General features: G+C 44.1%; 4 protein-coding genes across 7 annotated transcripts; 1 reads left to right on the top strand and 3 right to left on the bottom strand.

The window, feature by feature from the left end:
• Positions 1-29,512: 29,512 nt before the first annotated feature.
• On the top strand, positions 29,513-38,860 carry gzf1 (GDNF-inducible zinc finger protein 1). 4 transcript variants are annotated; one of them, XM_068709002.1, is made up of 10 exons: positions 29,513-29,650; positions 29,841-30,045; positions 30,269-30,376; positions 35,197-36,236; positions 36,468-36,651; positions 36,795-36,964; positions 37,081-37,175; positions 37,265-37,432; positions 37,554-37,711; positions 37,908-38,860. In XM_068709002.1, exons 4-10 carry the CDS (start codon positions 35,212-35,214, stop codon positions 38,658-38,660), a joined length of 2,553 nt encoding a protein of 850 aa, XP_068565103.1. In that variant the 5' UTR covers positions 29,513-29,650; positions 29,841-30,045; positions 30,269-30,376; positions 35,197-35,211; the 3' UTR covers positions 38,661-38,860. The 4 variants fall into 4 exon arrangements, with proteins under 4 accessions (XP_068565103.1, XP_068565102.1, XP_068565104.1 ...); XM_068709001.1 differs by having other exon boundaries at positions 29,513-30,045; XM_068709003.1 differs by lacking the exons at positions 29,513-29,650; positions 29,841-30,045; positions 30,269-30,376 and adding an exon at positions 34,495-34,573.
• Positions 38,861-39,667: 807 nt separating this feature from the next.
• Positions 39,668-46,014, bottom strand: napbb (N-ethylmaleimide-sensitive factor attachment protein, beta b). Its single transcript, XM_068708999.1, has 11 exons — positions 45,802-46,014; positions 44,267-44,346; positions 43,933-44,049; positions 43,397-43,443; positions 42,883-42,960; positions 42,733-42,788; positions 42,133-42,217; positions 41,916-42,020; positions 41,763-41,831; positions 41,616-41,666; positions 39,668-40,680 (listed from the first exon to the last, which is right to left on the bottom strand). The coding sequence occupies exons 1-11, from the start codon at positions 45,900-45,902 to the stop codon at positions 40,579-40,581; spliced, it is 891 nt and encodes a 296-aa protein (XP_068565100.1). The 5' UTR covers positions 45,903-46,014; the 3' UTR covers positions 39,668-40,578.
• A 1,345-nt stretch (positions 46,015-47,359) lies between these two features.
• On the bottom strand, positions 47,360-59,071 carry gpcpd1 (glycerophosphocholine phosphodiesterase 1). Its single transcript, XM_068708998.1, has 20 exons — positions 58,758-59,071; positions 58,601-58,671; positions 57,785-57,875; positions 57,588-57,672; positions 56,531-56,606; positions 55,694-55,735; positions 55,320-55,443; positions 54,857-55,100; positions 54,599-54,761; positions 54,303-54,432; positions 54,112-54,166; positions 53,920-54,012; positions 53,674-53,751; positions 53,263-53,302; positions 52,997-53,055; positions 52,675-52,740; positions 52,325-52,461; positions 51,885-52,020; positions 51,249-51,409; positions 47,360-48,761 (listed from the first exon to the last, which is right to left on the bottom strand). The coding sequence occupies exons 2-20, from the start codon at positions 58,647-58,649 to the stop codon at positions 48,566-48,568; spliced, it is 2,025 nt and encodes a 674-aa protein (XP_068565099.1). The 5' UTR covers positions 58,650-58,671; positions 58,758-59,071; the 3' UTR covers positions 47,360-48,565.
• A 4,263-nt stretch (positions 59,072-63,334) lies between these two features.
• Positions 63,335-69,187, bottom strand: LOC137870841 (solute carrier family 23 member 1-like). The gene is made up of 12 exons (XM_068708295.1): positions 69,103-69,187; positions 67,729-67,863; positions 67,172-67,329; positions 66,349-66,508; positions 65,957-66,138; positions 65,664-65,784; positions 65,417-65,573; positions 65,040-65,293; positions 64,749-64,913; positions 64,553-64,661; positions 64,336-64,431; positions 63,335-64,250 (listed from the first exon to the last, which is right to left on the bottom strand). The coding sequence occupies exons 1-12, from the start codon at positions 69,148-69,150 to the stop codon at positions 63,997-63,999; spliced, it is 1,839 nt and encodes a 612-aa protein (XP_068564396.1). The 5' UTR covers positions 69,151-69,187; the 3' UTR covers positions 63,335-63,996.
• Positions 69,188-70,634: the final 1,447 nt, after the last annotated feature.

The raw sequence follows: 70,634 nt of genomic DNA, 5'->3' as shown, positions 1-70,634 counted from the left end.
GAGGAATAATAACCACAGTGCAATCACTTTCATGCTACTGCTGCACAGATCATATACGGACAGGTGTGAGTGCCCCACACAAGCATGCGGGGAGCAGCAGACAACAGAGGTGGGGATGGAAGCGGTGAAGCAGATGTTGACGAAAGTGTCGGCGAGGACATCACTCGCTACTGTACTTCACCACTTTAGCTCGACTTCCTGCCTGCAGTGCTGCTTGGGTCTCATGTGACAAGCAGTAGTCGGCGTGTGTTTGTACATATACCAGACACTGGCAGGTGCAGACACACACACACACACACACACACACACACACACGTACACACACACACACACGAGGCTGCTTTGAAATCCTTCTGTGCAATCACTCATTATACTGTAGGTGTCAAACAACCCCTTGTTGAAGACAGCGGGGATAACTGCTGCATGACAATTAGTTCAAACAAACACGGCTGTCTCCCTGTTTATACTTGACGTTGCCTTTAAGGAAGAAAAAAAAAATAATCCAAAACAGGCAGAAGCCTTCTCTGTTGCTGTGAAATCTGGACGGGGAAGTCGTCGTTGCAAAATGAGAATCTAGGCCACGCTAGATCGAGGGCAACGGATATCAGATAAGAGCATGCATCATTTAGTGTAAAAAAAATAAATAAAATATGTAAATGGTTACATGATGAGAGCCGCAGAGGGAATGCCTGCATTCAGTGGCGGCTTTCAGAGATTGTCGACGGCACCGCTTTTAATACGCCGTGTATTTACATATTGGGGATTAAGATGATAATTGACTATCGTCTCCAAAGGCCTTTGCCTCAGGCGAAATAGCCTCAAGCCTGACAGAGACAAACAAGGAGGGTGGACGGAAGGAGAAAGAGACTTGGGGGGGGGGGGGGGGGGGCGGGGGGGGGGTGCAGGACCTGCGATTACTGTCACAGTAAGCAACTACAGCAGCATTAGCTGTGACAGTAATGATCTGTTTCTACCATATTCGGCTAACAGAGGCTGGCGTGTCAAACAAAGCATGCTTGTGGCAATCAGTGCTGGGCATGGGTCAGTGTGTTTAGCATCCCATTATGGCTCAAGTGTCTGCAGTCTTCTACCACAACGGTTAAGGATGCAAGTACAGCTTAATGCTCACCCCCCCCCCCTCTTCTTCTTACTATATTGTTGAAAATGACGGTTTCCACAGAGATGGATAATGAGAAGGGCTGCCATGTCTGGGTGCTCGATAGCCCTCTGATGAAGGCTCAGATAACCGTGACCGTAACCTTTCATATTGTCTGCCAGATAGGCCCGGTGACTCCTTTTAAGTCAGATTTAGATAAGCCTCTAATGTGACGCATCATAAAGAGACAGCGAGGTGGTGTACAGTAGGTGGGTGGAGCATCGCGTGTAGATATCATCTCAGCGATATCGTGTCTTTGATGGGTTTTTTTCTCATCAGAGCAGGACAGTAACTGGAACACAGATCAGGAGATAATGTGGAGGATGAGAACAGCTCGACTGCTAGTTTCTCAGTGTAGCACTTTAGCTGTCCCCTTCTGCTGACTCGGTGTGTGTGTGTGTGTGTGTGTTTAATGCTGACCTCACAGGTGTGTGTTTGTGTGTGTGTGTGTGTGTTTAATGCTGACCTCACAGGTGTGTGTTTGTGTGTGTGTGTGTGTGTGTGTATATAAGCAAATAAGAGCAAAAGAGAAAGGTTTTCCTGCTGGTATTCCCACCAGATTCCCTTTGTTTTCCGAAGGTCACCATCCAATATTCCCATTACGGGTCATCAGAGTGTTCCGTTAACAGTAAACACGGCTGTCATGCCACAAACACACCCAGGAAGGGCTATGTGTACAGGATGACCCCCCACCCCCCCCCACCCCCCTCCCCCCTCCTCCCATGTTGTTTACCCACAGATTCACACAGATGCATTTCCATTTTCATTTGATTTCATTTTCTCTCGAATCTAATTACTCTCCGTCTCTCCGCTTTTGCACAAACACGCTCGCACGCGACACACAAAAACAGACGCGCACACGGACGCAAATAACACATGCATGATGTAATTATTGCAGCCTTGGAAAATTTCCCATTTCCTGCTGAGAAATTACCTGCAAATGAGAGCCCCGGTTGTAACATAATTAAAAACATTCCCTAAATATGCAGGGTGCATATCTTTTGATCTCCATTGTAATATAATGATGTATATTATATGAGAAGAAAACAAAAAAAAACACTTGAAATTCTATTGTTTGGCCAACTCTTCCTCCCAAGAGGATACAGTCAACGCTCCTGCACGTGCACTCTAGGAAAGAAGAGAAAGACGTCGCCTTCACAGTGCTCTCCATCAGACTAAACAGATGTTGTAGTCACATTCCACCCTGCGCACTGACACCACCATTAACTGAACCACTGTTTCCCCTAAATGAATTCAGCTGTGATGAGCCACATTTGGAAAATGGCAATTTATTTTATTGCCAAAAAGGAAACGTGACTTTAAAGAATTATTAAGCCGATTTAGGCCATTTTTTCTCTCTCTCGTGTAATCGCATGAGAGTGTGAGCGCGACGCCATTCTTGGATTGTTTACAATGACAAAGACTGTTAATAAGGATCATGATGATAACAATGACTGCAGCGGCAACAGAAGACGACAATAATGGTCACGCTGGTATGAATGGTGATTAGAGCGATGAGATGCTGCTCACGCGTTTTGAATCCTACTTTAAACATCGCAAAAAGCCTCCGGACCTTCAGTATCTATTACCATTCTCTGAGATGTGTCCTACCGTGATGCGATTCTGTGTCCGAGCATCATATCGTCTGCCGGACGGAGACGTTGCCGTGTAAATTACTTTGGGGATGTAGTTCGGATGTGGCGTATTATTGCTCTGAAATGCACCATGAGTGCCGGCGGGCCGCTGCATTATATGAAATCTAACAGATGGCTTTTTACAACCTGCGCAATATGTTGAGGTGACCTCTCTGACTTCAGATGTAATAACTGCCAAAGAAATGAGGGAGCGAACCGAAAAGCAATCTCCTCAGACGGTGATAACATCACACTTTGGAGGCGCGGAAAACAAAAGGGGATCGGAATGAGAGAAAATATCCAATATTAAACAACAATGGATCTCAGATGCCGCCGTATTATAAGTCTTTTACTTTTGTATCGATTTCAGCGGATCAGAGCATGAGATACTGCAGGCGTAGTCCTGCTGTGAAGCTCTCAACGCTCCTCCTTTTTCATACATGATATACGGAAATGTTGCTTTTTTTTTTTTTTTTAGCACATTTGAAATACTATATATCAAAAATATCCCTCCGAATCTGCGTATGTGGATCCATTACCAATGACTGATGAGTAACCAAAGCATCTTCGCTTATGTTCCAGTACTGTGGCCTAGTGATACAGGTGTAACTTGGGTAACACTTCATGTTAAAGTACACACAATACTGAGTATTTATTAAGGAGAAGTGTTAAACAGGGAAGACCTGATAATGCATAATCACAGTCTAGCTGTTTATCCCCATTTTCCACTTTTTAAAAATGTTGTCCTGTCCATCCATATCTTTTTATAATGAATCTATTTTAGGAGCGGCTCACTGTTAAACTCCCTTTAAAGGTTTATTCTGGCCTTTCATTGGTTGCATACTGCTAAGAGGCAGATGGTAATGTTGGGAGGACGAGAGGGGGGGGGATGACATGCAACCCTAGACTGGATGTAAGAGGTGAACATAGTGACCGTGACGTCATCTGGTGGTTCGTGGACTGCGCTTTTGAAGCAGTGAGTTTGGCATTTATAGGCCGTCGCCATCATCCGCACAGGCAGCTATATATACAGCCCAGTATAAGTACAGTATATGTGTGTCCGTGTAGGCTATGTGTACGAATGTCTCCATGTATACGTGGCGACTTCTACTGTACATCGCTTTATCTTTTAACGTGCAACATTTGATTGAATGTCTCAAATGAAAAAGGATGTGTTTTCTTCAATTGTGCACATTGTTCTTTACGGACGACGAAGACGAAGCGCCGCAATCAACAGTAACAGATTCCGTATGAAAAGCCATCGGCTAATCTGGACTTTGTGCTGAGTTGCATGTTGGTGGCAGTTTTTCCTCAAACTGTGATGGAGCCTTTCTGCGGAGGAGGACTAGCTCCGCTCCATTGTGGAAAAAAAAAACTAGCAGGCCCGCTCTAAGCCGGCCCCCAGCCCTGTCTCTGTGTTACAATGAATCTGACTCAGGCTTCCAGAGGAATGAATGGCTGCTGCCTGCTCACTGCTCTTCTGTCAGATGGCTCGCTGCCAGAGCGCTAATTTAAGCTCCAGGCCTTCTGCTGGGAGGGGGGGGTGGGGGGGGGTGTAGAGGAAGCCTTGCCCAGCCTGAAGTGCAGCGGGTGGGGGAGAGTGCCGGGCCCTGCTCCCCAGAGTGGAATTGATGGCTGTTAAGCTCATCAATGGGGATGAGTCATCTGAGGCAGCCAGCCGCTTCATTCCTCTCGGTCTGTCTGCCTGAAGTGGAGGGGAGTCAAAATGCTCAGTTACTACCTGCCTCTCTGGTGGATCGTGATTTTAAAAAGCACGCAATAAAGCGAAACGTCCAGCATGCGCTACACTCGAGACTGAATCGGTGCTCGTGTGCGCACCTTTAGATTGCAACACATTTATGTTGATATTTTTCTGATAATTTATCGAGTGTTTGCACAGTCGCCAGAGCCAAGAACCTGTGCGTGAGTATTCGCGTTGCGTACTCATGCGGCTCGTGCGTGTGTGTGTGTGTGTGTGTGTGTGTGTGTGTGTGTGTGTGTGTGTGTGTGTGTGTGTGTGTGTGTGTGTTCAAAACCTGTGAAGCAACAATTTCCATATCCGTCTAATTCTCAAAGGTCAGAAGCTTTTAGGCAGCCAGCAGTAGGCCGATGGCGGTTGGCTGAACATGCATCTGATTCCATTTGGGCTAGTTTCAGTTTCAGAGCCTCCCACCTTCCTGTCTCATAATCACTCCTACAGATTTTTTTCGAATCAGTTCAGACTGCGATGACTTTCTGATCAACAACTAACTGGCTTGAAGCATTTTCGCTGCGGTCCCGGAAGGACGTTCAGTGTCCCCACTAGTCTGCTACGATTTCTTCCAAATGACTGAGAATGGCCACAATGTGAACTACACAACCACTGTTTTTTGGTCCAAAATTCACATTCCTTCAGCAGAGAGTCCAACAAGCTATTTTCTCATCTTCCACTGAGCTGCAATATATCTGGGTGGTGACCGGGTCTATAAATGCTATCTTTAAATTCTGCGGCAAGCACGTTACCATGACTGCTAGTCGGCTGCCAAGTGTTGTGCGATAGCGTTGAATCGAAGCGGATCGCGGCGACGGATGCTGGAGCACAACGTTCGATGCTTTATCACGTTCATGTCGGCATCCTGCTTATCAAGCCACTGCAACCACAAACACATCTCAGTGCTGCTTACAGGTCATTATGCCCTCTGCATATCCACCTCTATATGTGTCTGTGTCTGTGTGTATGTGTGTGTGTGTGTGTGTGTGTGTGCGTGCGTGTATTTACTCAATCGTGTTGGTGCAACAGGAATGTTAAAAGCCCTCATTATCTCGATGGAAAATGATTGCCGACCAGGGTTGTGTTGACATGTCAACCTTGTTATGCGCTATCAGAATGCATTGACGCTCTGAGACTGAACTGTGCTGTTTAGAAAATTAAAGCACCGTAGGGTGCAGGCGAGCATGTTTTTCGGGGACGTGAAAGGTGAGCGCGAGAAGGATGTGCGAGACGGTAATAAGAGAGACATAAAAAAAAAAAAAAAAAAAATCCCCTTCTATGTGGCTATTTGCAGCATCCCTGACTGCCCACACCCTTGATGTGAAAGACAAGCTGCCCACCAGACGCACGTGTTCGGGCTGAAGTCTACGCTTAAGAGCACAGGTTAGCTTCTCTTCTCTCCATGTAAACGCTGCACAACCTCAGCGGCACAGGATACAGTTTGTTAAAAAAAAAAAAGGGCTTTCCCCTTTGTGGTTGATCTTAATGTTTACCACACACACACACACACACACACACACACTGGGAACACATGCACACATTTCATATATATATATATATATATATATATATATTTTGCATGTGCCAGTACAATCCCCAAAGCAAACTGCGTACGAAGAGGAACACTGCAAATAAATTGAAGCTTGCGCACGCACACAAAATGAAACCGCACACACACACACACACACACACACACACACACATCTTTAAATACACAGACTGTAGATCGAGCTCGTCCACGCTCACACATGCAGACACGCAAATGAACACACAGGAAGCCCTGTAGTGACTCAATGCCACAATGATTTAGGTTCAGAATGGCACAGGAGCGCTCATGACTCAGAGTTTCCATTGTGGCTCCCACTCTCCCAGTGCAACTTTGCGTGTGTGTGCAGGTGTGTGTGTGTTTATGGGTGTGTGTGTGTGTGTGTGTGTGTGTGTGTGTGTGTGTGTGTGTGTAGCGGGTCTGCTGCTGTTCACAGAACCACTGCGCTTGCTCTGGGGCTTTACCAACCAAAGTGGATCGTAGCACGATCTCTCTTTCTCTTTGTTCCAGCGTACCTAATGTGGTGCATGCTCTATATTTGTGCTATATACGTATGTGTGTGTGTGTGTGTGTGTGTGTGTGTGTGTGTGTGTGTGTGTGTGTGTGTGTGTGTGTGTGTGTGTGTAAGAGATAGCTAGCGGCTGCTGAAGAGCACGGGGCAGGATAAAGCATCAGAGAGAATACGGTGGCACACAGCACAGAGCCAGGGCTTTTTTTTAAAAGAGAAATCTTTATTCCCACTCTTACAGAGCTCCGGCTTTCATGCTCGGATCCATCATGTGACACACTGCAACTATCAGAACATTAAATGAATTCTCAACTGTGCCTGCACAACAAGCAAACTTCAAAGTGCAGCGGTGCTTTAGCTGAGAGTTCTTGGCTCAGACATCAAACGTGGTATCGCTGTAACTTCGCCGCAGATGAAAAGGACAGGATTTTTCCTTACTGCGAAATACCTGGAGAAAGTATCCCCGAAATCGAGCCTTTGATGCGCCTCTGAGAGCCGAATGAGGCCGGCCATTACGGCGTGTCGCTCCAACAGAGGACAGGCATGTCTGCCAATTGCATGTGACTTCTTTTGCAAGTTTAGACGCACGCCTGATATGAAAATTTCATGCAGGCTGCATCTTCACCGTCTTGCTGAATTACCAGAAATAATGGCGTGTGTATGTATATCGGGCGCTTTGCTGCCGAACGTCGCTGAGCTCTTAAATAAAATTCAGCTCAGTCGAAAAAACTAAAGCCAAGAAAGAATTTCAAAATATTTGTTTGACAGCATTAAGTTGACTGTACAGTGTCTGCGGCCAGCCTTCGGTCTTTGGACTGCTGCGTCACATGGTTTCCTGCCGGCCAGGTCACGCGGTATCGGCCGCTCCTTACTGGAAGACAGGAAGCGCCGGTCTGTGGTGTCTCACATGCCTCGCATGTCTCGCTGAAGATGCTAGCGGGCTCATTTATAATGCATTTATGGATAGGGCCACGGGAAAGCCTGTCTCCTGATGGGGAAGTACCGGAGCGATTCCATTCATCACGGCTGGATACGGACTGACGGCAGATAGACCTGTAATGTAGCTGCTTTCCAGAAGCCGGCGGAACAGTGGCGGTCAGTGATTTTTGTCGGCCATTAGGAAAAACTACAAAGGTGGGGGACATTGGAAATCACAAAGGTTTTGGCAAACAGCCCCCGCACACATTCAGGGGCGGAAATACAGAGAGGGCAGGTGGTGGGGTTGGACTTGGATCATGGGGTTGGGAAGCCCATAGAGAGAGTAAACCATCCAAACGTAACTTGAACAAAGAAACCTTTGATGCAAATAAGTAAAGATTAGGAGAATACATTTATATTCTTGGAAAAGCAAACATCTCCTTCCTGTTTCTTTCTTTCTTCGGGTAAAATGATCAGTAGCCATCTACAACGAAACGATACGCTTCTTCTACAAAATAATACAAACTATGAATAAACTAATATCTAATTAAATGAACAATTTTAGATTTCTTTTCTTTGCATTTCTATGCAATGATGATTGCTGGGTAATAACTATGTTCATGTTTTCCAGTGTAAAGTCTCTATTTGATCATTTGATGAGGGGATAAGATACCAAGATACTTTTTTCCATTGACCTAAATTGGGAAAGAGACGTGTGTTACCCAGCAAATATCTTTATTTTACTATATTTTAGAGCACTGAAATAGCCCTTATTGAAATCAGTAGGTCCTAAAAGTCGTAAAATGTACTGCAAAAGATCTCCAGAAAATTCTGGGTTATTTTATCTGACTTTTACACTCGGAAGTCAAACTTGTTTTGCTCTAAGTAAATGTGAATCAACGCTGTACCCAGTTCTCTTCATACATCCATGTACTATGGAAGCTAGTTCAGGCACAACATCTGTCAAGACTGACAAGGTGGGCCTAGGTGTGTGTGTGTGTATATGTGTGTGTGTGCACTTCATAACTAGTAACTAGCATGCACTAGGGCCGGTCACAATAGCGTGCGCTGTAGCCCGTCATAACTACTTTATATGTTGACTTACTGTCAGGAACTTCTCAGCAATGTTGTCACAAAACACACCCAGTCTTTAAAAAAAAAAAAAAAAAAAAAAGTTCTGATGCAAAGTTTTGCAGTTTTTTGCCTCAGCCCGGAGCGCTGCAGCCCGCTGTCTTTCCAATGTTACGTCTCTTGTTGTGGCTATGATCAGAAACATGATGCAAGGCAGGGCGGTGAGTGAGAAACATGGGGCTGGTGGCTCGGCTTTGCCTGGGGGAGGGGGGACCTCACCTTGATTGTTACTGATGAGGGCTGACTTCACTTCAGGCGCTCAGACACCAAGCTGCGTGGCAGCCCAGAAAAAGACTCAAGGCACATGATGAGATTCTCTTGAACTGATAAGGCGGCGCAGATGTCCCATGATTTCAAATGAAAAAAAATAAATAAAAATGCACACAAGTACATCAGCAACGAGTAACAGGATGACACAAGCCAATGCTTCGTGTTCATCTTCAAAATACGAGCGTGTTAGCCTGATAGCTCTAAGATGAAGTGCCCACATTAATTATCACCTTCTTTCTCATTATTCCCCTCTCCCAGTACATCACTGGAATTCAACCGCTTCATCTTAAGGGCGGCTTTAACGCTCGGATGGGAATTGATTCTTTTCTCGGAAGCCATGCCGGATTCATTCTTCCAGCTCAGACAGGCAGAGGCATGATACAAACCTTTCCCCCTCGTACTTCAGAGGAGAGAGGTTAAACTGATTCTTTTTCTACTAATTCAATTCCATGGAAGTTGGGATTAAGTGCTCGCATGATGCTCAAGTGGGGGCGTACGTACAGTATGTGCGACCCGGCCGCCAGGAAAAACATGAGGTTCTGAAAACCACCGGACACGTTGAATGTCGACATGTCCAAACCAAAAGCACGTCTCATACCAGTCTCATACCATGCTTGCAGAAACGCGCAAGCTTGTGACACGGATGTTTAACTTCATGCAACAAAACTACTTTGTTCAATCAATCAATCACGTAACAAGCGTACTTTTGCTTTCACACTGGACACAAACAGCAGCGTCCTGGGTGAAAGTCCTGTGTTTGTTTCTTCGAGCCACAGGTGACTTTAGTTACCCCAGCGTTTGTTCTCAAGAGGAACATCACCATCAGGCTTGACTCATTAGAAATATCGTTCATGAGTTAAAGTTAATGCATTACCCCCCGGGGGTTCATGCTCAGCAACAGCAAATTATCTCGGGAGCACATGATGTGTGCCTTCACAATGACATGATGAATGCTCATTGACATGCACACGAGGAATCAGGCAAACATGCACTCTTGCAGACACCTACACATTCATGCAGACGCGCAGACACACAAACAGTGGGTAGAGCCTGAGGCCTCTATGTATGTGTGTGTGTGTGTGTGTGTGTGTGTGTGTGTGTGTGTGTGTGTGTGTGTGTGTGTGTGTGTGTCTTGTTGTGACTCAGCAGGCCTAGTTTAATAAATAGATGGGGGTTTCAGAGACTGACATGATTCTGAGTTGCAGACATTTGACCTTTTTTTTTTTTGCAGGGCACATAGCTGAGGTTAAATAAGTTTAAAAAAAAGAGCAGCCGCTGCCGTGCTCACATATCATCACCAGCATGATATAAATGAGAACCTGCTCGTGTTTGACCTCTTCACTCCCAAGTTTTATAATCCACTCTTTCACTGGGGAGGGTGTAATTGAATAGAAAAATTGTGACTTTCATATAAATTCATTGTTTTGAAGGTCAGCTTTGAGACTCAGCAATTAAACACGAGTTAACGCGTAAATGTAATGCATGGGGGGGAGGAGACACCTCAATAAAAACCTAATTTGTTGTGAATATGAAACTTATTAAATTCCAACTTTTGATCTGCTTTGCATATTTTGTGCTAATTACAGCAGATGAGGAAATGCCTCCTTTGCATATTTGAGGGCATACGAATATGAGAGCAAGAGAGTGCAACAAGGAGACAAAGAGGGAGGGAAAAAAAGGGAGAGGAGATTACATGCTGTTGGCCTCTATAATGAGATTGTCGTCAAACACCTTAATACCTCTCTGCAGTTTTTGAAGATTGTGTTTCCATTTGGGCCGGCCTGGATGGACTGATTAATCACTTTTAATCAGGACGCCTCGGTGAATAATTCACCCCCTAGAACGTCTTTTGAAGCGCTGAGGCGACACACTTTTGAATTGATTTGGTTCGAATATCTCTGCTTCCAATATTCATCACAGGGACAGAAAACAAAATGTTTGATTCCTGTGCGTTGTTGCAGTGATGATATACTGCATTGCAGTAAAGGATGGCCAATCGCCAACAAGTGACAGTATTGTGCAAACTGCTCATCCTTTCAAAGAGAAACAGCCACCAAACATTCAATAGACCACATCGCTCACTGGCTCTCTGCCTCTTTGTTCCTTAATGTTTCTTCGCAAATGCAAGTTAAACCCCCCAAAAAAGTTTCCAGACCCAGGTCCAAGAACCTCTGACGTGCTCTGATTCCTGACCTCGTCTCACACGCTGCAGAGGGACAAACGGCGTGCTAACCAGGTGGCTCGTGTGCATCACTCCAGGAGGATTTGCGTAAAACTTTACATAGATTTACATCATTTGACATTGAGAAAAGATCTACGGGCACGGACAATATGAGTGTAAAAACATGTAGGAAGTATTAATAAAATTGAGCTTCGTAGGTTGTTTTATTTATGCGCTGACTGCAATGTAGTGCAATGCAGTTTAACTAGTGTGTTACTTTTAATCTTTAAAAGTTGCTGTAGTTATTAATATTGTTGTTTTTGTTGCCATGTTGTAAAAAACTCACTTTTCGGTGCTTGTGCGTGTAAGGTATCTGGAGTTCCTAGCAACCCAACAAACTGTGAAATAACAAGTCGATCCGATTTGACTGTGATTTCGATGTCATTTGCAAGCTCATTAGAATATCCCATCTGAGTATCTCCAATAGTATCTGCAATAAATAGCCTGTTTGCCAATACATTAGCCATATCAACATTATTGACAATATGCCAGAGTTGTGTTTCTGCTGCCCCCCCCAAAAAAAGTCTGTTATTTCAGGTTTATGATTTGCTTATGGACGTCTGGTCTGCAGATGTAGATATTCTAAAACAGTTCATCCCATCGTCCTCCACTGCGAAAAGGTGGCAACTTCTCAAACGGTCCGTTCAAAGTAGCTCCGCCAAAACTGTGTGCATGCTTGGAAACGTATTTCATGTTGTGTTATCAGCGGCCAGATGTTCCAAAACCGCCGGGATCATCCGTGGGTTATTGGCTTAACAACATTACCGTCACAATATTCTGTTGCCTGGCTCAACAGCCTGTCCTCGTTGCTAAGAGAGCCGTTCCATGCCATCGACTCACCTCAGCTCACACGACACATCACAGCGCTCCACCAGGAGAAAGGGCTTTTCTTCCCCTTCCCCGTTCTCTCATTCCGTCCGCCTTTCTCTCGTCTCGGATTATTCGTTCGAGAGCTAAAAGTCAAAGTTTATCTCTGTCTTTCTCGGCGTGTCTCTATGGCTCTGTCAATCTACCCCCACCTCTCCTCTATTACTCTCCCCTTTTATCATCTCCCCTCTCTGCCAAGCCAGAGTTGGGGGGGGGGGGGGAATTCATGATACTGTGTGATGTTTCGTGGAAAAGCGGGGAACAGAGTGGCAGTCTATCAGTGTGCATGAGTCATGCGGCTGCCACACTTAGAGAGACTGAAAATACAGAGAGAAAAAACGCAGGAGAGTCAGGGAGGGAGTTCATCAATTTGAAAAGAGCATAATCATAATTCAAGTGTGTGTGTGTGTGTGTGTGTGTGTGTGTGTGTGTGTGTGTGTGTGTGTGGGGAGGTAGAATAAAAGACACTAAGAGGAACAATATTTTTGCACCTGTTCATATCGAGGTAATGACAAGGAGGGACAGCATCTGTAGTGGCTTACAGATACTGTATCTCTGCTTATGAGTCATGAAATTGAAATTAGAAACCTCAGTATCAACCTGAAGCCATCAGCGTGCTCTCCGTCATCACTGCCATCTTATCTGGTTTTGTCTTTTCCCCCCCGAGTTGACTGACTGTGTTTTGCATACGGCCAGCAGGTTTTGCATCTGGGCCACATTATTGTCACCTTGCTGAATTGCATTATCGGAAGTGTGCGAAGGAGACTCCAGAGAGCGAAAAAGAGGAGACGGAGAGACAATCTTCTCCAGGCAGGGGTGACTTTAATCTGTACTCACTAAGGGGGGGAGCTTCTGTCCTGCCCTCCTGTGTATTAGCCTTCAGACTTGAGCGAGCTCGTGTCTTACAGCACAGTTCAGCGTGAGCAGAATGCTGTGCCCTTTTGCTTCAATTTAACCACCAGCGCAGATTAATCATAGCTCAATCTGATTCTCTGCTAATAAAGCCGTAGGGCGGAAGTGCACTATTTCTTGAACTAATTAAGAGAAGAAGTTGCTGTTCTAGTCGAATATTAAGAGATTGTAACGTTCTGTGAATCCTTGCTGAGAAAAACTACAGTGTCTGTGTGTGTGTGTGTGTGTGTGTGTGTGTGTGTGTGTGTGTGTGTGTTTTCTTCCTGCAAGCGTCTGAAGTCAAGTGGGATGTTGGCCCAGTTTTGACAAAAATCGACTCAGCATATCAATGCGTGGATAGTATTATATATTATTATATCATTTGGAAAATGTCTCATTTTAGAGTCTTAGGTGTCACATTTAAGGCACTGAAAGCTAAATTGTCCCAATGCATTGTGGGCTGAGAGTGAGAGATTACCAATTACAAAAAAATATATATTTTCTTCTTCATCTCTAGAGGTATCTGACCATGTGGATAGTTTTAGATTTGTTTTTCCAAGTGCATCTGAGATTGCCGCCTTCATTCCAACACGACGAAGGAGAAGGGGATTTTGTTTGTTGTGCTCAAAGCGTTTCAAATGACATTTAAAAATGTCAACAGCAACACACATTTCCAGAAACTGTATCCCTGTTTAGAGGGACCTTGGGATCACATATCTGTGATTACATTTCCGAAACTGAAAAGTTTTACTTGCGGTGGATACAAGAAGCCTATGGTGAGAATCCCACCCGAAAACAAAAACTACTAATTCAACAGGGACCGCTGGAGGCAACTCAGTGGGGCCTTATTGCACCACAAACCTTTCAAACCTTCTCTGCTCTGTCCAAAGGTAAAAATCCATCTGGCAGCATATAAATATATGCAGCTCAAGCAATCGATTGCCACATAACCCCTCGTAAGAATTGCTGTCTTTACACTTGTACGGATTAAACATATGAGATAAACGTGTTGATTGAAGAACAACACCGTTCCTGTCACTGTACCTTCAGCAGCTAGCGTAGCATGGATGCTAGTTGATGATGTGCCAATGTAGTGTGCTAAAGATCGCTCCACAGGTTTGTATGTGGAAACGTGACGTTTTTAAGAACGTATATATCTCCTTCCAACGTCTCCGGGTAGCAAGTAACACTACTGCACGACATTTAACCTCAAAAAAAAAGAATTAAAATGATTGAATGACAGTCTATGGAGCTCAGTTTGACACAACTTAGCAAAGGGTCAGTTTTGTTCCTTTTGAACGGAGCCGGGCTAACTGTTTTCCCTGGTTTGTAGTCTTTTTGCCATAAGCTAAGTTAGCTAGCTGCTGACGGTAGCTTCATTTTCACAGGCAGATGATTAGAAACATCCATGTTGTTATGATCACGTCTGCAGGGATATGAATATAATCATCTACAAATCTGGACAAATAGAACAAGAAATATCTGCTGCTGGTGCAGAATAACCTGCAGCATCAGCGGGATCCCAACCCCCTTTTTGTAGCAGTGGGTGAAGCCTGATTCTGTGTGAAAATAAGTTAATGTTACTCAAAATGTGAGCCTAAAAGGGCAGCAGCGCATCTCTACGTACAGTATGTCATGTGAGAGGTACTTGGGAAGCACTCTGTCTGTGTGCCGCCGGACTGTAACACACATAATCAATAAGGCCGGCTCAAATCGCCCGTGATCGGAGCATGAAAGCCTTGAGCGGCACGGAGCAGGGGAGCAGCAGACACATGTGACAGCCCGCCAGCTCCGGAGACGCTCTCAGAGAAATGGCAGCATCAGCAGCGGCATACAGAGAGGCACCCATCCGTCCACGCGGCTGAAAAGCAGCTTCAAACGGACTGTGAAATCCATCTCGGCTGCGCTGTTACGAGACAGGTGGAGAGGGACGGAGGGACAGAGTTTGACTTCAAGCCAAAGAGAAGGGCAGAGAGACAGACAGGGATGAGGGAGTTTTAAAGTGATAGACAGAGACAGAGAGAGAGAGAGAGAGAGAGAGAGAGAGAGAGACAGAGAGAGAGAGAGAGAGAGAGAGAGAGAGAGAAAGAGAGAGAGAGAGAGAGAGACAGAGAGAGAGAGAGAGAAAGAGAGAGAGAGAGAGAGAAAGAGAGAGAGAGAGAGAGAGAGAGAGAGTCACGGGTCTCAGCTGGAGTTATTGATGTTCAATTGACTTCGGAACATCTGCGAGCCCATGTGGTCTTGTTAATTATACAGCACTAATTTAACTCACACGCTCAGTGGCAAAGACAGGGAGGGAGATGCTTGGTGAACTGTGGAGCACTGTGTCTTGACTTCTACTTTATCTCCTGTTCAACTCGCCTGTCGAAGACGCTCTCAGCTACGTCTCCATGGTAATTATGCAGCCTTTTTGCGTGGTTGACTGCTCTAAATGCCTGGAAATATATAAATCTACCTACGGAGGGAGAGATCCAGCACTAATATGTTGCCTTTCAGCTCAGATTATGCGGAGGATTTGTGCAGCAAATAGAGCCTTGAGGCTCAACTTGTGAGATAAGGTGCAAGGACCACCAACGGGCTTCTTCAACTTCAACGGGATTTTTTTTTTTGTATTTAAGCCCCAAAATGCATGAACTATTGGTTCATTTAGCTCTCGTATTATGTCCATGCTGGTGCTGCAATATGTGAATTTGTATTAAACATGAGTTATTACATTAATATTACCAAAATATAGTTTTAATGGAATACCAAAACTACTTTCACATATTTTAATCAAGTGTATGCTACCATAGCAACAAGGAGTATCTCAGCAAGATGCACACGAGTGTACCGCTCAGAGACAAACACATCACCCAAATCTCAACTGTACAAACAGCCCCGAAACTGTGTGTCGAGTTGAATGATGAAATCTGAACCCAAACGAAACCACATCCATAGAGAAAAAACGTGTCGGGCATTCTGATTAGTTATATAAGAAGGGCATACAGGGAGAGCAAGTGCACACACACACACACACACACACACACACACACACACTCATACAGACCCCAGAGGCCTGTGTTTGCCTTTCCTGTAATCTGAGCTTCCGTTCTCTGAAGAATGATGTAACTGAACGCCAGCCTTAAACCAAGCAGGAGAGCCAGCCAGACACACTCAAATGTGTGTCTGCGTGTGCATTCTTTATATCTCTTTACATCCCTTATGTCACTATTTACTACTAATTGCAAAAGGGTTGTTGGAGAGAGAAGTTATTTTATGGTGCGAACTTAGCAGACTTTTCTGCAGTAAACATGATCTTTTATTGCATCACGTCGCCCTGCAGATACTTTTACAAGGTCACCAAGATGTGGCAGTGGACCAAGGCACACATGACTCCTGTAACACTAAATCCTTGACTGGTTTGTGGACCACTAATGCAAGTATTTTGGAGTACACACCGTCTCGGGCAGTGAACTGGTCACGAGGGCATCTAGTCGGAGATCTAAATGAACGTCTAAGAATTATTATGACCTTGTTTTTTCTCTTCCCTCCTCTTCTCCCTAATCTCCTCTCCTTTTCCTCCCTCCCTTCTCCTAACTTCCTGTACTTTTCTCTGCAGTGAGTATTTCCCCGCTAACCGGATATGAGTCACCGTGCTGGGCTCTCCTCGAACAGGAGGCAATTGCAGAGAGGCCGGTGCCTCTCTAACCCTCTTCCTGCCTTTCGGCTTCAGCATCTCGCCACCAGGAAGAGGAGAACGTTAATTTAACAACTGCTTCTCTGGACGCTTTTCTGTGCATCTGCCTTCCAAATGGCTTTTCCATCTTCCAAACCAGCAGCCATCTCAGATATCAATAATATATGACTTAAAAGGAAGGTTTAAAAGGAGAAGTGGAATAAACAGTCCTCTGCAATGCTCCATAAACTCTTGCACTAACCCAAGTGAAACATATGGCCGTTGGCTTATCCTATAACTGTATATGTTGCAACATAAGCATGTTGTGCAAAAGAAAGGGGCTCATTCTTTCGCCTGGTGGTGAAATAGGTCAGGGGTTTCTTTACTTTGTAACATTGCACTTGATGCTAAGGGGGTTGCCACACACGTTTTATGTGTGTGTGTGTGTGTGTGTGTGTGTGAGCATGTGCGGGTCTCTGCTTGTTTTCCTCTCCATGTGACCCATTTGCCGATCGACCACAGTGTTCCCCGCTCTGCTGGGGTTTCCATGCCAACGCAGCCAGTGGCAAGACAAAAGATGAGGACTCACTTGGTCTTGATCAAAGAGAGGCCGCTGCTTCAGTCTGTTGCTCTTGCTATCTATGTTGTGAAACTGATATATTGTACACATAGAGAGACATAGAAAGAGAAAATATTGTGCAGTTGTACCCAGCCGGGTTTCTTTTTGTCAGATTTTCCCCCGACAGCCCAGTTTCCTAGTAGGTAACCCTTCATCAACACCACCCGTCATGTTCCAAATATGTTACAAAATGGATTAATGTTAGCCAACACTATTAATCATATAAAAGTGTTTTTTATTGCCAATGCTTCGGGTCACTTTTGTCAAGTTTGCTTTACTGCCAGTGTCACATTTCAACGTCCAACACATTAAAATAACTATTCTACTACTACACCACTAGGCCTACCACTACTCAACTGTTTACTCCTTTTAGCTGCTGATTCTCAACACTTTGATCACTTTAAACTAATTAATCCAAAGTTTACCTTTAGCTTACTTACATTGAGCTAACTTTCATGAGTTGACTCATTACTTTAAACTAACTAGACCTATTTCAATAAACTATTTAAATGCTTATTCAATAGCTACATTAAGCAAATGCTAACTATTTCAACAGTTTACTCATTATTTTGAGCAAACTATTTAAATGTGTATTCGATAGCAACATTAAGCTAACTGTTTCAACAGCTAACCCTTAGCTAACTCATTTAGAGCTCACCTTTAGCGTACTATTTCAATGTTTATTCGACAGCTACATTAAGCTAACTGTTTCAACAGCTAACCCTTAGCTAACTCATTTAGAGCTCACCTTTAGCGTACTATTTCAATGTTTATTCGACAGCTACATTAAGCTAACTAATTCAACAGCTAACCCTTAGCTAACTCATTTAGAGCTCACCTTTAGCGTACTATTTCAATGTTTATTCAACAGCTACATTAAGCTAACTAATTCAACAGCTAACCCTTAGCGAACTCATTTAGAGCTCACCTTTATCGTACTATTTCAATGTTTATTCAATAGCTACATTAAGCTAACTGTTTCAACAGTTTACACAGCACTTTTAGCAAACTATTTCAATGTCTATCCATAGCTTTCAGCTAACACTTTACCAACCATTCCTCCATTAGCCTCCTCACAGCTAACTATTTAAACTTCTCTCCTTGCTTACTAACTAGTTCTTAGGCTGTGTTTATTGCAACATGTGTTGAGAGCGTTATTAATAATCAAACTGCTTTTCTTTCTTAAAATTCTACTTGATACAAATATGTTCATAAAGTTTATTATTGTTTTTATAGTTTCTGCAGAAATACAAGTGGGAGTCTTGGGAATCAATGTTGCAGAGTGTTGATAGTGCTACTGTGCTCCAGTGTAGTTTTGGAGGTGCACGAAGTGAATATTTAGAAGCGGAATAAGGAAAGCGGGTAAAAAAACTACAATTATGCTGATTAAAAATGAATACGTAAATATTTGCATCTGCAAATGTCCAAAGCAAAGGATGAGTTCTTACAGTGTTGTGAAAAGACAATCAATATAATAAGTCCAGATCTCATGCAGAATGCAAAATTCTGTATTGACAAGACCAGAATGTAAACATTAGCTGTTTATCAAGATGCCAAACCCAACATCCACAAGATGCTAATTTCTCAGTGTGAAATTAATACTCATTGTCATTCATAGAGAAAATGCACTTTTTATTTACACACCTGATTGTTTGCACGCATCCAGTTCTCCATTTTAATATAGATGCATACTGATGTCAGTTACAAAATGAGTGCATGTTTCCATTGGCATTGTTGCTTGCGGGAAATTAATAGTCCGGACTACTTTGGTGACACAGCAATATCATTCTTCCCAAATGAAAGCACTTTCCCAAGTTCCTGCATGTCAGCCGGGCAAACAAGCTCATTCACTGTGACGATAAGTAAAGCTGAAGTAATGCATTCACATAAACAGCGGAGGGAGAATAACAGTTGAAAAGCGGAACTGTATTTACCCGCTCTCTGAATGAATGAGTAAAGAAATGCCACAGCAGCTGCGTTTAGTGATACTGCGGGAGAACTTTCCACTCCATTCATCAGCGAGGGGAAAGAGGAAGAGGGGAGTGAGTGAGAGAAGGGAAAAGGAGACAAAGATAAGATGAGAATGAGAAAGAGATACTGATTTGATGAATGAAAAGGGCAAGCAGAGGGGAATTAGTAAAGAAAAAAAAAGGAGAAAACATGAGAGAGCGACCGCGAAAAACAGAGAAGAGGAGGGGTGCTGCAGGAAGAGAACAAAAGAGGGAGAGCATGATGTTTGGAGAGACAGTTGGGAGAGTGAGTCGAGTTCAGACTTTCAAAGAGATGCAGCGCCTGACTAATTTCCAGCGCTGAGACCTCAACCAACCAAAGCCAATTTGTGCGGCTCAAGGTGACCCTCGGGAGAGCGAATCAGTGTGTGTGTGTGTGTGTGTGTGTGTGTGTGTGTGTGTGTGTGTGTGTGTATGTGAGACTCAGAGAGACAGTCTTCCCTTTTTCTTTTCTTTTTTTATAAATCCTCATCAGTGCCGCTGTAAACAAACAGGAGATGCTTTCATCAAAAAGCCACACATGAGCATCCTGACACACACACACACACACACACACACACACACACCTGCATCCTCATCACGGGGGAGGATTAATGATCTTGCTGTTGTCTCCTCCAGATAACAGCCTCATCATCAGCTGAGCTTGCTGATCAATCACGTTAATGTAAAGCGATAGACTCCGACTGCTTTAACCACAGTCGCATTCATACCATGATCGCTCATTCTGGTTTCTGTGAACGCTGTGATGTTCACATAACACATGCTGAAGGCCTTTATTGACCTCAAACGATTCTTGATGAATGTTGCTTGTGAGATCAAAGCATGGAGGTGTTACTGTTTGTCATGATGATTCATGTGTGTCTCCTCATATTGTCTGTTGGTGCTGCTTTGTGTTTCTTTAATTTTTCAGTTTTAATTTGCTTTAAGTGAAGAAAAAGATCATTAAATCTATGCAAGAAAAACGCTTCAATCACCACTTAGACTAACTTATAATCACATTACAACGCGTTATGCAAACAATATAATTACAACAATGGGAATTATAATACACTTGATCCAAATCTCAGTGAGTGTAACTGAAATGTATTACGAAACTTAACCGTAAATGTCATTATAAAATGCTTTATAATGTGTTATGATTATTGTCATAAAGCATTATGAATATGTATGAGTGCTTATAACTGTAATTATACAGTGCTATAAGCAGATTATAACACATTTTGAATATGTTTATGATGCATTAGTTATGGGCGTCATAAACAGTTTATTGAGAACTCACTTCTTTCAGCAGTTTCATGAAAGTTGTAAAGCTGGACGATCAAAATGAATCTCTCAACAAGGCAATTCTGTCAGTAAAATCTAAGCTTTTTTTTTTTCTTTCCCAGCAGACACAAAAGGCTTTTGAATAGTAGAAAAACATGCAGATTTGGAGCCACCAGCCTCTGATATACTTGATTAAGTCTTCTCTGCTGCAGAGCGTCGCACTCTCCTTTTCTTGTCAGGTATAGACATATCTGACAAGAAAATAATGAGATCACTTCTATCACATCTGCGCATAAATGCAGATGCTTGCATCCATGTTGCATTAAGCCACTCGTATCTCGTATTGTTTCAGGCGGCTGATAAGAGTGTGAGTTTGGGGGTGGGGGGGAACGCTCTCCCGCGTATTGGATTAATGGAGTCAACAATTCCCAGTGGCGTTTCTCTGATTATGCACACACCGACTCGCCCCACTCTGCAGGAAGATAAACAAAAACAGCTCAAAGCAAGTTGTCTACCCATAGGACACACACGCACATATACATATATATATATATATATATATATATATATATATATATATATATATATATATATATATATGTATATATATATATATGTATATATATATATATATATATATATATATATATATATATATGTATATATATATATACACACACACACACACACACACACACACGTATATATATATATATATATATATATATATATATATACACACATGCACACACTCGTGCACGCTCACAAACACACTTTTAATGATAGCATGCGTTTGCATACGCCTTCGTTAATGTTTGAAAATACATACATGCATATATGAATATGAATAAACACACCTTGAATGTTTATGAATATAAACACCTGGGATGCTATATTTCTCTCTCTCTATATATATATATATATATATATATATATATATATATATATATATACTGTATGCATATACAGTATGTATATATACTGGTGTGAACACACACACACACACACTTCCTTTTTTTTCATGCAGGGTGAATCACCAACCTGCCAGTCTTCCTCGGGGTCTCCATCGGGATGACTCATCCCTCATCAAACGGTGGCCCTGTAGGAAAATCAACAGTCGCATTCACACATCCACTCGCTCTGGCAATAACATAAAAACTGTCAAACACAGACGCACACGCACGCACTCACACTCACACACAAACACAAAGGGCTTCCCTTTTTTTTTCTGTGTGCCTGTCAGGAATTTCTTAACGCACGTAATGCACCGTTGGAGAGGGAAGCCCCTTGCAGATAAATGTGACTGTATGTGTGTGTGTGTTGGGGGGGGCGTGCGTGTGTGCATTAAGAGAGCGATCACATGCTCCATGTGATGAGTCATACACGGGGCTGGTTTGCCAGGGAGCGGCTGGCTGGTTGGAAGCAGTTAGGCAGGAAACTCATCAGCAATGCACCGCTGAGCTTAAGACTCCGGTGAGATTCATCCAAGACTCTCTGACTTTCTTGTTAACCGATGTTTGATTTGCAGTTGGCTGCAAAATAGCCGCCTTGTTACATGTTACATGCTGTTCTGTTGTGGCGGCAGCACCGCTCACTTTGCAATCAGTGACTTTAACAGGCAGTTTCACGGCTCATTAGTTCATTTAATGCATTGGAAGACGGATACAGACGCTTTTGGAGGGAGGCAGTCGGCGGATTGGCAAAATTCTGCATGCGTGCCGGCGCCTGCTGCCCTTCTTCATTAGGTCAAGGTCATGGAGTCCGTTTTATTCCACGGTCCTATTGTGTTGTGCTTCGTTGTTTAATGAACAGTCGCAAAGATACGTTGCCTTGAAGTTGGTAAATCCCAACAGAGCTGCTGTATTTTAATATTATGATTAACATCAAGCTTTGAGCAAAAATGAATAGAGGAAAGTCAGAATTTTCAAGGTAAAAATGACAGGTGCATGCTGAAAAATACGCACAGGGAAGGAGGGAAGCTTGTCAATTGAAGGTGTTGTGCTGAGATATTCAGATAGCTAAATTCTTAACAGATTGATTTAAAAGAACAGACTAGTTACCTTGATGAAATAAGACCGTTGCCAAGAAGAATTGGGTCAAATTCTTTGCAATTAATCCTTTCCTTCCTGTACAAACGCAGCTTAAGCTGAAAAAAAAAAAAAAGACCTCGAAAACGGCAGATAGTGGACCAAATAAAAGGCAGCTTGAAAAATCGCAGCTAATGTGTTTATCTTTTCAGCAAGCAACCATGAAGCGAAGCCGTGGAGGCAAACCAGCAGCACATGTGATTCAGAAGCCAGGATTTACTGGCAATGTGGTATTCATTTTGAGGAATTCGAACGCTTACGATGCGGCTGGCGCAAGACTGAGGCTACCGACAAGGGTCTCACTGACAGAAATGACTTCATGCTAAAGATAATTCTGCAACGATATCTCAATGCTTTGTATCATAAAACACTTTTTTTATCGTCTACATCTCCAGCACCCGGTCACTTCAAGGTCTAACGGTGAGTTTAGCGTGTTGTGTCTTAATTTCTATGAATATTACACCTATAGAATATTGGAAAGATGCTGCTCATACATGAAGCGTCGCCTATGGATTCTTTGAGAATCATTAACATTGAAAGCGCGTGATCTATAAGCAAGGAGGAGGAGGAGGAGTGACCGAGGGAAGATGCTGAGGGATTGTCATGATTAAAGGCTTTCTCTCCGACACAGAATCCACATCAAATGTCTCGAGCATGTTTTTATCTTCCGTCCGTAGATCCATATGTGGACCGTTGAATGCAATTAAGCCATATGTGGTTAATGCTCGTCTGAAGAGGAGGGGAGAGCGACGAAGAAAAGGGGCATGTCCATCCAAGTTAGGAAAAGATTGAAGAGATAAGGAGCCAGATCAAGCTGGCAGGAAAGATAAATTGCTAAGAGACAAGCGTGTGCGTGTGTGTGTGTGTGTGTGTGTGTGTGTGTGCGTGTGTAAACATGCTTATGTGTGCATGTGTACCAGGCAGGCACATGAAGAGGTGCCAGAAGAGAGGCTTTGATGAAACAGCTGTAGGCAATGGCAGGAGAACGATGAGACACTGGGTCACTCATCACTTTGTTCTACCTTGCACCTCGGGGTCTGTGTGTGCGTGTGCGTGTGCGTGTGCGTGTGTGTGTGTGTGTGTGTGTGTGTGTGTGTGTCCTAAACCGGCCCGGGTAAGCTGAGCTCCTCTTTAACTCAAATTGAAAACACCCGGTGTACCTGAAACATCTTTGGCGAGGACCTGCATCTTGTCTCTCTCACAACCCCTCCACAGATTCTCTCCAGCGTTCAAAGTTTGGTAATCTCCCCCCAAAATCAGTCTCTCTCTCTCTCTCTCTCTCTCTCTCTCTCTCTCTTCTCCCTGCCCCGGCACTGAGGGTGCCATCCTGACTTTCTACAAGGCCCCAGATGTTGACATCTGGTGGCCTAGATAAGCAGGAAAACTCACTGAGCACATCGGCCGATCTGTGCGAATAAAGGCCGATTAAAGCACATAATCTACCTGATATATATAATTATATATCGCAAAGGCAGACGGACACAAACAGAACCGCGCAGAAATGAGGACTACATGGTGCACATCTGTCATGTGATGAAAAAGGACTGAGGGCAAAACCTTTGCATCCTAAAGGTCTATGTTTGCTGTGTATGCTCTTTACAAAGACAGTTCTGTGCATCTTTGCATGAGTATATTTGGAGTATGCATGTTTACCTGTGTGTGCATCCCATCTAGCGTGTGTCGCTTTTTGTTCCCGTCCCTTTTGTTCCAGATGCCCCAAAAAAAGAAAAGAAAAAAAAGATGTGTATGAGTCATAGCTTGGTGCTGTAGTATATCAGTGATCTGAGTGTTTCCTGATGAAGAGCAAATGTGGAGAGACAGACAGACAAGAACCCCGCGGAAAACAGTCTGCGACAATGCTGCTGGGTTTCCATGACAACCCGGCTCTGCACGGATCGCCGGGAACAGAACGTTTCTCCCTAATGAGGCAAACTGGATCATTTTGTCCACCTACCTGTGTACCTAGTCTGTCTCTCTCTCTCTCTCTCTCTCTCTCCCGTCCCCGCGTCTTTTATGACTGCAGCTTGTGTATTTACTTTGTGCTACGCTGAGAGGGTAAATTGCTTCTCTGCGCTCTGATGTGAGACTCGCTAGACAAATGTGAAAAAGATTGCCCTCCCTAACTTACTGATTTGCACTGCAGTGGCAAAGTCAAGGTGACCCCCACCCAACCCCCTCCCTCCCTCCCCCTGCACTTCTTCTTCTGCTGCTGCCTTAAAAACACACGTATTCCCAATGTCACGACGGCACCGCGGCCACGTAATGAGGCGTAATCAAAACTGCCATCTCACGTCGATAGTCTCCAGCTATAATGATCTTTTTGTTCGTCGCGATAAGCGAAGGGATGCTCGACGTTGTACCAGAGTGAACGCAGGACAGGCGTGAAGGCAGAGCCGAACGGGATGCTTAAAATATCTGCAGCGGTGCAGCATAGTTCTCATCTCGGCGTTAATCTACGAAGCTCTGAGAGTATTAGTATCTGTGTTGTCAACATCGGGGACAGTCTGTGCTGTGCTGTGGGCATACAGATGGCTTCTTAAGGGAGGTCAAGCACCTCCTCTAATCTTGTGTCTCTTCGTCACCGCGCTCCATCGTGAGTGCGCACGGCCCTTAAGGGTTATCATCTGTTGTTTCAAAAATAGACCAAATAATAGCAAACCGCACTCGCAATGATTGAACACGCACACTAACCCCAGGCAACAAATTAATCTAAGTTAATTAATGTTTTCTGGCGCTGTTAAAAGTTATTTGCATCGCGGATGTACAAAGTAGAGTATTGAGGCGAAGAAGAATGTGCAAATTTAGCTTAAATTGTAATTAAAAGTGAAGAATCAGGCTATTAATGGTTCATATTTCGAGATTGGGAGCATTTTGATTGCCGCTCAACGACTCCCAACAAAACGTTCTTTTTATTTACCTCAGCCATTTACTGACCATAGTGGTTCATTTGCATCTTTAAGACCAATTAAAGAAACATTAAAGGGTCACCCTATTGATTTTACACATGGATGTTATTTAACTCGTCATGGAGAAGCTCTTCTGTGGTTCTGAAGGAGCTTTGTAAAGTCTGAAAAATGTACCACAGTGATGTCATCGGGGTTATCTGGGATTCGGTTTGAGACTACGAATTTACAACGGAGAGCCGGCATCGTCGCAGCCTGGTCGGCTTCAAACGATCCTACGTTCTCCTTCAGAGTCATTCTTGAACGCTCGTTAAATAAACGTCCCGTCTTCACAGGAAGCTCAGGTTTAAAGCCACTTAGCTAGGTTAAGGAATTGAGCGTTGTTGACATTAACTTCACTGACTAAACTACTCGCGCAACTAGCAACTAGCGTCACATACAGACCCCAAAGGGAGCCTCCATGTGTCGGTGTCAGGTCCTGAGGAGGACTGACCAAGCGTGAGAGCGGGTTGGTAGTTGCATTGTGGGAATTGTAGGATTTAGCATTTTTTAGCTTGTCCCGTACTCCATTCCAGGGACTACTAACACATTTCAGGATTTTTATGGCAGCGATTTTGACGTTTCGTTTCTTAATTTTGGCTCTCAACAAATTCCCCAACTGTATTGAAGTGCAATACCGAATATGCAGCTGTACCCCTTTATCTATAGATGAATATCGTGCAAGATTTGCATTATTTATGTATGTGTACATGGCTGCATTTTTCAAAGGGTATCATTCGCTGACACCTGCTTGGGATCGGTACTCCATTACAATAGTGATGAAAGTTAGTGCAATGCAGGGGAGACGTCGAGACTTGGTGCAACATTTTTGGACAGAGTTGACACCTGCAAAGCTAAAAAAAAAACAAAAACAAGAAGACAAGCGAAGAGAAAACATGAATTGTCCTCAAAGGTTCGTGGCACCTCTCAAACCTCAAGTTCCTGAACGTGTCGTCAAGGAAAGTTAAAGTAGCATTGACAAAAACATAAAGACGGGAGAGTAAATAAAATGTTTAGTGTGATTGATTTCTGTTTCAGTGAAGTTTCAAGCTGCTGCTTTTACTGTGGTGAAATAAATGGCTAATAAAAGCCATTTGTTTTTGTCAACAATTACGCAGACGTAGTTTTTTTTCCGAACAAGTAAAAGCGTTAACCAATCACGTTGTGCAGTAGGAATAGTGTACAACAACATGTAGTCCAAACCAAGGCGGCAAACTCCATTATTCCTTTCAACCCTGACAAAAGCAGCGCAGACCAGATCCACTCCTTCCGTTCTTACCTTTCACAATAAAAGCCCTAAAACTGCGTAACTGTTTACCAGAGGAAGAGTCACTCAGAGCGTTTAAAGGAACCTCAATAAACAGCTCACAATAGCTTCGGCTACACAACAGTTTGCATTGCTGCCGGTATGAATACTTTTCATGCAGGCAAGTATTTCACGTTATTGTGTAGTTTATTCGTCATGCTCCCGGTATGTAAAGGCCTGATGTGAAGAATTTGCTAATTGTAGCTAATACGCTAACATATGTGCAACCTCTAACATGGCCCTTTAAATGTGTGCGCACAACGCTGCCCTGTAGTCCAGCTCCGAGGCCTAATGGTGGGAGATGATCTCACCGTCATGCCCACGATGAATGCTGGATCATTCAATTACGGAGCAACACAATGAATCATTCTCCTCTTCTCTGACAATCTCCTCCACACTGCGCTCATCTGACACCGCCGATCCACGGAAGATGGCCCCCCGTTATCTTCATAATACGGATAAACACTGACAGTTGTCTGGACGGAAGGCCGTTTCGATGGCAGCAGATCAAATGAGAGCTCATTACGGAAAAAAACGTGACACATCGGTGTCCGTAGAGAGGCCCACAGTCGGGGTTTAAAGAGATGGCGGTCCTGCAGAGATGCCTGTCCCCCTGCAGAGTTCCTCACCAGCACGGATGGAATGAAATTAGTGAGCTGGAGCTTCAGTCCTGTGACTTCACTCAGCCGACAGAGAGAGACACTCTCTGCTAACATTTGCCTCTCTGTGTGTGTGTGTGTGTGTGTGTGTGTGTGTGTGTGTGTGTGTGTGTCAGAGACGGGCATTATTTCTATCTTGTCCACTCACTCCGTGTCTATCTCCCTCACACACACTCACATAGATGTCTTGTTCCACAGTAAATGTGTCAGTCATGGGTCTCAGCGCTGGAGCAGCCTGTCAGATCCTCCCCCCCCCCCATGCTCTTTTTCCTCTCTCGTCTCCATTTTTGGACATTTTCAAAAGGATGTCGAAGGACAGCGAGGTTCATGACAAAGAGAAAAATGGTGGCTTTTTTTACGGCAAAACTGTGTTTCTTGGGATTACCATGATTTCGTTGCAAGTCAAAAGGGAAATAGGTCGGCGGTGAGGATCTTGTATTCTCAGAAACTGTACAGCAAACACCTCCCTCATTTCATCACCCAGTACAAAAAAATGTATTGTATTGTGTTTTTAAAACAACAGCATCGAAATAATAATTTTTCAAAAACTCTTCAGCCATCTACAGGCCGGCATGGTTTGAGCCAGTTGGCCGTTTGGTTGGGCTTCATTTCACGCATGTCTTTTAATGTCTGTGGTCTCCTTTACTTCTGGGAGGCTACCCAAGGAAAATGGACAAAATGCAGCAGGGAGAACACAGACCGTTGGGAGGCAACCCCAAAGTTAATTTGACACTGTGTATTTGACAACCGGTTGCGCGTTTGAAAAACGATCCGTCTTGAGCCGTTGAGTCAACAAGCTAGAAACCGAGCAGCGGGGTGCCGCGTTTCTCGAGAACTATTTGGGGTTTATTTTACTGGGAGAGTCGTCAATCGGACACAGCGCTACGGCAATCCCTGTCAAAACTCCTGTCCGTGCAAGTGATTGACTCAAGGCCAGATATGTCAGCAGAAGTGCTCGGCATGCCAGGAGGCTCGCGTATGTGCAGAGTGGCCATAAAAATGAATGAGGAACGTGGATGATAATGTCCTCCCTGTGTTCCCTATTTACTGTTATATCAAACAAATGCTTCTCTTAAACTTTTATTTAAGAAAAATGAGAGGTTCAGGAAATCCCTCTGCGAAGAGTAAACGTCTGAGGGGCTTTTACACAGATCCAAGGTCAGTATTTAGCTCTCTCTCTGTCAGTGTTGTGCACAAAAAAAACACCTTTAATGGGAAGAAAAGGGAAAAAAAAACTGCCTTACAGCAAGATCCAAAGTTTTGGAGAGTTATTTTCTCATCATCTGTATGACCGTGACGGAGGCTCATACTCCAGAGATTCGAGGATCAGAGCTTTAATTAGGCAAGACTTTGAGCTCCTCCATCCACCCGCGGACATGAAAGGATGACTGGTTGAACTGGCGTTCTTTCAGGCCCCTGTTATTACGCAAGTGCTGGACCTCTGCCAGGTTGCACAACTCGGAGAAATAGGTGAACCCAGAGGGACAGGGTTAACATGGCTGCGGTCAGAGGAGTCCCCCCCCCCCCCCCCCCCCTCACGGCTACAGTCTACTGTGACTCCATGGGAAGGAAGTTGAGGATCACTTGTTTACTGTCACTGAAACATCAGATTTAAGATGGACGACGGTGTCGTTTCTCTCTGAATTATACGTGTTGGGATGGGTTCGGATAGACTGTTGATCCCTGGTGGGATTGTGTGTGTGTGTGTGTGTGTGTGTGTGTGTGTGTGTGTGTGTGTGTGTGTGTGTGTGTGTGTGTGTGCAGTTACAAGACATACAGACCCGCCTATGCTGATCCCAGCATGTGTTTCCTGTATGGGAATGCTTAGAGTAGTGCGGTGTGCTTACAGTAAGTGTGTGTGTGTGTGTGTGTGTGTGTGTGTGTGTGTGTGTGTGTGTGTGTGTGTGTGTGAGTGTCTGTGTGAGTACGAGCGAGACAGAAAGGAAGGGGGAGACAGAAAGAGGGAGCGAGCGAAGGCATATCCGAGGGGATCAAACCTAAACCACAGGATATTTCTGACCTTGAGGGCGAGCGGGTAAAGCAGAGAGGGGAGGGGGGGAGGGGGAAGAGAGGAGGAAAGGAAAAAAGAGAGGAAAGGAAGGAACAAAGACATGGAGGGAAAGAAAGAGAGGAGCCAAGTCTTTGGAGGGCAGCTGGAAAGCCTCCAGAATCCTCCGCTCAAACCAACCATAAAATTCCAACTGAAGCCACAAAACCAGTACGAGGACAGACGAGGGTGCCTTCTGCCCACAATGGGTGTGCGTGTGTGTCTGCATTTGTGTGTGTCTGTGGTGTGCACACATTTACTTTTGTGTGTGTGTGTGTGTGTGCGTGCGCGCGCGTGTGTGCGCGTGCGTGTGCGTGTGTGTGTGTGTGTGTGTGTGTGTGTGTGCCACATGTGATTAAAGGGTCCGAGCAGAGGAGGCCAGGAGGCAGACGAGTGATGCAATCCACGGAAGCGAAAGGAGAGGACACGAGGGCGGCAGGAAGGAAGGGAGGGAAGAGAGGTCGGAGGATTTGTTGCTCCTGGGGATCCAGCTCTCCAGGAATGTGCTGACGGCCATGTCCCACACAGTCTGGGAAGAGTATTGCATTCTGGGAGGCTCTGCGGAGGTGAGACCACCTGTTTCAGTGTGCTACAGATTGCAAAGAGGGTGATAAAACTCACACGTTATAAAAGGGATAGACTTTGTGAGTCACCATTGTTAATTTTTCACAACACACAACAATCCTTTTTGCACAGCGCAAACCTCTCTCTCTCTCTCTCTCTCTCTCTCTCTCTCTCTCTCTCTCTCTCTCTCTCTCTCTCTCTCTCTCTCTCTCTCTCACACTGCAGGCTGGAGGCCCAAATCCACCCTCACGCCCGCAGCAGTGGAGATCTATTTCGGTGCGAGCTACACAACGTCCACAAGCACCCACACAGGCTCGGTGGGTAAGGTGATTGGTAAGCCCGGACAAATAGTCTATTTATGAGCATCACAAGAGTGGGCGGTCGTCCTTGAGCTGGTTTCTCTGTGTCTGAAGTGCTAAGTGCTGTATACAGTTACAATAGATAGAACATGCACAAGGACGAGTGAAGGTGGGGAGAGTGGGTGAGGGAGGAAGAAGAAGAGGGAGGGGGGGGGGGAGAGGGAGAGAGCACTGGGAATAGAGATGGTGAGTCAGAGGCCATTTGGAAAGTAATTTCATCTCTGAATGCCGTATATCTTTTCATCAATGAAAGGAAAGTATTTTCCGAACCAGAAGAGAAAGAAAAAAAAAAGAAGAAAGAACTCAGTTTGGTGAAATGGAGCCTGTTTGCCGTGGAGAGGACGGACGCCATTCTCAAGCTATTCTCGCGCTGTATTTATTTTCATGGAGGTGGAGCCGTTTGTTGAGTCGTTTGTTGAGTCGACAGCCATCTTTGGCTGCTCCGCGAGGCTGCGCAAATGTTAGCGTGCTAACGCGTTCCAAAAACCCACAATGCTAACATGCCGAGCGTTTACTATTGTCGCCATCTTGTTTAGCATGTTAGCACGGTGACGTTTGCTAATCAGTTTTGCAAGTCCTTTGTCTTAACCTGATGCTGGCGTGAGAAAAGAAGTCGGAAAATCACCAAAATCCTTCAGATGAATCCTCTGAACAACGTGATTATCTGTACCAAAAAATGCTAGTGTGGCTGAATTTGTTTCATTTGGTCGTGTGTGTGTGTGTGTGTGTGTGTGTGTGTGTGTGTGTGTGTGTGTGTCCGTCTGCAATTACTGAATTTTCTCATCAACCAAAGAGAATTTCCACATCATGGTACTGAGATTATGCTGCAATCTTTTGTGAATCATTTGGTTTTTCTCTTATATCCTCATGTCACATTGAGGTTGTTGGGGTTCCAGTGGTATTCTGGACTGGCTGAATGTGGTGTGGCAGAGGGAAAAGAGAAAAGGGGAAAGAAGTTAGGTTGAAGTGTCAGGAGAGACTACCAGAGACCGGCGCTGTGTGTATCCTGGCACGGCAACCTCGGCCTTGACAGGACGGCACAAACATGTACGATATTTGACTGCTGTCCAATCCCTACCTTTACGTAAACATGTGTGGAGATGCATGCCCATTTACCAGAACAACTAAAACCACTCTCCAAATCTGCATAAAATCAATAAAGCGCATCCTCGCGTCAACGTAGGAACACGCCATTGATAAAAAACAACAGCAACAACAGCACTGATTCCTGTTGACAGACTTAAGAGCAAACAAATTCATGAAAGATGTATTCTGTTAACCAAGTTCACTGACTGGAGGGGAAGAGAAAGACACCACAGAACACTGAGTTGGACCGGTCTGCGATCGGTCTGGCACCGGCTCTGCGGTTCTATGTGCGAGCACAAAGAGAATGCTGCGGTTATTCTTGGACCGCCACTGTCTGCACTTCCATGCACTGCAATATTGTCGTGTTTACCATCACTGGTTCTGTTCATCTGCTGGGATTATGAGTCAGCCCGCTTAAGGAGCCGTGGAGAGGTCCTGCAAGGACACCGACTGACTGACCTGCCCCTCGCTGCATCCAAATTAAAGTGTTTGTGCGACTCCAGCACACAAACCGAGCCCGGACACAACCTTCGCCACAAAACTCTTGTTTTCTTTACCGTGTGTGTGTGTGTGTGTGTGTGTGTGTGTGTGTGTGTGTGTGTGTGTGTGTGTGTGTGTGTGTGTGTGTGTGTGTGTGTGTGTGTGTGTGTGTGTGTGCTCTGCTGCCTCAAATTAAAACCGGCCTTGGGTTTAGAGTTTAACTTTTCCTGTCACACAGTGCAAGTTTTTGTCATGTTGTTTGTGCGCTGTGGAACGTCAGCGCGGGTATTTTCGCTGGTGTGGAGGAGTCTACCCATAGCACAGCAAACAGGGCAGAATGTTATGTTTGCTGAGAGCATCACCTTTTTTTCAGCTGAGCACATTTTGAGCTTCTTCTTCTTCTTCGCTGACAACGTGATGATGTATCCACGGGAATTTAATTTGTTACCAGACAACCCGGCTATCAAAGCGTGCCGTGTACTGGCAGCATCTCGACTGCAGTCGACTCGAGATCCACGCTCTCTCTCTCTCTTTCTCTCTCTCGCCGGCTGAACTTCCGAAATAACACAAAATGCCTCGCAGTCATTTGAAAAGTCAACCCGACCAGTATCACCGCTGAAAGTAGATTAAAACGGGCATGTTTCTGAAATGACCGTTTGACCTTTTGCTATTTCAGTGACGCAACATACGTTCATCCCCTTGATTACACACGTCAGCCGGGGATGACATGTCGCAACCTCAAGTCTGTTTCTCTGCCATATCTTCGCTCTGACAAAGCATCCTGTGACAACACTAACCACATCTGGGGTTTAATATTTGCCATCGGCATTAGTCAGAGCCAGACCCCGCTGAACTTTTTATATGTCACGGTACAGTATGCGGAGAGGGAACATTTTAAATGTGACCCCCAAGCAGGTCATAACTACAATGATGAATGAAGCTTTTAACATTTTGGTAAAGCGGTTTCTAAGAGCCAACTTTTTATAGAGTCCTTTATTCAGAAATGAAAACAACTACTGGGCCTAAAGTGAACAATTCTTTCCTTCATCTAACTTCAGTCATGTCAAAAGTTATATTAATGGCAACATGCTGAGAATCAATTTGGATAACTTGTCTCATTAATTTGCACTTTGTAATTCAGTATTCCATTAAACTCTAGGCTTATTTTAATGGTAATAATTTACATCATATTAATATCTATGCAAATACTTGATGATTCTCATGAGCATACAAGTTACAGATCATTACATCTGCAGATGTTGCGTCTTTAATATCAAGAGCAACCAGGAAGGACCGGTTTTATGAAAAGGGTTATCTTTAAAATATGGTATTGTGCACGTGTGTGTGTGTGTGTGTGTGTGTGTGTGTGTGTGTGTGTGTGTGTGTGTGTGTGTGTGTGCGTGCGTGCGTGTGGCAGAGGAGCACTGTAATAAAAGCCAGGCGAACACAGTGTTCCAGGTCAGAGCTTGAAGTCTGCACAGCTTTCGGCCCAGAGAGTAGCATGAGTCACCGGAACAGAGCAGATTGCTAGCTTGCAGAATTCATTAAGACAAATGTAAGGTATATGGATTTCCTCTGAAAGGAAAAAAGGAAAAAGAAACCTTGGCAGCTGCAGAACAGCACCCCAGTGAATCCTCAAGTAGCTTTCCATACACCTTTGGAATGACAGCATGCCTTTTGCAACTCTGTCGATGATTTATGCTGGTCTGAATGTAAATGAATTAGCTTAAATCCTTCACCGTGTTGGCCTATTTTTCTTTACAATATTTTTGTAACCACTCTGATGCAACTACAACAGACCTTACTACACACAATGGGTAGTAACTAAAGCACCTATTTTTAAGCAGTCTGTGTATTTGTTCAGTCTGTGTGGAAACTGATCATGCTGGAGAAACTGCAAATGTGGATATTAGAGATGCAGGTTAATCTGCTTTTTAAATCACCACTAGCTGTTTACATGTTAATCCCTCTGTGCAATGGCGCCCCCGTGCGGGAACGAGGCAGTACTGCACACATGAACACTAGTGTTAAGAGTTACGGTAACGCAATTACATTAGAAAACCACTATTTAAAATGAAAGAAATAATGCAAAGGTGGCTTTATAAATGTACCCTGTTCAACATCTTCACAATACAACTTTAGGGGCTTCCTCTTAGCTTGGCAAAGGAGGTGAAGCTTGAGTTTTTTCTCGAAATAAAATCATAATTACAGCTTTAAGTGTCACGATAGACGTGCAACCCATTATTGCTCAACGGCTTATTAAAAAACGGTTGATTTGAACTGATAGTACTGTGGAAATAAATTAGGCAAAATCAAGTGCTAGCTAGCTGAAGTAGCTTGACCGTAAAGACTCGAATGTTTACTTTATTATCAGAGGCGCTATTTTAAAAGGGGATGCCGTTTTTTTTTACACTAAAACTAAACTGGCCCAGGACCAGCGATTGTGTTTTGCTTTAGACGCGACCATAAACGGAGGACTGATGCCGAGTCAGTCACCTCGGCACCGGATGTCGCCGAGTGACCGTTTTTCAGGAGCGATTTCTACAGGAAATACCTTCCGCTGTAGAGAGCATTTGTGAAGGGCTGCCATTTTACCGACCTTACGGTAAGAAAAACCTGCTTCGTGTTGTTGCGTAGCTAGCTAGCTTAGTTAGCCGGCCGCCTCACGTTCACTCGTGTCTCTGCGTGCTGTACGTTGAACTTCGTATTATTACATATCCAACCACGTTTGTTTCGCGTTGACAGCTGACGTTAGCTAACCTAGCTTGTTCACCCTTGTGTCTGTGGTGCTACTGTTAGCAGTAACACAGCCTAGCACTGAGCATTATTTGAAGTAAAAGCACACACTTTAGATAGTGGTGGTGGTGGGGGGGGTGGTTGAGGTTTTTCACCTGTAACTTATGCCAGAGAGATGCTATCTTAACGAATTGGAGTTAGCTTCATTTTTCTTTCTTTACCTTTTGAGCAAGATAATCGACTCCTAAGTAGGTGTTATAGATCCATAACAGTTATGCAACGTCCACTGCTCTAAAAGTAGTCTTTGTGATGATGATGATGATGATGATGATGATGATGCATGCAACCTACAAACTGGGGCTTCTTCAAAATATAGGTTATGATTGAAACCTGTGAGAAAGGATGTACATGTGTGTTGTTTAAATGTGTTGAACTACAACTAGTTAGTGGATCATTAAAAAGCCGCCCCCTGCCCCCCTTTTGTTTTCCCAGCAGCACAAATGAATTATGGAGGTGAAAGTGGTTCAGCTCACCTCTAAGTCCCACCATGAAAACATCCTGTCCTCCCTGCACCAGCTGAGGCTGCAGGGACAGCTAAATGACGTCACCGTGCAGGTGGACTACCAGGGAGATGTGCAGGAGTTTCAGGCCCATCAGCTGATGCTCGCAGCATCCAGCGGCTACTTCAAGAAGATCCTGCTCTCTCAGGATGCTACCCGAGACAAAGTGTTACTCTCCAACATGCACTCCGGTGACTTCTCCAAGTTTTTGGAATTTGTGTACACCGGTAAAGTCGAAGTGGTCAGAGACAAGGTCGGCGACGTTCAAGCGCTCGCACAACTTTTGGACTGTGAGGATCTGTCGGAGGTTTGTGGCGAGGCCATGAGCGCCGGGATCCTACCAAAAACTACAAGGAAGAAATGTGCACCAAAAGTTGCGGGTGAAGGTGACTTACATGGTGGCAAGAAGGAAAAAAGGACCCAAGGGAAGAAGCAGCGTAAAAACGTAGCTCTTAAGCGGCGGCTCTCTCCACAGAGCTCTGAGAAAGAAGTAATTCCCAAAAAATTAAAGGCGAAGGATGAAAACCGACAAGGACGAACCCTAAAACAGAGGTCGGCCGGCCGTAAAGTCCTTCAGAGGCGTTTGAATACTAAAAGAGAGGCTAACCATTCCAATGAAAACCAAGTTCCCAATGAAGACGCAGACGAGACGGAGGACAGGACTGACACCGAGGCTCTGGCAGAGAAAGGACACGTGTCTTCCTTTGCGGTGCCGGTCTCTGATGTGGACGATTGGGAATGTGAGGACGACGTGCAGAGTAGCGATGCCGAAGATTCCTTGTTTTTATCTCTGGGGGAGGAAGAGGAGGAGGAGGGGGACGAGGAGGAGGAGGAGGAGGAGGAGGAGGGGGGGGACGGGGACGACGAGGGACAGTCCAAGAAGACACCAAAAACTACCTCCAAGGCCCAGTTCCAGTGTAACAAGTGCCAAAGGACCTTCCACTATGAGAGAAGCTACTTGAAGCACATCAGGTAGGACATATTAGAGCTTCATTGACTGAGTGATGACCTAAAGTTCCTGAGCTACATCTGGTATTCCAGGCATCTCTCTTTGAAACAGGATTAATTTAAAAAGTTAATGTGTGACGTAAATTGTTATTATAAGGATTATTTTTTACTTTTTTTTCGGGCAAATTCTAGCTGTCTAGCTTTAGCTATCAGTGCATCCCATCAATAAACCTTCTGACATTAACCCGTCACCAGTACGTACCATGGAGTGAAAGCGGACGTCGTCTACCGCTGTGAGACCTGCCAGCAGACCTTCGCCAACCGCAGCAATCTGAAGATCCACGAAAAGCACGTCCACAGCAGCGAGAGGCTGTTCGCCTGCGAAATCTGCGCAAAGACCTTCAAACGAAAGAAGGACGTTGTCCGCCATCAAAGACAGGTGAAATCAATTCCACAAACTTTCCAATACCTACTAGTCATGCGCAGTATTACTTTTTACAGCGACGATAACGTCCAAAGACTCACATTTTTGTCTGCACGTCCCCCCCCCCCCCTCTTGAACGGCTTCATTTCTTGTCTCAGGTGCATGAACGCAACAACCTGCGACACGTCTGCCCCGACTGCGGAAAGGCGCTCAGCTCCAAAACCGCCCTGCTGTTGCACGAGAGGACGCACACGGGTGCGAAGCCTTTCGAGTGCACCGACTGCGGGGCCAGATTTACCCAGAACTCTGCCCTCAAGATGCACCGCAGGTACGGAGCTCGCTGACGATGGGCTCGGTCACGACTATATGGTGAACCGGAGTGGGAGGTATAACAATTGTATACATGTATAAAATGGATGCACCTGTCTGTTTTGCTATGTGTAGGACTCACACGGGAGAGAAGCCATTTGCATGTGACGAGTGCGAGGCCCGCTTCACTCAGAAGCACATGTTGGCCTATCACAAGCGATCGCACACAGGTAAGGGCGCTATCATTTCAGTTTTTATAAGTCTCTCTGCACACACCAGACCGAAGCTGGACAGATTGTTTGTCTTTCTCCTTTGCTAGGTGAGAAACCCTTCATGTGTGAGGCCTGCGGGAAAAGCTTTGCGTCTAAAGAATACCTGAGGCACCACTCGAACATCCACACCGGGTCCAAGCCGTACAAGTGCGAGCAGTGCGGCCGAGGCTTCGCTCAGAGGAACTCCCTCCACCAGCATTTAAAGATACACACGGGTAACCGCGTGAATCATTCATTATTATTGTTAATGCGGAGTCATAGCTGACAAAACCAAGTTGTGTTGTTGCTCTTCTCTTGCCGTGTGTGTGAGATTGTTCCCTCTCCGTTGACTGACAGGCGAGCGTCCGTACAGCTGTAAAGACTGCGACAAGCAGTTCACCCAGCTCAACGCCCTCCAGAGGCACCAGCGCATTCACACGGGAGAGAAGCCGTACATGTGCGGTCTGTGTAGACGCACCTTTACAGACAAGTCCACCCTCCGCAGGCACACTATGGTGAGCAGCGCTTCTCTAACTATCAGATAAGGGGGGGGGGTTTGGCGACAGCTAAGAGTAAGTTAACCAGGATGAAATAGGGGGATATTGTTCAAGGCATCGCCTGATATGTTGTGTTGAAAGTGCTTTGACCCACCAGACTGCAGTGAAAGTGACATGAGCTCTTTTCTTTTCTTTTTTTTTTTTATACATTCAGATTCATGACTCAGATGCTCCCTGGAAAACCTACCTTGTGGTGCTGGAGGGAAATGTGGAAGACAAGAAACCCAAAACTCCCACAAAGGGAAAGACGGAAAAAGCCGGAGGGAGGGAGAAAAGGAGCACGGCTAGAAGAAGTGCCGCCGGTGCCGGTGCCGGTGCCGGTACCGGTACTGCTGACGGTGCTGATAAAACCCACGCCGACTCCTTCTTGGTGCAAACTGAACCAGTCACCCTCCCATCTGAATGGACCAGTCAGGGGGCCATTGCTCTGGTCAGCCACGGCGCCCTCGGCGGGATCACCGTCTACCACACCGAGATGCCACCCGGGACCCAGATCCAGCCCATCGTGACCACAGACAGCACCGGGGCCAGCGTCATTTCCTTGGACGGATCGGCCGTCCCCTTCTCGATACCAGTGTCCTTGGCTCACACTATCCCCTTGTGCTCCGACGGTTCCTCCGCCTCGCTCTCGTTACCAACTCTCTCTGTTCCTGTTTCCGACGGCAAGTTGGCGTCAGTCGCCGAGATCCAAACCGTTTCCACGTCGTCCGTCCTGGAAGCCGCCGCCTCACAGACCATCTTGGCTCCGGTTGCAGAGACTAAGGCCGCGTCCGTCCTGCAGCCGGATATTCACACTGTGATTGTCGGCGACGAGGTTTGCGGAACGGAAAGAACAGCCGTCGTCCCGAGCGATGAAGAGCAGAGGACAGCGGAGGGTTTAGGCGAACCTAAAGGGGCCTCGGCGTAGAAAACGCATGTGAACAGAGAGACTTTAATCTGAGTTTGGATTTCAAATCCTATTTAAACGCAGCTTTTCATGTTCTGTATACTTTGGCATTAACAGTGTGAATGTGTGGTCTGACCACGCGGTGTTTCATCATTACTATGATCCAGTGTTTCATTAACAGACTTGTTGGAAGATGTGCATTAAAAATCCCTTAAATCACATATTTAATGTGATAAAACTAAAATATGATTACGGTTCATAGGGTGTAATGTGGCGCACGCACATTGAACATAAATGTAATTTCATTACAGATGAAGCCGAACGTCACATCAGGTTCGGTGCATTTTACCAATCAAATGAACAGCAGCCATGCGTTCCCCTTAGGATAAGTGCTGCAGGAGCTCCGTGTTCGGTAGGATGCTCTGGGAACAGCTGCACCTCCAGTGAGTCTTCAAGCAGCTTTCAGTACACCTTTGGAATACCGGCATACTCTGCTGATGACTTCTGTTGGTCTGAATGTAAATGAAGTTCTTGTAAATCCTTCAAAAGATTCTACCGATCAGACTCAAAGTAAAAAGTCCCTCACAACAAAGCTTATTAAATATAACACATTGCTGTTTGATAGGAACGGTCGAAGGCAGGACAGCAGAGCCGGGAATATAATATCTTTATTATTGTCCATTCGCACTAGCATACAGATCATACCCAAGGTCCGCCGTCATTCCATCGGGGAGAAGAAGAAGAAGAAGCCGGATACGCGGGGCGGCGGACCCTTTAGTAAAAACTTTGGTCTGGCTCACACTAGAGAACGTGACGACGCTAATCTACACACAATGACCAACGACATGCTTTAGAGGCCGGCCGGTAGGAAGGCGCACTGCAGCAGTGACCCTTCAGCGGTACGCTCACGTCAACGACACGGCACGAGATGAGTGACTAGTGATGCCCGATACCCCAACACTACCGCCCTGGAAATAAGGAGCGCAGGTACCCCCCCCCCCCCCCCACCCCCCACCCCCCACCCCACCCACACACACACACACACACACACACACAGGCAAACTATAAATCACAGCTTACAGACTCACACATTCAAAGTATTATTACATCAATGAATCCTAGAGTTAATAGAAATGATCCCCAAAGTGTGTGTGTGTGTGTGTGTGTGTGTGTGTGTGTGTGTGTGTGTGTGTGTGTGTGTGGGGGATATAAATGTTTAACAGTCTACACTTGGTGCATATCTTTGCCCTTCTTCCAGAAGAGTCTCTCCCCACTGGTGATACAATGGAAGCTAAATCTTTCTGCGTGGCTGTATATATATGTATATATATGTGTATATATATATATATATATGTGTGTGTATATATATATATGTATGTGACGTGGACTTGAGCCCTTCCCTTCCACTCCGACTAATAGCAAAACAAATATATATAAAGGTACATTCTTTGAAATCCATACACACCGTGATGCTCTGATGTAGAACAGACTGAAACATTTAAATAAAAACGGGTTTAAATATATATCAAACTAGATTTCAAAAAAATAAATAAAAACACCTAACTGCATCCGACTAGGAAAACAACGACTGTACAAAACATGCAGTGCTTTGTTGACGATACTAACATCGGCCGCTCTGAAATCCCCCGGGACGGACTTCAGCAGCAGGAGGTGTGCAGCAATCCTCCAGACAGAGGTGAGGGCAAGAGGACTTACATTCTGACGAGGTTCAGAGATGCTCGTAAAAGGAAAGCAAAGATAGTACTCTGACGGTATAGCAGTGAGCGGTGGAATATTCAAAGTCATCAGCAGACACTCATCTCCAGATGCTATACACAGTGAGCTGAGTGTGTGAGTGTGTGTGAGTGTGTGTGTGTGTGTCGAAGCATGCGTGATGGGTTTGTCCCTCCATGCTGTGTTGGTGACCCCCGCGTGTCTTTCATTTTAAATCCCCTTCGTCGCCCTGGATGGTCTTCTTGATGCGCAGCAGGAGGGTCGTGTGCCACTGGTCCAGACGTGAGATCGAGTCGAACTCCTTCACCTGCAGGCGGGCGGAAGGACACGGAGATCAGCTCTTTTTAAGCTTTACGATTGGAAGGTTCCGGCCCACTTATCTCAAATTTAAAAAAAAGATTCGAGATTACTGTATTTGTCCCAGAGGGAAGCACGGACACGAAGGCCGCCACATAAAAAAAAAAAAAAAAAAAAGACCCATAGAATTATAGAGCAGCGACCGTAAAGTGCATTCAAACACCTGCAATAAGGTCACGAGTTTAGGAGATTTGCTGCTAGAGGGATGAAAAGAGTTTTTATATCCATTCGGGCATCTTCTCCTGTATTTAATGTGAACCTGAAGTTGGTATTCTGAACACAGGACAGCGAAGGGATTGGCGATAATTCACCTAGCGTGTTTAATTTAAGTCTTCTTCAATATCATTTGGAGGGAGGGATATGCGCCCCTCGCCGCCGGTAAGTCATTTTAATTTATACATCACCAAACGGAGCTGAGATTGATCAAATAACATCATCACCATCTGTAATGATGTTATTTGAAACGAGATAAAGTCGCCGTCGGGTCTTGAATTCATTAGACATTACTGGATAACTTCAGATTAAATCACACAACATGACGATCAGTTGATTTTTCTACCAGCAGCACCGAATCCGTTTAAACTAACACCTGTTTAAATTGCGACACTTTTCAAACCTCTGGCACGGAAGTGTGTAACGCGCCGTCGATGAGGACTCTTCCCTCTCCGACTTTGAAAACTCTTTCGGCTCAGCTATATATGGATGCGCTCCATCGGTCTGCACCAGTTCCGTATAAACACGCCGTCCTGGGAGACTGAACGGATACCTGAGATCCAGCTTTCAACCGGTTTCAACACACAAGGGGATCCAACGAAACTACAAGGGCTGAAGCCCAGGGACTTCCTGTGCCCGTTTAAAAACTTTCTTAGGGTATACAAGACTTACTGCCTCTGTGAACGCTTCGCTGTTCTGTTCCTCATGAGCATCAAGAAGTTTCTGTTAAGACAAGAAGTAGGTCATTCATAGAGCAGATTAAAAAAAGGTGAAAGTAAGCCATCAGATTCCTCAGAGTTTTTTTTAGCGTCGAGTTACCTTCAACAGTTTGCATTCTCGAGAGTCTGAGAAAGCCGGGAACATCTCCTCGTATTTTTCAACGGCGATCTGTGGAGACACGGCGCGTTAAAACTCCTGACACGACTCCCCGTCCCACAGCCAGACACTGAACCACAGGAGGCATAAACTCGCCTTAGCGTTGAGCTCGTCCACGATGAAGTGACACAGCGAGGCTTTGAAGAAATACTCTTTGGCGCTGTATTTCAGCAGCGGGTTGTCCATCGTGTTGGCTCCGACCTAGACAAATCCACGTCGTAAAAAAAAAAAAATGAAGAAAAAGAACCGTATTAGAAATGTCGGCGTCGCCGCGACGACAGTGCAAAGCGTGACAAATACTAGTAGTGCACACCTGCTCGTAGATCTCGATAGCCCTCTGGTACTGCTCCAACTGAGCACAGTAAGCCCCCACCTTCAGCAGACACTTGTTGGCAGAGCTGAGGACAAAAAACGCACAACACCAAAAAGGTACACAACTCATTTAATACAACACAGACTATAAGACAGATATAGATATGAGAGTTTGTAGTGTGCAAGATGGAAAGGAGCTCTGAGCATAGGCCTTTTTGTTGGGCTTGTCATAGTAGGAAAGGCACTAATAACACTAATAATAAGGCATTAATAATAAGGTGTAACTAATAACACTAACGACGGCTCTGTTCTGTTAAAGCGAGTCGGGACGGGGGAGCGACACCCGGGAACCTGTGCTTTTCCTTCTGCGACACGTTTACGTGGCCTCCTGTTTACAGCACAACTCTGTATTCATCCTAGTTTATTAGTACGCTGTAAAATGAAGTTCAACTACTTTTAAAACACTGCAAACTCATCTGAAATTCTTTTTTTAAACCTAATAACTGCTCTCTTGCTTATCATAGCAGCAAGCTGGTGTAATAATGCAGACTACAGTGATCAGCTAGTTTTAGAGCTGGAAAAAGACTGAATGGGACAGTACCTGTTGGATTCTTCCCCTTTGTAGTAGTCTGCTGCTTGTTCATAATGTGCAATAGCCTTTACAAAGGGAAAGAAATGACAAAAAATGCCCTGTAGTGATAGTATTAATAATTATCGGCAGTATTAACCGACCATGAAACCGAGATATTACCTTCTCGATATCCACCAGTTCGGCCTCGTAGATCTCTGCGACATTGATGTGGTGTTTGGCTGCGATGGTGAATCTTCCCTGGAGGACGAGGAAGACGAGGAGAAGGAAGAGGATGAGGAATGGTTACTGACCGGATCAACCCACAGACGCCTCTCGAGTCAATGAAAATGTTGCGTTACGTTCTCTGCGCAGAGAGGCGAGGTCAAGCAGTAGCCTGGGGGTTCACGTCTACAAGGTTTTAGCTTTTTAATCCTCCCTGAAGAGAATAGCGAGGATGCAACTTGATCAAGGTATCACTGTTAACAAACTTCAGCCATGAATCTGTAGATATGGGCCTAAATGTTAATAATCTGGGAGTGGGAGGAAAGGCAGGCATGTCTGCTACATCATGTGTGTATGTGAAGATTTACAGATTTTGTTTTCATATCACAACTACGAAACACAACTAATCAAAATGGCTACATGTGCTGTTGTGCATCAGAACACAGATGGACACTCTCCACATGCATCTTACCATGTCTGTGTATATATCGATGGCCGCATTTAAACACTTGATTGCCTCTTTTGGCAGCATAGAGGCGAGAGGAGGGGACAGTTAGACATCCTGTTAGTTTTTGTTAAAATCTTACAGAGCGCTGCGCAGCACCGATCCGCATGCTGTGTTATTTCAACAGGGTGAAATGAGGCGAATGACACAATCAAAGTTTCTAAATATGCTGCATGCAGTCAGCTGTTATTTATGACACGAGCAAAACCCTCTTCTGCAAAACAAATACTGTACATAGGACGGCTACCATCCCCTAAACCTACGGCTACGGCTAGATTTAGGAGAATATGATGATTCTCGCTAGTCGACTTTACCACAAACAGTATTCATAAAAACACGTCTTTTAGTGATGGGTGTGATAGATGAAAGCAACAACTGTCATTACTTAAAACGCAACAAATGATCCATAAAAAGGGGAATACAAATTCACAAATGGCACAAAAAAAAAGTAAGGTATGTTTTGAAATGAGGTTGAAACCTAACGAGTTACCACATCATCTCACCATTGGGGTCAGACTTCTTGTAAGCGTTTCCCGCATCAATGAAACTGGTGGCGCAGTCGTGTTTGTTCTGCAGCTGCATGTGGAGCCGTGCGGCCTTGCAGAACGCACTTCCAGCCGCTGAGGACAGAGGAAAGAAGAGAAGGACACATACTCAATGCTTACACTCTTAATTTATGCACATAATTCCACCTATTTGTACTTGTGGCACCTTCAGGAGTGCTGCGCTCTGCAGTTTGTAGTGCCAAAAAATGTAACACGCAATCCTACGGCTTCTCAAGTGTGTGGAAATTGATGAGGTGGATAATATCTTTAGTAGAAAAACAGCTTATCGCACCGCTCCAGTTCTTGGCCATCTTGAACATGTTGGCGGCTCTGCAGTACATCTCACATGCTTCTTCCACTTTGTGAGGTCCTCTAGACGAAGAAAGTAAACAAAGAGGAAAAAGAAGTACACATGTAAATACAGTGCACATGTTCAATACGGGCTCCTCAGCATACTATTGTAATAAAAAAAAACTGCTTAACATGCAAAGTTGCTGCATTCCTCAGAGAGATGCAATGCTCACACTGGTGGACCGGCTTATAATAAACCCCTCTAAAACAGGCACCGTAGATCTCCCTCCCTCCATAACAACTAGTCCATGGAGTTGTAATAATACTCTGGCCATTCAATCATGGCAAAGGGATTACATCACTGCCTGGTCAGAAAGCCTGCCCAGAGTTATCGCGCACGAGAGCTGCCAACTAGAAACATCTGGGGGTCACCTAGGAGAGAGCTTTGAAAAAAAAAAAAAAAAAGACTGAGTCATGCGAGACAATAGCTGCTGGCTTTTTTTGTATTTTGGGCCTATGTCAACAACGTCATCCTCGCCTTCTTGTCTGTATGATATAGTTCTGTATTCAAATATACGATGGCACGCATTTATTAGGTTGAAATAACACCATGTCAACCATCTCCCCATGGAGGAATCAAGACCTGTAATGACAGCGGTTGGGGAACGAGAATCACAATCTTTTGAATGAAAGATATTTTTGATTCAATACTTTACAACGTTCTATGTTTAAGTTGATATTATTACTACCAGTCAGCGAAGCAAAGTTTTGTAAATATGGAGCCGAGAATACTGCCTCTGTTTAAGTCATTTTTGTGTTGCTCATCACTCCTGTACTCCCTACCATGTATGATTGGTATAGTCAATACAAACAGGCTGAAGCCTTCAGCGTGAGTCGCATGACAGCGTCATCCATCGCAGAGGTTTTTCCCTAATCCTTTCACCTCTAAGAAACCCTGGTTGTATATGCTTTGGTGTTAATGAGCGCAGTGATAAAAGGCAAGCATTCCAATTTAACCTTGTTATAAATACTATTAAGTTACAAGGAATAACTTCACAGCCAGGGATTATGAGGTTAGGTCAGAGGAGAATGTTTTGGGGAGGAATATTTCCACCCAGTTTTAATGTCATGAAGGAGCAAAACTGTTAAAACAACATAGCAATACATATTGAAACATGTCTCCTCGCAGTATATACGGCAAATAAAGTCAAAGTAGATGTTTTAAATTAGCTATAAACAGTCTGCTGCGTAGCCTCCGAGCATTAGTTCCAGGAGAGTCGTGATCTGCTGGCTTGTTTACAATGATGCTAACAGCTAACTTAGCTAAGTTAGCGAACTGACATACAGGAAATGTTCACGTCACGTGTCGTCCCCCCTGGTTTAATATCTAACTAAACTATTACAATCTCTTGGTAATTAATACGTCGACAACTAACTAGCTAAATGTGTACATAAAAGTCGGCAGCGTGCCAACTTTGCTACTGCCAGTTAACGCTTGCTAGCTGTGTGTTATTTGGTGCAGTGCTGCTGTCTTACCCTCCAAACATCCCTCCCAAAAAAGAGCCAGAGGACTTGACTTTTTTGTCAGCGTCGGCCACTAGCTGAATCGCTTCCTTCTCTTTCCCACTGTTGTCCATTTTCTTTGCTTTATTTGAGACAAAGTTATGGTGAGAGGCAGAACAAATAACCCGCAGAGGATTCCGCTGTTGTACAGTGAGGATTACAGTCGACGGGGTTTAATCAGCGTAGGCGTGTACCAAGCTAGGGGCTTAGCCGAGTTCCCGTTGCATGGCGGGAGTTTGAGTGCTTTACGTGACAAACGCAGTTGGCTTCAAGGCGAAATAAACTACAACTCCCAGTAAAACACGAAGCTATTTTTACATACTTTAAGTAAAAATATATATATATATATATATTTGTCAATAGATTTTACACACAAATCAAATCACATTTCCACTTTTTCACAAAGATAAAATAAAATATATTGTACAAAAATATATATATTTAAGAAGCAACAGTGTACGTAGTGTTTCCGTTCAACAGAGGGCGCTAAAACTGTATCAACTGACCCGGAATTTTCTTTTAAGTAGTTCTCAGTATTCATTTAGTAGAAATAGAGTTGAGACATATTTTTAGGTCGACTGCACATTACATGTCACGTCATACTGTAGTAGTTTAAAAAGCTGCGTGGGTTTGACCGTGTCTTAAAAGCCTCTGTTTTTAGTAGGCCTTTTCATAGTGGACGTAGAGCACAGGTGTTACTAATAAGATTAATGACAGCCAGTAAGCATGTAGGTAAAATAAACTCCACCTCGACATACAACGACGTTAAAATGCGCCTACATGTGAATGTATCAGACATAATTATACAACACTGTTATAAAACAGTCTAAAAAAAAAAAGCACTTAATCTGAATAGAGCACGGTGCTTTTTGTACAGTCTGATAATAAAGTAATAATGTTCTTGACTGTGAGTCATCATGCAGTGAGGGTAACGCCCTGGCACGAACACCCTTCATTAAACAGTATCAGTGTTTGTTTTCCAAACGGGCGTAGAAACCTCAAGCCTTAACACAAAGAGGTCTACTTGTTATTGCCTGCATATCTCACGATGCCATCTGCTCTAACAAGTGATCTAGTAACCTTTAACTCTTAACTCCTATCTCCTTCAACCTTGCAAACAATGAGCTTTTTATTCATCCCAGTCCAGCCTTCGTATTGGCCCAGGCCGACGCAAGGGAAGAGGTGGATCAGTGGTAAACCAGTCGCACGCTGATAACTGCTGTCGAACGCACCGTCGTCATGAGATAGGAAAGACGCCGTGTGGCATCAGCGGTGCCTACTTCTGCTTTGTGTGCATGTGTTATCTTATTTTAACAGCGGTGCCAACAGCACAACCCGTTCCAATGTTCATACAGATTACATAGTACACATTATGTCCTTCTGATAAAGTTTAAAATGCAGATAATTTCAGATGGAGGAATCAACAACCTCCTAGTTATTCAAAACAATTATTACTAAAGCAAGCAAGAGGAGTCCGCAGCGAAACAAAATCTACTGACTGGATGCGAAAGAAAAAAGTCAAAAGACAAAATAAACAAATATAGGTTTTGATTTTATTTACATAACCGTCTATACTTTTCTGTCCTGAAGTGGCAGTTATTATCATATACTAGATTCATACAGATACAGAGGCCATGCACGACTCAATCATTATGGTTTAAGAGATTGTGTGATGAAACAGATACACACATAGTATACAATACATGGATTTGTTTTTGCTCTGATCAACATACAGCATTACCATTGCATTATAATAGTATATCAATATGCGAACGATGAATTATATCAAAGCGTAACTTGTTGCCAAAACAAGATCGTTCATGCAATAAAAAGCATGGGTGTTGTGAAGTAGCGACGTGTTCATTCTGTACACACATGTCTCAACTCAAGCCTGTTCTAATAGATGATGAGAGAGGTATTGGCGGTTTTAAAAACAGGAACAGACCTGACTGTTTTTTTCTTTCCCCCATAAGGCTGTGTGGTATGCACTGTGTGCACACTGTCACAAATAAAACATTCTCCTGCTTTTTCTCAAGTCAAGTGGATAAGCAGAATAAAAAAGGACAGCGCACATTCAGTATGGAGCATGTAAAGGAGAAGGACGCGCTTCCAGCGGTCCGCTCCAAGTGAAAACAAATCCTTCACGCGAGGTTGAGGTGAGCGTTTCTTCACGGCAACCTGAACCTGCCACATTATTTCTGTGCTGAACCAGAAATAGCAATCGGTTGCTGTTACTCATTGCCGTTTGAGACAATGAGAACAAACATTTAAGGTAATGGCTACATGCACGGGAAATACGAAACAGCAGAAAGAGAGAAAAAGAAAAGAAACATTATGCAACATCATCATAAACTTAAACATAAAATTTGCAGTTACACTTTTACACCCGTAGATCATCATATGCACTGTAAAATGATGCAGCGTGTCAGCTAAATACATATGCGATGTGATGTAGAATCTTCCACCATTGTGAAGATCCTCTTTACACACTATTCTGAAGAAGAAGAAAAAAAAAAACATGGCTGCCTCAATGTTTTGACAAAAGCATAACTGAGTGGAGTGGAGATGGTTTAAGTGGTTTTACGATTGTGATTAAGTTTTCTCGTAACAATCTTCAATCAACATGTTTCTATTTGATCATCCGTTCCCACCGTGGTCCTCGAAGACCTCGTTCACTGAAGTTTTTTTTTTTTTTTTTTTTTTGGGAGGGGGGGGGGGGGGTCGTCGGGTTGGTCATTCATGAGGAGCTGAGTCCAGAATCGGACTCGCCGCTGCCAGCGCGGTTCTTGGAGGCCACGCAGGGAGCCATGGAGCAGGGGATGGAGTAGCAGGAGCAGGAGCTCTTGAGGGTCTCGTCGGTGATGACCTCCTGCAGGGTGTGCTGCTCCTCTACCTGGAAGAAGTTTTGCTGCTCTCCAAACTCCTCGCAGATACTAAAAGGAGAAAGTGAGGAGACACACACTTCTGTTAGATCAGTGGATGTCGTTTGTGGACACTACTGTCAGTCATTAAAAAAGACTAAACTCTTTCTGCTACAGTTAATTACGATGGGCTCAGAATCAATGATTTAAGGAACATTTTGTAAAACAATATGGATATAATGGTATGATTTTACAACAATCACACAATCTCCTGAAAGTAGCTTAATGATAATAGACTGAGTAGTCCAGTGCAACCAAATATACTGTCAGTACTAAGTTGGGGAGAAAACTACAAGTCAGACTTATGGACTTTTTTTAATTTTGTACATTTTATCTGATAAAAGTGAAAGAAAAATGGTTGAATATCTGTCGGGCAAGATGCAAAACTCCAGTCCAGTTCTGCTAAACTAAATAGCAAAGAGGCAGGATTACCATACATACATTAGTCATTCTTTCATGCACCCGAATGGAAACAGCACAATCTGCTCCATTCATGTTGGCTAGGGGAAGGGGGGGGGGGGGGTGATTGCACTGGTTGCCAGCAAGTTCACGCTCCCGGGTCAAATCGCATATATGGCCGACATCCTCACCGGCGAGCTAACGCAGATCATTCCATCCCCCGCATGGACAATGTGGCGCATTGTTCCCTGTAAGCTAAAACCTCTTTACCGCGGCGGCACAATGCATTTAGCACAGCCGTGCATGTCAGCGGTTAAAGCTGGGCCCCTCGTTCTCCACGACGAGCTCCCCGAACCCAACGCTTCACAGAGAGGAGGTCCTGTTTCTGTTCAAGCCAAGGCCAAATATTCAACGGTTGAACTTTTGTTCTCAGATTGAGAGTACCATCTGTCTGGGAGGTTGACGTCTCCGAAGTACACGTTATCAACCCCGTCTCTGAAAATAAACACCTTCAAGGTGGAAGCTCATTGCCAGCTTTCAGAGCCCGCCGATCCAAGATCAAGCAAGATGTCTGTCAAGCAAGATATTCTGATAACTTGTGTCATGAGTCGGACCGCTAAAGGCTTCATCAACCTGACACAAAGTGTCCAGTGCAATCACCCCTATTTTGTAAAGAAACTAAACTGCAGTACGAGCAGATCGTCTACAAACTTAACAGCAGAAACATGTGCTTGTGGCCAAAGCTGCTGAGAGGTGAACAGCTGTACATATGAGGCTTGCATCATGAGACCATGCCTTCCAATCTCTTCCATGACATTTACAAGCTGCACAGAGTGAGCGTGCATCGCTAGGAGACTTGCATACGTCAGCTTTAGCCAATTAGACTGCAAGCAGCAGTAAATGCAAAGGCATACATATACATATGTGTATATTTATGGTCCATACAGAAGCCCAATATGTCAAGTAACACTACCTCATGCATGAAACAAGCCATTCACTTTCGGTGCCTCTCTTGAATATCACTGATATCATGCCAAGCGTCAGACGAGGAGGCCTTTCATAAGTGAAACGAAAAGCAGCCGGTAACAAAAAGGGGGAGTGACACTAGCCTAAAAAAATAAAAATAAAATAAAATACAAAACATGGCAGTTGACCAATCAAACCACCATGTTTAGTACAATCCATAAAGCAAACAATCATTGCCAATGAAAAGTCAAGTATTGTACTCTCAAAAACATCAGCCAAGAGTGAGCGAATCAACGAAACACAGCCAGGAACCAGAGAGACATTACGGGAATCTGAAGAACTCGAGTCAAAATATGGCACCAAGCATTCACAAATTCTGTAAGAGAGGAGGCACAGTTATAAGAACAACCTGGAGGTCGTACATGAAGGTTACACATGGAGTCTGCAGGGCCTGCTGGGTTGTAAACTAGGGTTCAAAAGCCTGTGGCCTGCTGTCTGCAGGGGTCTGTAAACAACGTCTGGGCTTCAAAAAAAATATAGAGCAAATGTCCCTGAATGGTGAAACACAGAAGTGAAAACGGCTGCACAAACAGGCCCTGCTGACCGCGGCGCTTTTCTCAGACCGTGAGGAAACTCCTTCACCCCCGCCAGCAGACGCAGCGTTATGTAACAGCACCGGCACGTCGTCGTCGCGTTCATAAAACAAAGCGGTCGATGAACGATCAAACCGCTTCCAGCAACAGCTGTGGCAGACGCCATGTGACCAACGCGTCTGCCAAGGCCTCGGTGACGTAACCTTGAACCCGCGGAACTCTGCCGATAGGAGAGGCCCGTTGTGTAACGAGGAGCGGTGTTGTGAATGCGCTAATCAAATGTACTAAACTGAAAGGCCCGCTTAATCGCCGTGGCTTCAGGCTGACACGGAAGACACAACAAGCACAGCGCGTACCGTGCGGTTTGGCTAACGAGCAGAGGTCGACGCTTGAAACAAAAGGCGAACAGAAATGGGAAGGAAGGGAACCGAATGAACACCAAAAGTAATTTGCACATTCGCAGCTTTGCGCTTCACGTGAACAGAAACGGTTGCGTTTGAGTTCGTCAGGAGCTGCGAGTGTTGTGTTGTTTTTAACCGACCTATCGTAGATGAGCCCGTCGATGCCCTGCTCTCTCAGCTTCCGCCTGTTGTCGTGCTCGTTGTTGTCGTCTCCCCAGCTGAACACCACCAGGCCTTTAGACTGGGCGTCCCCGATGTAGGACAGGTTCTTCAGCAGCTCCTCGGTGTGTCCGCTGATCCCCTAAAAAAAAAAAAAAAGGATACAGGAGAGGAAGTCCGGTGAGAAAAGAAATAATATAACACATAGCAAGTAAGCTAACTCATCTCCATATGTGGAGGCGAACAAAAAAAAAAAAGGGCGTGGTCAGATTATAAACTGTCTGGACTGGAGTTTAGCACTGACTAAAAGCACTTAGGATATTTTAAAGACCGCTGACACAGCGCTATGCCAGCGGACTGGTTCGTTGAGCGGTGGACTAGTTTTTCAAGTCCTTTGCCCAAGGGCATGGCAGCAATGCTCGTTAAGAGAAGGTGCAACACATTCTGATACAATAGCTGTGCAAAGTTTAAATCGTGTTTCGGTAACTAAATCCTGTCGTTCCATTGTATTGCATTGCTATATGTGGCATTTAAAAACAGAAAAAACACACACAAAGTCTGGAATATTCAGTCGATGCATTATGACGAATATTTGACTTTCTGCAACAACGGCTCACCAGAATATTCTCGCTCTGGGCGAAACTTATGGCGATCTGAGTGGTCTGGCAGCGGATGTCCATCAGGTCCGTGTATTTCTCTGAAATGCCCTGAGTCAGGAAGAGGATGGGGTACTTGTTCTGCTTCCGACGCACCCTGAAGGGGAACACATGGACAGATGTCAGCAGCTGTTGGAGAGTCTGTGTTTAGAACTATATCCTGTAAACGCAGCATCTTAATCATAAGCAAATCTCAAAAGTCTGTGTGCTTTTAACAACTCATCCAGAATAATTGTGCCACTAAATGGGATTTGTCTGAAGACTTTTCTATGGGTCTTTGTCTGAAACCTTGCAATCCATTTATGGAAGCCAAAAAGTGCCCGCGTCTCTGGATAGTAGGAAGCGTCTGCAGCCTAATCGAATCCAGGCAGGCTTTCTCCCCCGCTGTTAGCGGCGCTTACATGGTGCAGATATCCGGGTCGAAGCAGGAGAAGACGATGCGTCTGTTTCCTCCTTTTTGCAGCACGCAGGACAGGATGATGTCGAGGAAGGTGTTCATGTTGAAGTAGGATGACAGGTTTCCGTCCCACGACCCGTCCTGTCAACAAGACGCAGTCGATCACACCAAAGTTCACCAAATCAACGAGCGTGAAGACAAGAAAAGCCAGATGGATTAATCGAGCAATAAATCCTGTCTCGCGCACGCATGCCTGGCACGGGTGTGTGTGTGTGTGTGTGTGTGTGTGTGACCACAACGGCTTAAAGCGTCCCGGTCACCACGCAGCACAGTGTGTGGCGTGAGTGTACCCACCTTCAACTGGCAGATCCATTTGAGCTCAATGTTGAAGCCCACGTGCTCGGGAATAGCTTGGAAGATCTGGAAAAGAGGGATGAAGGTTCATCTTACTGTGACTTCGATATGACGACAAGACAGGAAGGTGATAATTAGGCTACAATGGCAATGAGTAGCCAAAGAGCAGTTGCTTAACAGGTAATTCATGATAATTTGGCAGAGTACCATCAAAACGGGGTGGGGAAGGGAGTTCCTAAATTAATTTATAGATATGCCAAAGAACAGCTCGTACTGATTACATACACAGTTTAATAATCATGATCCTTATAAAGTCACTCACCTGTGAGAGTGAAGGGAATGGCTGATGCTCATCGATTTCCTCCTCATCATCCAGCAGATCTGAACCGGCAAAACAGATGACGGTTAATGCACATCACACACACACACACACACACACACACACACACACACACACACCATCTGCTGACCAACGTACACATTCAGCTCCACGCCAGTCTTTGGATCTGCAGTTTGTATGAGAGGACTGTACGCGACACAGAAATGAAAGCGCGCTGCTTTGCAGGCCACAAACAAAGGGTGCATTACCTTTGGCATCGTGTTCTTTTATCGCTGTGGCATGGACCAGCTGTAAAACAACACAAAGATTACATTATCTCCTCTGTAATCATTGGTTTCAGTTCCATGTTTTAATAACAGAGTGTTCGCTATGTTTTTGGTATCTTATCATGATACATTTTGCATTCTTTCCATTTGTGATTTGGGGGAACTACACCAAACCAGTCAGAAGGCACTGATCCCGAAAAAGCTTCATTGGCCGATGGAAGACACAGTTACTAATTGTTCAATGTCCGTTTTATTAATTGGGAAGATGCCAATGTCCTACGTGTTGAGGAAGCAGGAAGCGAAGGACATTTGAACTTCTCACAGCAGGAAGTAACTCATTGTTCAACCTGGGTTGTATTTGCATACTTTTCATATCATTCCAGGTGTTTTTACCTTCAGAAGCTGCAGCTGATCAAATGTCAAGTCTTTGACTGGCACCTCAATAAGCTCCAGAGACGTCTTGTCGTTTTTCTGTGAAGGAGAGATAAAAAAAAAAAAAGAACGACATTACTTCATTTGAGTGGAGGCATACATTCGCTTCACATCTTTCTAAACCTCTGTTTAGAGTTAATGAACGACAGAAATGCCAACAGGAGAAGTATACGGCGCGTCATAAATCATCTTCCTTCATTTTTTTACCTTCTTGGTGGATATGCAGCACGTCAGATCGTGGTAAACGATGGGAACGGCGTCCTTGGAGAGGTGGACGTCAAACTCCACGTAGGCCGCACCCTACAGGCACACGGTTCAACACATGGTTAAGGACGAGGCCATGTTAAAATGTTAAGCAGGGGAATATTCACTCACGCTTTAATCATCTGCAGCACTCACATGATTGGCGGCGCTTTTGAACGACGCCACTGTGTTCTCCCGCACTCTTTGGTGCCTGAAAAACGCAAAATGTAAAATCTATTTGTTGGTTGGGGAACAGATATTGACACACACTGTCGCCCTAGTAACCATTTCTTTGTGGTCTACGTTCAAACACGAGCCGCTCGATCGTCTCCGCCGCGGTGACTCACTTGGCTGCGTGTGTGCTGCCCGCTCCTCTGTGGCCCACATTCAGAGTGCTTCTTTTCTTCCAGTACTTGGTGAAGGAGGAGCTCATTTCACACTGCAAACCCTGGATGGGCCGGATCACCAGGTAGTCCACTAAAACAACAACAACAACAACAACAAGGTAAGCCAACGGGTTTTAATCACACACATAGTTTGTGGGACAGACAGGTCCAAACAGGCTAGACGGTTCCTCCCTTTGCTTTGGCTTACTCGGATCCTCGTCTGCCAGCGTGAAATATTGTTTGTGCAAAAATCTCACCTCTCACTTTCCCGATGGTCTGTCTCGAGTTTCGACCCATTATGGGAAGAGTGGCCACTCCGTAGTCCTTCCCGCTCTCCGAGAAAGAGGAGGAGAGGAGGCAAGCCGTGCCCACGTAACCCGGGTGACCGTCGCCCTGGGCTACGTGCTCACTCATATCCTCCTGCGAACGAACGCCTCAAGTCAGCACAACCGACAGCAGAGCGATCTAATCACCACATTTAAATCAGGAAACGTTTTTTTTTGAGGCAGTACTACCTCAAAGAACTCGAAGGTGAGCTCCAGGTTGTACGGGTCCATGCTGTGGATGCTGTACTCGGTCCACTGGGAGGGCTCCAGCGCATAGCCACACTCGGGCTGAGAGTGGCGCGACTTGTAGCCGTTGGCGCTGATCATGCTGATCTCCAGGGTGGTGGTCTCCTTGTGCAAAGATAAAAGACTGTACTCGTCTTCCTCCTCATCCTCCTCCTCCTCCTCAAATCCCTCTAATGTCAGCTTGATTCTGAAAGAATGAATCAAAAACAACAACAACAACAACAGGTTAATGAAATCCTGCTTCACTCTTAGTTTCTCTTGTGTATATTTCCTGTGCGGGGCTTTTGTTACACTTAGGTAAACAGGTAACAGTAGCACCGTGATGATCCACTGATCCGCCTCATGTCACTTTCAAGCAGAACTTTCTCCGCGCGGTGTTAAATTCGCCCTCGCTGTTGTCCCTTACCTGAAGCGAGACTTCTTGTATTTCTTCTTAGTGATAGACACCGGAGAGGTCTTAGAATAGTGCAGACGCAGGCGAATCTCTGTCTGGCACGTGAGCCACCCAGAGTCAACACAGTTCACCCCATCTATAGAAAGGAAAGGAAGGAAGCGTGTGATGACAATGCAAATCCATCAAAGAACAACAGAGCCGTTGTAAAGAATGACATCAAATAACCTGGGCTGTACCAAACACAGGAAGTGACGACAATGTGGCCTCCGGGGATTTATATTTCCCGGTAAGCAATTTAATCTCATGGAAATTTTACATTCTGTAAACCTGCATAATGTCTAAAATGGTGGCTTCGTTGTGTTTTTTTTTTTTTTAATCCAACTTACTGTGAATTCCAAATTGTCCGTCGTCAATGTTTTGGTGTGAGTCTGCAATGAAGGACAGGCGCATTAGAAGCAGTGCAGAAGAACATTTAAACAAAGAGCACTTCCTGTTTACACAAGAGGAACATCTCAGTTCGATGCCTCCGTTGCTCTGATTTCACGTTGCCTCAACTTCAAGTGTCGACTTATCAATGAAATACATTTGGATTCCGAAAAAAAGGATCTTTAACTACAACTCTGAGTCATTGAGGCTAATTTAGCAGGTTTGTGTTTATGAAACCACTCAGAAGTCAAACAAAAACACGTCTGGGGTCGAATAAAAAAATAAAAATAAAGCTCATATTTGTAACAAATTCTTATTCTAAGGGGAAACGTAAAAAAAAAAAGGCTTCACGGCATCGGGGCGCAACTCATTTAGAATGAGCTTTGTCTGTCACAATGGCTTTTAACTAGAAAGGTCAGCAATATATCGGCTTATGACATCTGCTGCATTGCAGTGTTTACTCCACAGCTATAAATTATTCCAACGAAGGTCGTCCCAATCTCCAAAGTCTACAAATAAACGACGGGCGGAGACTGAAGTGGAAACGCTGCACTCAGGTATGTTCATTTCGACATACATGTTACCCAGAAACAACATACCAGAAAAAGAGGTTCTCTGAAATATGAACCGTCTGCTCCTACATTAGTGTTGATGGGTAACAGTTACATATTGTCCCCAAGGGAAGGGAGTGGCAGGTGCTAAAGGGGGAGGGGGGAGGGGGGGGAGGTTTTGAGTATGACACTTTCCCAAACCCAAATCCCAAACGTGCAGCTTATTTCATTTACTCCATTCTCTACCTGTGGGGCTCATCGTGCGGGGTTGTTGATGGGTCTCCCACATATTGACTATCACTTGACAGGGACCACCTGCACTCTGCAATTCCAATGTTTGGTACAATGTTAGGATTTTCAAATCAGATACATCGCTATACTTTTCACTCTCATTTTCACAGCCGCTGTTGGGCTAGAGTGTCAGAAAGGATTTAGAGATGGTATAGTCACCAATCCCCATCCGGGGCTGTCGGTCAGCCTTGTTGAAATCTGAAAAGTGGATTTGTTAGTGAAGAGAAAAAAAGAAAGAAAATGGCTTCAGTTAAAAATTTGAGCTGCTCTCTTCATCTGTAATAAAGCCAAGATCAACATTTAGTCATTTGATTGTATCGTTATAGATTTGAAGGGAATATTACACTAAGCCTACAGTTAATCCCGCGTTTTAAAGCTGGATCGCCGCTGACACCAGAGTAACTTCTGTTTCTTAAATTACAAGCGGGACACTGATTCCACGAAAGGGAGCCCCTTGAGCCTTACAGCAGCTGTTGAAAGCCAGCGACAAGTTTCCCTTCACAGGAACCTTGAGCCTATGCCATTTATAAAGAGAGGCCTCTCACAAACAACGCAGCACGAAACACGGCTTCTGATCTCACGCAATGTGCGCCACACCCCTGACACAGAAAAACACGCCAGTACTAGAAGATAGTGCTCAGGGAGAGCTAGATGCTATACTTTTTGGGTCATTTTCTGTCCCTTTCTGTTAGGGGAGGGGGGGGAGGGGGGTGAGCTATCTGGGGCTGGTTATTCCACAACAATATGACCATAGGCAGGGAAAGAGATAACATCAATCTCGTGACTGGTCCTTAAGTTAAACTGTGTCGAGTCTAAAGCTTCACAACAAACTCAGTCTCGTTTTCCTCGTCCCTGCTGATGAGCTGCAACGGGAAAGGTATGAATTTACATGGGCTTTCAAATTGAACAATATGTATCTTTAGCCGCTGCTTTCAAGGGATTATTCTTTGACAGCAAATCAAATCCGATATTTTGAGGCGACGCCGTGATAAATGCAGGAGTCTCCGCTCACCTTCGACTGCAGAAAGAAGCCTTTGAGGTAGCGGTAGTTGGACACGACTCCTTTAGGCACAGAGACGGTTGTAGTCCATGTGTTTCTGTCAGGGAGGAAACACAGGCGTTCATATTTGAGAGGAAAAGAGTAGAGAACATCAAATACCGGTCATGAATTCATGTTTTAATGATTGGGACACGTGAGGTTTAACGTACCCATCAGTCCCATCAGAGTGTAAGATCACAGCGTTCTGATGGCTCCAGCTTCCCAGAGCTTCACAGCTCCCAACAACTGCAATCACCTCCCCTAGAAAATGTTCAAAATGTCCTTTTACATGATGTTACATCAGCAGAAATGTTAAAAAACAACAAAGATGACTGACATTTATAACGACCTTTACTGTTTAAACTACAATATTTAGATGTGAACATAGATACATAGATACTTTATTAATCCGGAAAGGGGACATTTGTTTCGTTACAGCAGCATTATGATACAGGTAAGCAATCAAAGCTATAAAAATGCACAATATACACAGTAAAAGTAACAGATTAAAAAAATATTAAATGTAAAAAAATGCACAATATATACAGTAAAAATAACAGACTAAAAAAATATTACATGTAAAAAATGCACAATATATACAATAAAAATTAGAGACTAAAAAATATTAAATGTAAAAAATACATAATATATACAATGAAAATATGAAATATAAAAAATGCAGAATATACACAATGAAATAGAATAATATTAAATCAACTAACTAAACAGTAGTGCAAAGAAGACGTTTGAAATGTCTTCTTAATAAAGGAAATAAATCTTTCTTCATCTGATCTGATAAAAGACATAAAAATGTCAAAACTGAATTTTCAGTATCATATAACCTCCATTTTTGTCTAAATCGTGAAACAATGATTTCAACATTAGGGGAAAGATAGAGTAATATTTTGGCAATACTTCACAAACAGATAATAATTGTATGATAAAATAGAATAAATACATAGTATAACAACACGTGTATTACATACCTGGGGATGTCTCGCCTCTGACAGCCAAAGTCACCTGAGCGGTCTCCATAGTGGACACCGGCAGGACGCAGCTGAAACACAACAGCAGAGTGTAACTAAACGGTCTTCCTTTATAGAAACCAAACGGTACCGGTCCGTTGCGGTGATAGAGTCCTACCTTCTTGACGTTGGCAGCTAGCTACGTTACGTAGCCCTTGGCAGCCTTGAAGATGGAGGCTTCACAGTGGACCAGGTTCAGCTATCCCGCAGAGAGGCATCGGTCTAACGGTACGTTTGGCGGAAGCATTAATAAGCTGGTTCACCGCTCCCGATATAAAGCTCGACGTTTAGCTAACTAACTAAATATTCCAAGCGTAAAAACAACGCCTGTCGTAGCGCAATGATTAACAACATAGATGTACGATCGAGAGTCTCTGAAGCAGGATAATCTGGCCGCCACTAAAGGAGGTTACACAATGGTCAGAATGCGGAGAATAACATATAAAGCGACAACAGCGTCACGTTCAACAACACGGGAAACCAGGACTTCCGGTGTATGATTTCAAAGTAGTTGTGTCATTCATTGACGATGTATTTAGCAATAAGTAAAAGAGTAAAACAAATCAATAGTTATTATTATCATTGTACACCATACACTGCTGGGTTTTAATTACTGATTCTTTCTGTCTTTATGGAGGCAAACTATTTTATTTTATGCAAGTATTGAAACTTTTTATTTTGAAAATATAAATTCCATATGACGTGGTGTGTTCTGACATCCGCCTGCTACTTGACGAAGCTGGCTCATACCGCCCTGTTCTGGATCCGTGGCGTGTCAGTCAGCCGCATTCCCGTACCCTCGGAAACACCGCCACTCCCAGCCGGACGCACTTATCGACCACAAAAAAAAGTGGTAAACAAAACACAAGAAAAACAGGAGAGTCGTACCTTTAAATATCTGGCTGACAACACAAACCATTGACGACAAAACAGATGACGACAAAGGCGATACAATTAAATTATCTTTTGGTGAATTAGTTCGCAACAAACATCCAATACGGCACTCTTAGCTAATATAAGAGTTGGACGTTACTGCAGTAAACAACATTCGTAAATTAAAATATTGTTGTCACTAGATCCATTTGACCATTTATGAAAAAATGAGTCGAAAATAATAAAATAACGTAATAGGGAAACGTGAACAGAAATTACTGTGGATGGCAACAAGGCCATCACGTGTGCACATACACGTGTGCACATACCGTTTCTTAGAAAACGTGTTCTGTGAAAACACAACTTGTTGTGCAGTAGGAGGGGGTGCTTTTGAAAGCACTATCCTTGACTGATGGGAATGATTTCCATTATAGAGCCTACAATAACAGACTCCCAGCTTAGGAAAGACATCTTCTACCAAAGCGTACAGTTGCACAACTGAACTTGATAACGTGCAGCTTTTAGACACCTTCACTTTTCACATTCACCCTTCACATACACACAACTCTACATACAATAATACAAAAATAAAAAAAACATTTACCTAATTCATAGTACCACATTGTCCGGACAGTGTCAGTGTATTACCTATTCAGGTTATTACTTATTATTACTTATTCAGCTTGCTCAAACTAAAGCTACAGCAGGACTCTGAGCTGCTCCAAGGAACACAATGGGAATGATGGTGCCTTGCTCAAGGGAACTTCAAAAAGTGAGGATACTGTGCATGAGTTTTGGTTGACAAACCATTTTTAAATTAAACCGCAAACGAAAGAGCTGTGACCCTCCTGTGCACGCGGTTCAGACTGAACACCAAAGTTTAACCTGCAGCCCCCTCCAGTGTTCAAATGAAGATACTGCAGGCAAGGAGGGGAAGACTTTTTCAGTAGAAATAAAAGTAAATCAAACTTTTACAGTAAAAAACAAACAAAAAAACACCTTCAGGACTTCCCCACAGTGCAGTTCCTCATCTCTTGCATGCAATATGCCTGTTAATAGAATCCTACATGTGGGGAAATAAAGCAGTGTCAAGTCTTTTGATGAATCAGGGATTACAGGGTCCCTCTTGTTTTCTGTAAGGCAGTCACGGCAAGAGTACTAATGAGTACAATGAGAACGCCGAGAGCTTTCATTACGTCTGGCTTTGTTAATGAAGACCAACCCCCCCCCCCCCTGCTGTGATGAGACAGGATCCAGGTCTCAGAGTGGGAGAGAATCATCCATCTGACCGTGGAACGTGCTGAACATCTTTCCCCTGGATGTTTCAAGCGGGGAAAGTTTGGAGAGCTAACCCGCTGCCAGAGTGCAGTGACAGTGGATCAATGCTGAAAAGTGGTTTGAGACGGCAAGGGAGAGAAGGGGGCATGTGAGGACTTGATGAAAGAGCTAAAGGAAACAGAGAGAAATCATGATGAGTGAAGAGAGACTGCAGCATTATGAATATTTCAGGCTGTTCCTCAGCATCCAGCAGTGCTCTGATCACAGACTCACAACGCCAACAGCTCCTTCATTTACACATGCGTTGTTTTACACACACACACTATCTCTGCCATCGTTGTAGGTTGATTATGGAGTAAGAGTCCCTGGAGGCTGCAGCAAAATCACCAGCATTACAGTTGATGCTGCATCGGGTAGCGAAAGAGAACAAATGTTTGCCACTTGAATAATTCATAGCAGTACTAAATCAGTGTCGTGCGACTGATCAAACACAATATATATCAATAAATATCATACATTATTTTGTACAGCCAACAACAACATTGATCACATGGTTGGAGTCATAGATGCAGCAGCTCTTCTAGTAGAGACGCATCACTCACTTTGTCTGCTTGTTACCAGGAAACACCCGATCAAAGGATGTATAGTGTCGTCCATACATTTAGCATCATCCATAGATAGTTAGTGCATTTTTAATTGGTTGATTTATGATCCCGAAAATGATATGACACAAATAAGAACACCAAAACACTGAAGATTAAGGCACACCAAGTAAATCAAATGCTAAATTTGAAGTCCACACATAAAGAATGTTGAGTGCAACAATATACTGTATTTGAAAATGAACATAATGGAATATAAGGATCAAATATTCTATAAAAAAAATATAAAAATAAGGCAAAAAGCTATGTTTTTAGCAGCATTCAGACAGCAGTTTCAGTCCAGATCAAAGTCTGTATTATAGAATGAAATGTTGACATTTATGGCTACATTGTACAATTAAGTCCTGCAAGAGAAAAATATGACTTAAGAATGTTATAATTTTGGGAGTTCTTTCTTTCTATACAGCATGTGGACGCTGTAATATAGTTTAGAACCCGTGAATATGTTGTGTCCCTTCCTGATGATGGGGCCACATCTCCAGTCTAACAATGGTATCAATGTTGGTTCAAGTGTTTGGATTAATGTGATATCGCACTCGGAGTTTCCTCTGTCACGTGGCGCTAATGAGTCAGACTGAGCTCAGCCTGGGAGTCAACAGTCACGACATCCTCGAGGTTAATCCAGATCCACTTTCACCTCGGTGTGCTGACTCATCCGGCGGTTCCGAGCGCTGAAGTAACAGATATGCCCAGAAAAATGAGTAGACCCGATTCTCACGGCTCGCTTAAAGATTCAGAGACTTACAATAACATACCATTTTTATCGTCACACTATGGCAGAGTGAGTGCACAACACCAGGTTATGAACATATCAATATCCCCAGAATGTGTGCGCAAACATTAAAACTTAACTTAACTTAACTTAAACAAGCGACTGGGCAACAGTTAATAAATCCTTATTGCTGATGTATTTGCATTTACATCGGAAATCAACTTTCAGAGAATAGAAAAATAATAGCAGTTCATATTGAAATTCCTGCCCAAATGGCAGAGAAGTAATAAGAAGCCACTGCTACGCAGTCATATGGATGAATGTGGGTACCGTAGATGAGCTGAAATAATGTTTGCTTATGGGTTGAGTCAGTGAATCAGCAGGAGTGTGCAGAGTAGTCTCTCTGCAGTTTGATCCCCATCTACTGGTGATGAATACACAACCTCTCCCCTCATTTCTTCTGTTCGTCTCTCTTCCCGCTCCGAAAGATGAACTTGCCGTTTTGAAATCTTTCAAGGGCTCACAATAAATCTCACAAAGGACTGATGAGATCATGTAGATTTCAGAAAAGAGAAAATAAAAGCAATTCCTCAAAGCTGAAGTCTCACAGACATGTATGAAAATAAATACAAAAAATGGTGCTGGTAAATTTGAAGCCTTCTGTGATGAAAAGAGAATTGCTGAGCTGTCATTATCATTTCCCATTGAAATTCAGATTACTGGCACAGTGTTACATAAAACTCCATGGCTCCGCAGTTCAGAGCGTTACGCAACATCATACCTGCCTGTCAGACCTGGTGAGGCTGAGGACATGATTACGGAGGGCGCTGGGGGTCAAAGAGACAGATTGAGATGGTTTGTTGTCGGTGTTTGCTTCTGCAGAAAGAAACACAATAACAGCCAGAGGGTTGCTGCTGTGGCTCTTTAAGAAAGCTGCCTACATCAGTGTGAAGATAGGGGCTGTGTGATAATACATTTATCCACAGGCTAAATTAAATCTCCTTTGAAAGAGGAGAATGAAGAACCCATTTCTCTAGTTTTCTGTCAGTGTGTGTGTGTGTGTGTGTGTGTGTGTGTGTGTGTGTGTGTGTGTGTGACCGGCCGTGAGTTATTGGAAGAATTCTGGGTAACGGTGGAACACGGCAACACTTTGATTGTTCAGTAGTTCTCTTTTAATTTGATGTTGACAGAATGTGAGAGCTCCAGTTCACATGCAGATATTTATATTTCTCAAATAGTGAAAAACATGGTTTACACATCAAAAAATAAACCCACTGCTACACATACATGAACTTACTGTTAACACCCATCAACCAGTGATGGCTATAGTGCCTCGACACAATACCTCTGCAGATTGACCCTTGTTAGAAACAAGCATGTGAAAGAGATGCACCGTAACAGACATTACCAATCGCTACACAGATAAAAAGCAAGTAGTGAGCACCATAAGGCAGAATTTAAGGGCACTGAGTACAGAGCTGAGCAGCTTTTAACACGCTTTAGGTTTGGTATTGAAAGTGCTGAGGGAGCTTTCAGCTCCTCACATCGTCAGGCAGGGTTTTCCCGGTGATTTGTGGCTTGAAAAGTTGCCCAAAAGCAGTATGGCGAAATTGTACAATCTCAATAGAGGATATAGTTGAGGATTAAATAGAATTTACTGAGTGTGTATACACAAAGTCACATGGGAGGGGCTAAAACGGGCACAGATTTGTATGAAAGTCAATTGTGTTCCTTCAGCACCCTACAGTGATTAAAATGCAATGGAGAGTTTTTAGTGTTTATGATAATAACATGTATAAATATCTTGGCTGTTTCCCTTCTATGACGCCACCTTATAGAGCAAGTTCATCCGCGACCACTGCGCTTCTGAGCGGTTGCTCACTCCCCCAGCCCTGGTCCTCCGACCCGTCGTGGGATCCGTTCCCCTTCCGTGGGCAGAAAGGGACGAAGCGAACCCAAGATCGGGCCGAGAGGCGAGAGGTTATGCCAAAGGGGAGGTCATACACCTCTTCAGTTCCCGCTGCGTAGATAGAGTCCTCAAGATCTGCTTTGCCCCAGGCTAAGAGGCCACGCTCACGTTTGGTCCCTAAGACGGTGATATTAGAGAGACTATTACACGACACACACATATTGCTAATTGATTCAATAACAATCTTCCACTTCCAGCTTACCAGGAATTGTGTTATCCAGGAAGAAGCCCAGAACTCCTCCCACGAACATATTTGTGGTCAATAATATGCGTAACACTTGGTCTACCTCTTTAACACCTGAGTTACAAATCAAGGGCAAGAGAGAGAAACATGTAAGTTCAATACAGTATAAAATACTTTCACTTCTAATCCAATTAAAAGACTGCAAGCTGTTGAAAGTACATTTCCTGTTCGATACCTGTTTGTAACAAATCCGGATTCTTCATCAGGAAGTTCGGAATGACGAGAGCAGAAAACATGGAAAAACCAAAAACAAATATATTCCTGGAGGAATTCATGTCTGTGGACTGTAAAATGGCATGTGTCAGCAAAATTGTGAATAGTAGCTAAAGCCTTTGGAAAAACAATGTGAGGAAGTATATCTCCTATATCACCTGCAGGTTAGAAACTCCTGCTGCAGTTATGACTCCGAACATGATCAGGAACATCCCTCCCATCACAGGGGTGGGGATGGTGGTGAAGATGGCTCCAATCTTACCCAGCACCCCCATCAAAATCATGAAAACTCCACTCACCAGGATCACCATCCGGCTACCCACCTGTAGGCACACGCAGTTTGAAATAGAAGAGTTTTGTTTGTTCTGTTGGTCCAAATCCAAGTCAGCTATGAAGTCATGCAGTAAAAAAATGAAAAGGATAAGACCGCAGGGTTGGACATATCTTACCTTAGTGATCCCCAGAGCAGCCACATTCTCACTAAATGAGGTAGTGCCGTTGCCTGTGCCAAAGGCCCCCGCCAACAAACTACCGAGCCCTTCGACACCGATGCCCCGGCTGATGGCGTGCTTGGGGGGAGGGGGGGCCCCTGACAGCCTGGCGCACACGTGGTAGTCGCCCACAGACTCGGCCATGGAGCATACTATCCCAGCCATCATGCCAAACACACCTGCCAGGCTCACAGCTGGCATGCCCCACTGACCTGTCCAGTAACCACAGAATAGTGGTTATCGAATGGCCTATGAATACAGGACATCTAAATACGCTCCCCTTCCCTTAACTCCCTGACAAATGAGGAATGTCGATAGTGTTCCTGTGGACCTACCGGGATAAGGGAACGTGAACCAGGAAGCCTGGTTCAGCACGTCTCCCTTCACGTCGGTGCGGGCCAGGTGGCCGTACCGGGCTGGATCCGATGGTAGGACGTCAGAGACGGTGAGGAGGTAGCAGACGAACCATGACACCGCAATGCCCAGCAGAATCTAATAAGATATCTTATATTAGTATATCACTATTTACAAGTAACCAAAAAAATACAACAGAAAATTGGTTTGACTTTCCAGAGAACCTACAGGCATTATCTGGAAGATGTATAACTTTGAGGTGTGCAGTTTCTTGGCTCTGCTGTAGGCAGGAACAGGGATCGGTATGCGCCGGAGGTACTGGGAGAACAGGACGATCAGCACCGTGGTCCTGTGTGTGTGAGGAGAGCTGTCATCAGCATGACGAGGCTAAATAAGAGGCTGATACCAAGCAGGAAACGGGCAAGCTATGGCACCATCTCCGCTGAATTCACGCAGTGTAAAACACTTCCCTTCTAACCGGGGCAGAGAGACGTTTACCGATGCAGCGAGCGCTCACGTACATGGCAGAGATGCCCCAGTGGCTGGCGACCTTGGCTCCGACTGAATCGTACAGCGACAGGCCTATGAGAGAGACCGTGGGGGCAATGGTTAAGGGGCCAACGAAGCGCATGAGGAAGCCGACGAGGCCCGAGAAACCGATCAGGATCTGGAGCAGAGAGGCCACCATGATAGAGCCCTGCAGCTGTATACAGTAACACAGTAATGGAGATCATTAGCATCAACGTCACCACTCTCTCTCTCTCTCTCTTTGTAGAGTGGCAGACTATAACACCGACATGAAAGGTTACTTTCCAGAGAGCAAGCTACAAAAGCTCGCTGAATTAATCATAAGCGCCACAGAAGCGCTGTTTCACGTCAAGCTTTGATCAGTTCTGTTTTTGTGCCGGCTCACTGTTCGTATGCGGGTCTGCCACACTTCTATGAAGAGAGGTGAGGAGGTGTTGACCAGACTGGCGTTCTGGGTCCAAGCTGGGCACTTCCACTCTGGCATGGACAACATGGCCATGGAAGGGGTCAACAAAGCAAAGGTGCCCCCCTGTAGGATGGGAAGCCTGCAAAGTGTGACATGAACAGAAACGGTTCTCTGTCAGACAGAAATACAAATCATTTCACGCCTACAAAAGAGTTCAGTGTGCAACTGGTTAGCTTGCATTCAATGGACGTTTTTCTTTTCCTTTTATTTTGGTATTGAATACATTTTATGTCAAAAACCATGCACAATGATTAGTTCTTCTACAAGGTATTAAGAGCTAACATGCTCACAACATGCTGATGTTTGGAGCTGATGCAATGTCATCGGTTTTTGCAGGTATTTGGTCAAACTGAACAGCAAAGATACATATTAAACACTATCGATAACAATCTGACATGGTCCTCACACATCTCCAGGAACAGGAAATATACATATAAATACTACAAACTGGCATGGGATGTGCACGGCCCAGCAGGCAGCATACAGCAGGAGGTCTACCAGAGATTATTTTTTGCCAAAAACAGCTGATTGCTGCTGCTTAAAAATGGTTTTATAAGAGACTGAACCATCACGTAAATGTGGCAAAAAAGTCTTTGTCAGACTTTTGTTAACATAAATATACCAATACGTGGAACTTTAAGACAAGTAAAGTAAAAAGTTGAACTTTTCGAGGGTCTCAAGTTCCTCTCAACTATCTCGCCAATCGTCCCGTCTACAGTACGGTGAGCGCCACCATTCTGACCTGACACCGAAGGTGACCTGCAGCAGGGTGATCAGGCCGCTGGAGAAGAAAATTGTGTTAATGAGCTGACTCTGGGTCAGGCTGTCGTGTTGCAGGCACAGCCCCTCCGAGAGAATGAGGGGGATGGAGGTCATGGCACCGAACGATGTCAGGTAATGCTGCACAGGAGAGGAACGGTGACGAGAACGGTGAACTGACCTTATTGATATTGGTGTTAAAAACAGCGAACACATTAAGAATGCTGGTCTATACCGCATACAGCATGTCATCTTCTCTCCCTGGGTTGATAAAAACAATGAACAACATGCATTTAGTGTAATTGACAGCTGCAATATGCAGTTAAAGGGACAGACCAAAACAGACCAGTCACAGCGGCGACTTAAGTGAATTAGATGTGTTTTAGGACGCCTTATAGCCCGTTAGTGTCAGTACTAACTCCACAGAGTGCACTTTTCTAGTTACCCAATTTATTTTTTAATTTGGGTTCAACGGCAACAACAACAACAAATAAACTCACAAGAATTTCAAGGGAGATTTGGGCTCCGTTTCACACTCACCTGAATGGCCAGAAAAATACAAAGGTACCACGGGGGAACGTCAGTCACACAATAGGTTGGTTTATTTCGATCTTCCTCCGTTTCACAGCCGCTCCCACGTCTCTCCCTTCCTCTTTGTTCATCCTTGACATCCATCTGCACCACCATATAAAAAAAGAAAACAACATTTAGGATTATGTAGAGAAGCAGACGGACACGTCAGGTAGATAGACACATGTGTAAAGTTAATTCATTAGAATAAATAATGCAATTCAGGAGACAGCGATTGGTCACAAGACTGTGAACAAGCTCTGTCCACCACTGTCTGTTATGAACCTGTCGTCACTATCACATAGCATTGTGGAGTATTTATGGTGGCCCAGTGTCCAGTGTTTGCATATTAGCTGCTGTTTTAGCATACTAAATAGCAGTTAGTATGGAATTGGGGACGCAACCTAGATCTTTTTTCTGGTTTCCTAAATAGTATGGTAGGATAGGCATTGGAAGGCACAGCCAATCACTCGCACCAAAGTATTTAACCGTGCAGATTGTGAAGTGAACTGGCAAGGATATGTCTGCATGCACAGGCGGACAATAAAATGTACAAGTCTACAAAACAGAGCTAACAAAGAGGCCTTCAAGTTTACAAAAACACGGTTTTGTTTCCAATCCTGTTAAAGAACACCTATTGGAATGATATAATATTCCATACTCCAGTTGGTACGTAGAATGAGTTTCCATACGAAGACTGTCGAGAAGTTAATTCAAGACACCAACTGCATACTTATTTATTTTATTTTTTTTCATCAGTCAAGCGACTTAACTCATGCCTCGCCTTTCACTTCCTCTTATACCTGCAACCCAAACCTCGTGAACCAATGAATGACCGATATTATTCTTATTCCTCTACCACTCAAACTCTTCAAAATAAAAGAGAATAAAGATACAGCCTACATCTGTACCTTTATAAACGTATTTATTACACTGTACCTTTTCCATCTTTCATGAATCCTTAAATCTTAATTATTTATATGGAATAGCTTTTTAAACCATACATTTATTTAACTAAGTCACATATATCAATTATCTTGAAATCATTATTATTACAATGTATAGTATCTTTTTAAACCTGGTTATAGAGCTTCATGAATTTTAATAACATATTAAAACTAAAATAGCATTGTGTGCTGCGTGAGCACTGTGCATGGGCTGTGGAAGCTTAATACGAATTTCAGCAGAAGTTGCAAAACTTTGGAAACTTCCAAGGTCAAATGCCAAACCGTGACTCAGGATCAACAGAACTCAGTGAAGTTCAATCCTCACTATTAAACATGATGCAAAATTAAAAGCAGAAAGTTTTCTGTTTAAAAAGACAGAATAAGTCATTGTACTTACATCAAATACAAGATCATTGGGTCCATTACTTCCATTCCCTGAAGACATTTTAATTCACTACAAGTTTTTTGGCTTCTTGAGGCGGAGTTCTTCCAAAAAAGAGGTGAATCGGAAAATATAGACAAACGCAGAGAAACAACCAGAGAGACTAAATACAGTTCAACACATTTAATATAGTGTGTGTTTGTCTGAGGACAAAGTTCAGCTCTCTTATCAGTTACATATTATGCTGGCATGGGATGTGCACGGTCCAGCAACAAAAAACAAAAAACTCTCTTAACCTAAAGTTCCGAGAGAACTCAGAGTTGACAGGACATAATTGGGAAGCAGGTTAGATAAAGAGATTCCGGCCTTCAAAGAGAGGATGATTCCCTCACTCGGAGCGGGAAGAATTGATATCATCTCTCTGTGTGTGATGCTGATAAATGTGTCAAGGCAAGTTCAGAAACAACATCTCGGGGAAATGATTATGTGGAAACACTCTCTAGTTTTATAACAGAAAGGAAGCTGACAATTATAGGGTGTTCAGGTCATAGACACCCATGTTCTCTGGCTCCCTTTAAGGGTCACGGCCCCCATTCTCGCCGAGTTGAATCAAAGACTCTATAGAAACAGTTTCAGAGGATTGAACTAGGCCAAACTGACATTATCTACCACAAAAGTACTGAGGAAGTGATTGTAACAAGGCATGGAGGGCAGCAATGCGGCTTACTCTTTCTTTTATAATAATGTTAATATGTGCAGTCGGGCTCTGCACTCATTTATTTTCTAAAGGGTGCTGTTTGCAGAACACCAAAGTTAAATGTCATTGGCTGCGATATATAGCACATCATTAAGCCCCTTGCAACATTTTCACAGATAATGCTGCTTTGTCATTTTGTGACTTATAACCAGGCAGAAGCAAATTAGCCAATTTATAGTGTATTCTGGTTTGAGTTGTTACTCTGCTCATTAGAGCACAGAAGCGTACTCCCAAATTAGTTATTTGTCTTTGTTCTGTTCCTGTACTGCTCCTGCTAATGCAAGCTGTACATGGAAAAATAAAAATACGGCCACAAAAGTGACCCAGAGCACTGACACATACTGGGTCACGCTGCAAATCTGCACAATGGCACACGGACTAATCGTGACACATTCTGACAGGGAGAAGTAGGATGCAGAGATGTAAGCACAGGGGTTTGAAAGCAGCAAAGAACATTCAGTCAGCAGACGTCACAGCGCATAAAGCATTTCTTCATGCAGCAGCAATCCATCGTGCGTCAGTGAAGGGAACGAGTAAAAGACAACAGCTCTTATGTCTTAGTGCGCCATGTTTCATAACTTGCCAAAAGCATAGTACGGCAGCGTGTTAGCTCAAACATTCAAATGCATAATGAGTAAATGTTTTTAAAATACTAATAATAAATGTCTCTCAAAAAGGTTTTAAAGGAGCAGTTTGTAGGATTCAGTGACATCTAGTGGTGAGGTTGCAGATTGCATCCAACTGAATACCCCGCCAAGCGCGTTTGAGAACTACAGTGGCTTTAAGGTAA

The sequence above is a fragment of the Cebidichthys violaceus genome, unplaced genomic scaffold (assembly GCF_023349555.1).
Source record: "Cebidichthys violaceus isolate CVI_PGR_0920_01 unplaced genomic scaffold, fCebVio1.0.p SCAF_14, whole genome shotgun sequence".
NCBI classification, from domain to species: Eukaryota; Metazoa; Chordata; class Actinopteri; order Perciformes; family Stichaeidae; genus Cebidichthys; species Cebidichthys violaceus.
Note: the sequence above shows the minus strand (reverse complement) of the source record. Positions and strands in the feature narration are given on the sequence as shown.

Bases quoted from the DNA above. Each gene is read 5' to 3' on its own strand.
- gpcpd1 (XM_068708998.1), bottom strand. From the start codon at position 58,649: ATGGAGACCGCTCAGGTGACTTTGGCTGTCAGAGGCGAGACATCCCCA. The intron at 55,444-55,693 runs GTAAGTTGGATT...TCCTTTCTATAG, and splicing joins CGGACAATTTGGAATTCACA to ATGGGGTGAACTGTGTTGAC. The intron at 55,101-55,319 runs GTAAGGGACAAC...TCATTCTTTCAG, and splicing joins TACAAGAAGTCTCGCTTCAG to AATCAAGCTGACATTAGAGG.
- gzf1 (XM_068709002.1), top strand. From the start codon at position 35,212: ATGGAGGTGAAAGTGGTTCAGCTCACCTCTAAGTCCCACCATGAAAAC. The intron at 36,237-36,467 runs GTAGGACATATT...ACCCGTCACCAG, and splicing joins AGCTACTTGAAGCACATCAG to TACGTACCATGGAGTGAAAG. The intron at 36,965-37,080 runs GTACGGAGCTCG...TGCTATGTGTAG, and splicing joins GCCCTCAAGATGCACCGCAG to GACTCACACGGGAGAGAAGC.
- napbb (XM_068708999.1), bottom strand. From the start codon at position 45,902: ATGGACAACAGTGGGAAAGAGAAGGAAGCGATTCAGCTAGTGGCCGAC. The intron at 42,789-42,882 runs GTAATATCTCGG...CCCTTTGTAAAG, and splicing joins AACTGGTGGATATCGAGAAG to GCTATTGCACATTATGAACA. The intron at 40,681-41,615 runs GTAAGTCTTGTA...GCCCGCCTGCAG, and splicing joins GCGAAGCGTTCACAGAGGCA to GTGAAGGAGTTCGACTCGAT.
- LOC137870841 (XM_068708295.1), bottom strand. From the start codon at position 69,150: ATGTCTTCAGGGAATGGAAGTAATGGACCCAATGATCTTGTATTTGAT. The intron at 67,864-69,102 runs GTAAGTACAATG...ATGGTGGTGCAG, and splicing joins CCAATGATCTTGTATTTGAT to ATGGATGTCAAGGATGAACA. The intron at 64,251-64,335 runs GTAAGCTGGAAG...TCACCGTCTTAG, and splicing joins CCTGGATAACACAATTCCTG to GGACCAAACGTGAGCGTGGC.